Raw genomic sequence first — 72,089 nt, forward strand, 5'->3', positions numbered from 1 at the left:
TAACGACTCAAAACAAAAAGCAGGTGACTCAGTATGTGTTTTTTTAAATTTTTACTCAGTTTCAAATGTGTGGTCATACTTGTTGTATAACTGTTATTCACTGCTGCTTTTTGGATGAGCTCTCCATCAAAACTTTGTCATGTCGCCTATTATGCAGGCAGCAGCTGCAACCTTGACTTGATTCTGCCACAGTCACGATCCTCACAATAGAGCGAGTGAGAGAAAAATAATCTAGATCTTCTTTTTTTTTTTTACTGTTATCTCCCTGGCATAGAAGATAGAAATGAAATGAAATAGATCGAGTTTATATCTTTTTACTTCTTTGTACTTCCCTGTAAAAGGAAGTAAAAGGATACATGCATTACAAAAGAAATGTATAAATATGCAGCCATGAGGTACTGTAGAGATGATTCTCTCACTTCTGAGGAGAATGCAGTGTCAGGAGAAGCGAGAATTTAAAGACCCCCTCTGCTCAAAAATATGTTGGTTTTTTTCTTGTTCCTAGAGTGGGATGTTTGAGCTTCACTGTGCAGAATGACGTATGTGCAGAGTCTGACACTAGAAGGCTGTTTTCACATTCATCTGCTGAAGATGGAAAGTTTCTCTGCACTCATTGAAAATCCACTTTTAAGGCTTGGGTCTCCGAGCAGTATCTGTGACATCACAACTAGTTTTGAAGCCGAACCCAGTCCAGTATTCAATTTATACAAGTATGATGTAGAACCCTGAAGCCTCCAGTGCACATACACTGAAATGGAGACATCTTGTGTCCAGCAGTGAAGATGAAAGATGAAATATATTCATATATTTACAGATTCTGGAGTAACTTTTCCGCATTAAAATGTCTACAGATGTCTAGACCTGTTATATATTTTGTTGAATTGTATACTTACATTATCCCAAATGTTTCCAACAATGTTCAAACCCAGAGAAATCTGTAATTTTAATTAAGGTAACAGTCCATTTCATTTGGTCTGTCAGGCGTCACATCCCTTTGTACATGCGTCAGTGTTGTGGTTGTCCGCCAGAAGGTCATAAATTGAGTTTTTATCTGGTTTTATCTTTTTAGATCTTGGTTGTTTTTAAGTATATCTTTTGACTGGATGAAAGATTTTAGTCATCAGACCTGGATCTTAAGTTATTAGAAAAACAAGCTGAGCCAACATAAGGGGCAACTGGCCTTGCAGCCACTCCAGATGTCCTCTGTCGGCCAAACAGTGAGGTCTCTCCAATCTGCATACAAATAACACGACGTTACACTTTCAAATTGTGTGCCGTGCACACGCCAAAGTCCAATTTTGTGTGCATGTGATACGCCAGTCCTTCCCAAGGAAGTGACGTAATACATAATGTGACATTCTTTGATTTTATAAGGTGATTTTTTTGGTTTATTAGGAGGTGGCGGGTTGGGTGGGTGGCAGCAGGAGAGCACTGATGGAGAACACCAACTGGACGTCCTTGACATCACGTCAAGCATTTTAACTGTATATTTTTACCGTCATGCTGGGTGTTTAAGCTGGAGATTTTTAGCATCACGTTGGAGCATTTTTACTGCATTTTACAGCTTTAACCCAAACCATGATATTTCCCTAACCCTAACCAAGTGGTTTTTGTGCCTAAACCTAATCAACTGTGTTAAATGACACACGAAAAGGTTAAAAATGTGGCATTAAATTGGTGTATCACCTGCACACAATTTGAAAGTGAGACCAGGTTCCAGGTTGGATTTTTAACATGAAACTGCTTTTTACCGGTTTTAATCACCAGGTCCGTTTGTTTTGGAGAGAAGGAGACCTCTGCGGATAATTTGGCTCCTGGTAAAAACCTCCTGAACGATGAACACTGAAGGAATCATAACTGGGAGAAGCTGACTGCAATGACAGCAATCTATGATCCCACGCTACTTCACTATGACATCAAACTATGTGTTTTGTTATGGTTGTGATTGAGAGACCCCTAACGGCAGAAAATGACATACTTTATATATACAGTGTATATATCATTATTAGACACAAATTATTGTTCCAAGCAGAGTATTTTTGTATGTCTTAATATGTGTCTGAAAGGGATCTTTCATTTTTATGATTACAATGCCTTTCAACATTTTTAAATGGCATACATTTTCATTTGCAAAAGGAAAAAAGTGAAATATGAGTAGAAATTGGTGCAGTCTTTCGCTTTCAACCCATTTCTCCTCATCAGTGGTGATGGGTTAAAAGATTTTTCTGTGCGCATGTGATTATTGGTTAATTAATGTTTGGTGAGAGCCACATCATCATAGCTGATGCTTAAGCATGAGAGACACAGAGGGAGTTTTGACTTTAAAATGTTGGCTTTGGGCTGATTATGCTCATGACTCTCTAACCTTAAACTGGATTTTTGCATTAGGTATGAGTGTTGAATAGGTTATGTTCCATGGTTCAGTTGATCTATCAGGAGTAAAAGTAATTTCATTTTTGGGTTAACAGAGCTTGGGGATACTATGTGGACCACACAAGAACTCTGAATTGTCAATATGGACTGCTTTTTCTAACATGATTTACAAATAACAAAATGAAGTTAAAAATGGCAGCCTACACACCAAAATAATGCCAATAACTGACAGTAGAAAGTCAGGTTTCGTGTTTATTTCCATGATTCTGATCCAGCTGATGTTCTCATCTTAAGTCCATATTTCTCTATATCCATATTCTCTATGTGAGAGCTGATGTAGCTCAGGGGGCCTGATATATCAGTTGGTTCAGAAGCAGGTTTGGCAACAAAGAGGTTTTGAGGTTCTAATTCTGTCTAGAACTCTGAATATATCAACTGTTTCTTGTCCAAATGAAGAAACAACAAACGTTTATGTCCTTGTGCAACTTGGAAGGCAGCATTTTAACTGATGGACTCCAGATTAGCTCAACAATGATTATGTACATCTATGTATGCAACTAAATCAAAAAGTAAATCATTTATTGGTGACAAAACTGCATTTATTTGTTGTTTTGTTGTATTCCCCCTTTTAAATAAATTGTTTAGGTTAGGATGTCAAGTTAACTTGAGTGTTGGCTCAAGCGATTCCCAACGGCGACCTCTGACAAAAACTTTAAATGACGCTTTGGTGATAGAGAGGATCTTTTCCCTCATGTTCTGTCTTCATTCCTCTATGGGTAAATGTCTGCTCCTTTCCTCCTGTTGTGATTCTTTCCAGCACTTCCTCTTTCCCACACTGTCAGAATCCCTTAATTAACAATCCAACGTCACCATATCTAATCAGTGATCTTTCTACCTGCTTTCCTCGAGCCAATCATTCCCTAGATGCTGTCTTTTCAGACCTACTATAACACAATCCAATTCCTTCCCATCACCAGCGTTCCCTCATTGATATCCAGGGAGACTCGTCTGAAGGTTTCCATCAACAACCTGCTGGCTCCACTTCACTACCACCAGCATCTAAACTCTTGGGTGGGAACCTGCCCTGCCTTCATATGAGCCTACGCTTAATGAAGACGCTTCACATTGATGGAGTCTGATCCCCAAAAATAATCTTTCTCTGTTGCTAACCTTAGTAAATATTTTTATGCACTACCAATTGATCTATACTTTTGAATGGCGCCAAAGTGCTGACAAAAAGTTCAAAGTTCAAAGAAACATGAGTTCTTTTTTATACATCTTATCCTTTATACATCCTATTCTATTGCGGTCTGTACTTAGGTTGTTTATACTATCATTTAACTAACAACAAATAAAATGATCTCTTCATCTCCCCTGTAACATCTTCTAGTTAAGTCAAAGTATGAAAGGTTTTCTTGATTTGTTCATGACTGTTGTCTCAGCTGTCCTTGAAGACAAACCAAACACACCTCCTCCACAGACAAAGGAGGCCTATTCAGCAGCCAGCAGCAGTGTAGACTCCTTCAGTCAGCCTTGAAGAGGGAAAGAATCACCAGAGCACAATATAAGTCTGCTCATTGTCAATCCAGTCACCTCCAACCAGGCTGACTCACACTGCCTGTCCGTCTGTTCTCCGTGCACAGGGTGGAAGTGTGTGTGTGTGTGTGTTAGATAATCACTGCTTGTCTGTCATGGTCTTTGGATGCATTCCCACCTCCAGTTGGTTTTTATTAATTGTTGTAGCATAAAAGGTAACTTTGTGTATTTGATTTGAGAATATTCAATGCAAATGTAAACTTCCATCATTTCGTTTCATAATGATCTTCTGCAGAGCTTATAAAGTAAGGTGAGGTAAGGTAGAGCATAAGGTATATTTCAGCTCTGGAGGGTAGCACCGCTGCTGCAAAATTATGAGCACTGCTGCTAAAATTTCAGACAATCATTAATGTCAATGAGCTACTAATGATTTTCTCTGACACACCCTACGTTATTGTGGATTTTTTAGTCATCCTCACTCTCTTCGTTCTTCAAAAGACATCTACGTGTTTTTGCAAGAGTAGCGTTGCTCCATTAAGGAATAAGGCAGTACATGTGTGTAAATGTGTGTGTGTAGTTGCACAAGCGTAAAGGGCGAGCGGTAGAAACATGACGTGAACGTGAGCGGAGCAGAGGAAAAGTTTAGCAGTAAGTTGTCAATCTGGCAGTAAATGTACAGTACAGACCGTGTGTCAGTTAATAAATGCTGCAGCTCCTCAAGAAAATACTCATCTATCGAAAGGGGTTAGCCCCGAAGTTAGCAACAACGCGTTAGCTCAACTTGACCAGGCTCACTTAAGGTGGACTGACTTTTAAGGTGGACCAGCAATTCTCATTTTAGTGTCAATCTCAGCCACTCTTTAACAGAGAACGGAGAAGTGTGTGGCTGATGAGTCTTTGATCTCATTCAGCACTTCCACCCCCTCCAGAATGATTCCAACATCATCGGGGTCATCCCTGGGCTCTGCACCTTTGTGTCGAATGACAATGACTCTAAAGACTGTCTTTCACACGGCCGTTCAACTGCTTTCGTCATCACTCTGTGACAAAACAACAAGGGCAATGATTTTTCAGTGATGTGCATTACATCCCATTTTACAGCACGTCATTTTTACAGTATTACTCTAAAACAGCTATCACCAACTTAATTCACATAATCAAAACAAATTTTGACCAGCTGATATCAATTTCACTGAGCCATGGTGCACTTACAAATACAAACAAACAAACAAACAAACAAAAACAAATACGATGGTAAACAAAACTCACTTTGGCTATTTTGATGTCACGTACACGTTTGATATAGCAGTTCAGTCCATTCAAGACATGCAAATGCATAATATAGTACTTGTATTTATCTATATGTTAGTTTCCTGCATACACATGCCATTGTTTGTCAAAGTGCCAACAAAGGCTGCTGTTGCAGGCCTTCAGTAAATCCAAATCAGTTTGAGTTACTTCTCAGAGTCTGCCATTATATCTTTTATATGGCAAAAACAGAGCAATCTGTAAGTAGCCTATTCATTGTATACTATATATTCAAATAAAAGTAAAAAATGGGATGTTCCTTCACACATTCATTCACTTACCTCAAGCATGGAAGAGAGCCAAACACTTTTACAGTCACAAATTACTGTGATAAATTGAGGGAGTTCAGCCAATTAATGTCCATGAAGGTTAAGTTGGCAAGTAATCACTTACAGACCTGCAAACTGTCAAGTAGTGAAAACGGTGACAAGAAATGAAAGTAAAATCAGGTAAGGAGGTCAGGGGCATTCTCCCCCAGAAGAAGATTTTAGTGATTTTAATATGCAAATTAAGCCTTTTTTTGGAGCTTTTTGAGATTAGAATACAACAAGAAAACAACATCATGTGTTGATAAATGAGAAAGTTTTATTGCATTTTGATTCTTTTAATCACAATATCTAACCAAGATGGGCCTCAGGATAAGCCGGTGGACAAACACACACCAACACACACACACACACACACACACATGCACACACACTCAGTGACATTTCATACCTTTTCCAGAAATCTACTAGGGCCACTAGATTGCTGATCCAGAATCTGTTGTTAATTATTTCTAGTGATATGATTAAATAAATAATCAATATGGAAATAATTTATTTATGTTTACATTCAGTTTGTTTGATTATTAGTGTGATTAGCTGCTTTGCGCAAGGCAGAAAATTTTTAAATTGCACAGATATATACAGTTAATTAAAGTGAAACTACATATTTACCTGTGTCTAAAGTGCCAACGGGCTGGTAAACGCCACTAAATAGTCAGCGCCATCAAGTGGGATGAGCTAAATTAGCCGCCAGCTAGTGTTAATACTACTTCAAAGTAAATGAACACATACTCTAAAATGGTGGACAGATATACAATTTGCAATTTGCAGTGATGAAGATGTACAGAAACAATGTGCCCGTCAAAACCTGCTCATACTTTTTTCCCTAGCAGCACAACTGTGTTTTTAAACGGCGGCTAACAGCTGCTTGTACAGTGAAGTAAACACAAACGTGCATGCTCACTTCGTCTTGTAAAATACACCAAACAACGCACACATAATTCCACTGATAACCCCACTTAACAGCATTTCACCCTTTTTAGAGTAAAATCCCTGTACTGGAGGATTGATAGCTCAAACTGTAACTGTAGCTGGTTGGGAGTAGGTGACCACTGTGGTGCATCGGCAAGAATGCAGGGATGCTGGGATGATCTCTTCAATAGCTTTATTAATAAGAACAGGTGGATATGTACGTGTGGTTCTACAAAACAGTGCTGACAGGAATCATTAATCAGTGCTAATGCTAATACATCCTAACAGCACACCTCATAACTCTAAAGGTAAACTGCTGATTAGCAAGTCACTAGTATTACAAGGCCACATACACTTTAGCATGAGACCACTGCCATCATAAGGCACTTCAATAATAATCATGACATCACTGTGAATCCTAACATGCACAGCTTTACAGCCAGAGTATGAATATGAGAATATTTGGGCATTTACATTTCCACCAAAGCAGTACCAGCCACTGATTACAATTACTATAGCAAGTGTTAGCATGTGGCTGGCGGACTTTATGCTAATACCTTTGATCTGAACTGAACATATTTACACCATTAAAATAAACTCAAGGCACAGAGAGACACATTACACAACTCTACTTATATGTTTCTGAAAACACACGTGTGGATGGCAATTATTGCATTGCTAGTAACAAGGGCACTGATTGGCCGATCCCTGCCATCCACCAACCACAAGGGAGCTGATTGGCTGATCCTACTACCCAACTGAGTGACTAAACTACTATAATACACAAATGAACAAGTCCTTCATCAGAATCCCAATGATTATGATATTCCTCCCAGCGAGTTCTCCCCTGTTGTCATTAAAACATCCGGTAAAGAACAGGTAATTAGCCATGCACACGGTGACGGTCGGCTTCTTAAGTTTGATTAAAGATAAGTCTAAACAACAAACCTGTAAAATGACTCTTTTCACTATCAGAATTTGATCCATTTGGTCAGATTACATTTCAAAAGCCTAGAAGAGCCACATGATTGAATTGTCTTGTCTTAGCTGGAGGGCTAAACTGCAAGTTAGCTGTCTCAGCCTGAGGAAGTCTCTAGTGAGCACACTCCATGGATGCATGGGGCCCATATACAACATGCTCATTAGAGCACACTCTATGCTTCCTTCTCATTTCTTACAATTTCTGTTAAATTAAGTTTAATTTAGTTTTACCAATTATTTTGGAAGGTTTATGTTTTGTTGCCTTGAGTATGTTTTCATCTCAGTCTAACCTAATTACTACAGATTTGTCTCAGTTCTGTTTTGTTGGTGTTTGTTTGTGCCTCCCAGGTAATGCTGCCTCACTATGAGGGAAGGACAGTTTCTGGCCAAATTGGTTTCAGGTATTCACTGCAGAAGTAGGTTACCAAGTTTGACTGTTTGTTTGGGGAGTTGCCAGTTTTGTGAGAAATTGCACATGAACACAACTTTTTTCCTGCAGTATCTAATGTTATTTATAGCAGTACACCTTCTTTTATTAAGTGCTGAAGCTGAGTCTTACTGCACTGACATGAGCGGGGCCTGGTGTAAGTTGCCCCATGAAGTCTGTGAACCAAACTACTGGAAGGGTTTATCTGTTGCCCTGCTGCTTGTTTTTTCTAGTGAACAAATAAAAATTTCTCTGCTGCACAGATGCACAAGCTTCATCACGATTCAGAGGCTGCATCAGCCGAAGTCTGCATTTGAAGACTGAATACATTGTTACAGTCAACAGGGTCAGTTCCGGTTAAAAAGCTCATCAAAACGTAGCCCTCGTTTGCTCGGGAAAACAAGTCTCTTAGAAATTCTGTGGATATAATGTAAATTTATTTTCCCAAGAATGTTGTGGTGGGAAACTGTTTAGGCAACAAAAGCTCTTTGGTTGATGTTAGGGAAAGATTGGGGTTCTGGTTAAAATTTGAAACAGTAAACACGTTGCGTCTTGTGCTTTAAGTCACTGCAGACTAATAAACCAAGGGACTGATCTTCCCCTAACCTTTACTAAGTGTTGTGAGTGTCTAAATATAACCATAAAAAATGTTTTATTATGCTTTAGTTGCCATGAGCGGATACTGTTTTGCAAGAGTGGATATTGTAAAACAACAGATTAAATATGTTATTCTGACAAAACAGTGTTGGACTCAAGGCTTGAACAATTCTTTCCAAGCAAAACAATGTAGGCATCCTTTTTTCATTTTGTCATATTGCAATATGTAAAAAATTGGTAATACTATAAGTTTGTTTTAAAGTAAAAGTAGCAGATAAGATTACAAACTGCAATGTATCAATTCTGTAACTTATTTTCAGTAAGTCAAGCAGATGAATTCCTCTATTATCAGATCTAGCTGAGTCAGGACTTTAACAAGAGATAAATGTTTACTCTGTGAATGAGTGTACTCTGACTGTGATTGGTCTAGCCATGTCTGTACTTGCTCCTCTGTGGGGAAGAAATCTGGCTTTGTGTGATGAATGACTGAGAGCAGAAACTGTCTGTCTCCACACATCATTAATAAAGTGGCCTTAATTGCATGTGAACGTCCTTAGAGTAAAAATATATTTGTGTGTCTTATTTAAAAGACAAATTACTGAATCTGTCACCAGTAATCTCACTGAGCAGGGAGAAGTGTGATGCTGAACTCTATTTCTAGACTTATGATGATAAACAGTCGGGGCATGTCAGGGTAAGTGTATGTTGAATTCCTTGCTTTGTGAGGACCAATTTTAGTTTTTGATTTTGTGGTGGGAGGGAGTACAAGTTTTAGAATTTGAAAAGTGGAAAGTGACAACATACTTTGAAAGTGACATTTTTAAGGACATTTGTGCGACAGGAAGGCATTTTTGTAAAATAACAACCTTTCATGTCTGATCTTCACTTCAAAGGGATGTTTTGAGGGTTTAAGGATTTGGCTGGAGATTTTCTATATTTTTCTTATTGTCAACAAACCCCATGTACAGAGCCAAACCAACAAAGAATGAATCCTACTTATAAGTATTGTGTGTGTATCCAAAGCCTGATATATCTTATTCCTCTGTGCTGTAGAGCTCCACTGTTGTCCAAAAACTATTAAAAACACATCAGTGAGCCACAGCGCTGCACTGGGTTACATGTTCCTTCATCATGAAGTGTTTGGGCACGTTAGTTTAGAAATGGTTCTTAAGACTAACAACAGTGTTCACAATTTCAGTTTCTGTTGAGTAGTTCTGTGGAAGGCAAGAAAGAATTTTTGATAAACAAGCTCTTTTTTGATGCTTTTTTATGCACCCTGGCACTTTATTTACATTCAAAGTACATATCTTAATCATTGAAAAATTTAAACATGTACCTCTTAAACTGTAGTTTACTTTACAGACTCATTATGAATTGTGATGTCAAAAATATTACTAGTTGTTCGTAATTAGTATTAGTATGAAATAGAAGCAGAATATTTCATAACTGCTATAAATAAACATTTATTGGCACGCTACAGTCTCTCTCATCTGCTGTTGTCAAATGACATCACTGCCAAGTGATTGAGCCTATCGTGACCCACGATTCTTCTCAACCACGTGTGCAACCGGTGCAGAGCACTGAACAATCTTTCGCACCTGCAACTGCTAACAGGAATTGTTAGTACTACTTGAAAGACTGAGCTCAGGCTTGGGAACATGTCAGGGTCAAGGAGCTTGTATACATTTCCCATGTCCGAAATGGCAGCTTCTTTTCATCTTCTGGTCAGGAACTGTTTAGCAACCTCAATCTTGTAATGTTTAGCAATAAGCTGGAGAGAGTCTTCACTTAGGAAGTCATCTGCTGCTGGATGGCAAGCTTTGATGCTTTCATCAGCTCCGTACCCACACCACAAAATCTCCTACTGAGCTCACTTATCATCCTGTCAAAACATGGGTAGCAGATGTTGCACCTTAGCTCATTTCCAGTACTCACATGAGCCCTTGTGCCCGAGGAGGACTCCACCACATAGTCCTCCAGTCCCTTCTGCTTGCACCTTTGAACAGTCGGGGTCTCTGACAGATTGTTGGCCTCAGAAATCACTTTTGCCTCCTTGGAGATGTTCTCTGCTGTTTCATCATTCCACATTGATTTCAGTGTTTCAAGGACAGCATCTTTGTTGAGGGTTGCTTGTGCCAAGTCCACATCCTTCCTCTGAAGGTACTTATGGAGCCCCTCTGTAGTTGACAGCATACGCCTGAACATCACAAGCATGTAAACAGTGGGCAATCTGAAGAGTTTTGACTGCAGCTCAACTACTATAGATGTTGCAATGTCCTCCAGGCACCTTAAGACTGCTGTTAGATTTACAATCACAACATTCACAGAACACAGCCGGCATGCCCATTGAGTTTTATACAGCTGAACAAGTTCACTCTCCACTAGTCCAGGACTTTCTGCATGTTAGTGAAGGTCTGAAAACACTGAAGAAACAATACACACTCTCCAATGTTTCAAAGAGATCAGTGGTTTCCAGCACAGCCCTGCAAGTGTGGCAGAGCACCAAATTCAGCTCATGTGCATAGCAGTGCACATACACTGCTTTGGGATGTTTCCCATGGAAACGAGCCTGAACTCCTCTGACTGGACCACTCATAACTGATGCTCCGTTAGAGGCTTGAGCCACACATCGAAGATCATTCGGTCCATTGGATTGTAGCACATGTTCAGTCGCATCTGTGATTGATTGCACATCACAATCCTTGATGTTGCAAAGTTCAAGGAACACTCTTTGACTGTTCTGTCAGGTCCAACATAGAGCACACAAACTGCAAGCTGCTCAACATGGCCATCCCTTGCCTCGTCAGCCATCACTGCATACATTTTTGATTCTTTCATCTCTTTAATAATGCTGGCAGTAACTTCACATACGCAAAACTCAATCATTTCATTCTGTGAAGAAGGAGGGAGATATGTAGAATGAGAGGGAGCTTTGTACTGTTGGAGAAATGGGTCAAATTCCTCTAGGAGTTTCATCATTTCTATAAAGTTCCCTAATTGTCACTTGACTGTTTCAACATGGCCATAGAAAGCAATGCCTTAGTTAGTGTTAGTGACAGCCATAATACGACATAGGTATTCTCGCCTCTCAGTAATCTAACCAGCATTTGCCTCATTTGTTTTCTCAATTACATTTCCTCGTATCAAACTGGCTCTGTAACTCTTCCAAGTGAGCAAGCTTTGTGTCCCGTACATGTCTCATGCTCTCTGAAGCTGTCCAAAGCTCGTTTCCACTTTGAAAATCCTACTGTGCTAATAATAGCATTGTTTACCCAAGAGACTTGCTTCCCAAAGAGCCTGCACGAGAAGCAGAGCGCAGCATTTTGGCTAACAGAGTAAGGGAGAACAGGGTCGGTAGTCAGATTTTTTACTTTCATTTGAGTCCCTCAAAAACTGAATTCTTAATAGATTTCCTTTCAATGTGTAATGACATTGACTCCATTTCTACTGTATCAGGTAGGAATGGAGTGACCTCTCTCTCCTTAAGCTTATTCTGTTCACTGTCAAATACGTCATGTGTACTTGTTACAACCATCCCTGTTGCCATTATGTTATTTTAATGGAGAAAAATGAAAAATGGAGGCAATCTTAAAAATTTCATTGAAATGCAAAAACCTAACACATCTCCTGCATTGAGAGAACATGAACAGGAAAAATCATTCCTATAAGTGCGTTTTTTATCCTTGTATAACAATACAAAGACCTATAATACTCAACTCATCCTTATGTCAGTCACTGTCACATTCAGAGGCACAGTCTTGACAGATATACACTGGCAGTCCAGGTGTGCAGTCCTTGCTTGCACAGGATGCACTGCAGCCATGTCTCCTTGGGGCAGCTGTTTGAGAAGAGCTCTACACACACCAAGCAAAAACATTCATCTTCATCTGAGGATGACTCTATCTCCTGTCTCGTCCTTTTCTTGGTTATCTGTGTTGATTCCTTAGATTTTTTATTTTCAGCTTGAGAGAACAGGGATTTTTTTCATCCTCTGCTTAGACGCTGCCTTTTCTTTTTGAATCCTCTCCTTCTCTGGGGTGTCGATGAGGCTGGAACTCGTCAGTGTTTTTCTTTTTTGGGTCTTCTTCCTGAGTCCAGCCTTTGGGGATGGCCTCAGCTCCTCTGGAGTTGCTCCGTTGTGTCCAGAGCTAGTGGATGCTTCTGAAGGGAGAGGCACAGCAGTGTTGGCCTGTGATTGGGGTGTGTGAGGTGCCCTGTTCTGGGTGCCATTTAGCACCACTTCATCTGCAGGTGGCGGGGTATTCAGATCTGCAGCTGGGCTGGGGTCAGAATTTCAATGGTCAGTCATATAGGCAGGAGCAAATGCTGATTTTATTACCATTCGGAGCTACACTCAAAATGTTCGGCCCAGCGAAATGACCTAGCAATGCAGTCGCCACTGCGTATGTGCAGGAACACGGTTCTGTTTACAGAGCTTCGCTAGCTTGTTTACAGTTTACATATTGCAATTTCATTCAGCTGACACTTTTATCCAAAGCAACGTACATCTGAGAGTTGATACAACACAAGCAAGGATCTAGTCAGGAGATCAACGCCATAAATGCACAGAGGCGATGCATAGAGTCCACAGAATGCATAGAAGCAGATTGTTGTGCTTCATATCTCAACCTCTTGACTTTATACTAAAGTTATTTATGCAGTACAAAGTCAAGAGGTTGTTATATGTAGCACAACAAGCTAGCGAAGCTCTGTAAACATGCACATGAGATTTGTTGACAATAACAAAAGTATAGAAAATCACCAGCCATATCCTTTAAGGGTAGAATTATGTTAATGTTAAAGTTAGGGTATGGGTTGGGGATTAAATTTATCTCAAAACATCTAAGAAATGTATTATACCAGTGAGAGTCCTCAGAAGTACAGAAGTAAAACTCTGTGTGTAAGTGTGTGTGTGTGTCTGTATGTGTGCAGACATATTTCATGAGACCCACTGATCTTCTATATTAATGTGAAGCAGAGATCAGCAATTATTCAGCACCAAACCAGAAGGAAACCAATGAAGAGAGAGTCATGCAAATGAGCAGGTCCTTTCCTCACATACATACACTTCACATATGATAGCACTCAAGAGCTTACTGTAACTATTACTACCTCTACTGCCTCTGCTAATACTGTCACTAACACTACTACTGCAACTAATCCTACTGTAGCAGTACTGTTACTGGTAGTACTACTGTCAAGTGTAGATTTACTGTAAGTGCTCCAACTGCTTTTCCCTTTTTCCCCTTTTCCCAATTGCTATTACTGTTATAAAATGTATGTCTTCTACTACTGTTACAACTATGTCTATTTAATGAGTGATCTTCTAAATTACATACGTTCTCAAATGTAAGATTATTGATTACACTTTTTAAAATTTAATTTCCAGAATTAAACATTGTCTTGTATTTCCACAGCAAACCAGCTTCTTCATCAACCCTTTTCTACAGCCCGATAATCACACTGAACTGTCATCTTTTTTTCAGCCTCACATTTTGTTCATGTTAGCCAATTTGTTTTTGTTTTGCCCGAAGCAAATAGTATGGAATGGTCTATCTCTTCCACCTACACTATTTTCATGCTGTGCAGTTGCAGGTGCAGCTAATCTTTTTATTTGTAACGATTTCAAGAATACTGTGAAAAAACATCAACAGAGTATGGAACTGAGTGGAGCATACATTTCTTGGTCTACTGTCTTTTCGAGAAATTCATAAAAATATGCTAATTTAAGAGTTGTTATTTCTTTGATTTACAGCAACCTGTAAAGCTGTGTCCATCTGCTCCATGCTTTCATTCCAAATCTTAATCTCACCTAAAAACCTCTGATTGGTAAGTTGTTTTTCTAACCAGGGGAAGAAGTCATCGCTTGGCAGAATCATGGGCACAAACTAGACCTAACAATCAAGGTTGAGGGTGGTGAATCATAAATCTGGAGCCAGACTACTGATTCTATGCAAAAATGTGAGTGGAAACACCAGAAAAAAAAAGCTAAATTATGCACACAAAAAAAGTTTACACTTTGCTAAGGTTGGAAACTTTGCATATCGAAAAAAAAAAGAAGATTCAAAACAGGCTGATGAAAACGAGTTTTAAAAGCATATTGATGTTGCAGTGTCTGCTTCTGCTTCCCCTACATGAAAAATAAAGAGTTTTTTTTTAACTGCAACATAGTTTGATTACTAAGAAAAATGACAAATGTCATCTTGGAAGGAAAGCAACAATGATGACAGTGGCACACACTTAATTGTACACACAATACAGTGCTACTGTTTGCTGTCAGTCTCTCCTCACCCTCAACCAATGTTTTTGTTTGCTCTCTCCCACTCACTTCACACACACACACAGACCTCCCTGAATCTCTCTCCTTTGCCCTTTTTATTCCTTCCTAATCTTCTTGTTTTTATACGTGGGTTTGAAGTGAGTGAGAAAGAAACACTTTAAACACAGAAAAACACCCAAAAGTAAAAGCACTTTCTTTTATTTACTCAATTTTTGGAAGAGGTCATCAACGTTTTGGCACCCTCCAAGGCCTTTATCAAGAGGGTGTACTCACTCAGAAGACACTCTCACTCTGATTCATGCTGTCACTTGCAAACACACACACAAACCGCAATACAAACTGCACTGGAATCAATAAATCGATGTGCAGTACTACAGTTGCACATTAGCGATCAAGAGAAAAAGACAAGACAGAGAAAGAACCTTGAAATTAAATATCTTATGTTTTCAGATTATTATATTAATAGCTTTGTTGTTGGATGCCAATATAATCAAATCTGAATAAAATCTCATCTTTCAATCTTAATTTCTTTGGTAAAAAAAGATCCAAATGTCAAAATGTTTGACTGTAATTGTACAAGTTTTTGGTGACCAAATTTTAAACATCTCCATAAACATAAATCCAACATAGAAAGAGACATCACCTGTCTTAGACTGCCTATGTCTGCTAAAATTACCTGACAGTATTATACAACTAATTTGTAACAGAAAATGTGCCTTTTAAGAAATGTATCTGCAAAACATTGACTCACAACAAATATTTAATTAATTTAATAGTTAGGCAACTAAGGCATGATTAACATTTTCATGCTTAAAGGGGACATCATATGCTTTTTGTGGTTTACTGTTATTTATATACTACTATAATGTCTGATATCTATGTTAAACATGGTCAAAGTTCCAAAACTTGAGGTTAACATAAGTAGAAATGCTCCCTGCAAGTCAAAAACCCAGGTTTCAACCTGTTCTGAATACTTGGTTGTTCAATGTTTTTTTTCTAACTCGCTGACAAACTCCCACCGGCTTGTCATGCATGCCCGTATCATGCCAAAGTGTGTAATACACACACCAGTCCACCAGGTAAGTGTCATGTTTTGCCTCACCTAGACTAGAAAGGCAATAGGTGACAGGATGCAGGATTGGCTGGAGTGCAAAGGTAAAATTGACAATGAGGCAAACTACTGATGATGATGGAATAACCTGGTAGGTAAATATACATGAATCCAAATGTCCACATTTCACCACACTTGCAGACTTGTAGACTGTGCGGATGCCAGTACAGTTGTGTTGTGAATGAAACTGCAACATTGCAGGGACTAACACGTAAAGGTTACGTCCATTTAACGAAAGACGCTTTCACATGGAGCGAGCGAACAAATCATAAGACGTGACATGTGGGTGACGTACTGCGAGTTGGGCAGTGCTTTGTTTTGGCTCGTCTGTTTTCAACGCAGGCCGCGTCACAAACTTTCTCATATTACAGCTAAACAGTACACTAAAATATGTTTCTGGAAACATTTGAGGTGAGAAATAGGCACTGCAATAACAATTTTGAGTCATATTTGATCAGGACTGCTTAGTTTGAAAATTTGATCTGAGTTTTGTGAGTTTCCTCTTCTTCTTCTGTTGAGTTTTATGGCAGTTGGCATCCATAAGTGTTGCAAGTGCATTACTGCCATCTGCTGGACTGTCCCTTGCCCTATCTATTCCAGAATTGTCATGGCATATGTGAAAATCACTAGCGGTGCCTGAAAGGTTATTCCAGTAATTTACTGGGAAGTATGTGTGAAAGAGGCCATAGACTTCCATTGCAACCCAGTATAACAGCAGTCCATGTCATGTGACTGTAAAGTTTATTTTGGCGAAAACAAGACAAAAACAAAAAAAGGCTGCCATTCCCCTTATTCTCAGTGGAAAATGCAATATTTTAAGTTAGTTTTGCCATTAAAATGTGTTTTGATAACATTTCTAGCGAGAAGTTTGCATATTTTTTCATAATCTTAGTATGATGGGCGAATAGCAAAACCTCCTATCTGAAAAATGCACTTTTTTGAGAAAACTAAAAAAAAAACTTGTTTACTTGCAGAATGCTATTTGTTAAGGATACCCAATACATAATTCACTGTTTTTAGACTATATTACTATATTATGTCTTAACAGTACCGACTAGGTATTAGTGCCCCGCAAAGTGCAGATAGGAGGTTTTTCCCCACTTTTCCTGGATCATTTTGCAGATACGAGCTTTTGCACTTGGTGCAAGTTGGAAGAGGTTCTACAAAATGATGCTCTAAATTAAGTTTATTTTCAGGTAAAAAGATGGGCTAGTTCCTTAAGTGGGAAATTCCTTAAATTCATTGTATTTGCTTCCTTGTCCACTGGAAATGAATGTGGCCGAGTTTCCCCATAATGTTCAGTGATTGTGTAACCCACTCGTGCTGTAGCCTCTCTACACACCCAGGGACTCTGCATTGTATTTTTGTTTTGTTCTGTGCTGGGATGTTGTGCAGAGAGAAGGAAAGCATCGGACACAGGAGCTCAGGATTGTGGTTGAGACGTGGTGGCATTAATTGGCTCACACTGGCAGCTTCTGTCTCTGGTACTGCTGGCTCGACTTTACAAGGTAAGACAGTAAACATTGTGCTTTTAGAAAATATAACAAAAATAAATAAACATTTGTTTCCAAAAAATATATTTGGTACAAAATAAATGCAAAAATAATGATCTACCACTGTAAATAATACTTCCTGTATGTTTAAATTAAGATTGTGTAATTGTGACAGGGTGGCTTAGCTCTGTAATACAATGCACTGGCCTTGAGTACTGGAGCCAACAGTACTGATTCAAGATCCACTGTTAATACCACAGTCGATTCGTCTTCTGCATACCTTTCCTTGTCCAGTGTCTTTTGCCTACGTGCCATATCCTTCAGTTTGATATGCCTCTCATATGCTTGCTTGTCCTTATTGCTCTCCTCATATTGAACACACACGTTGCACTGGTCTTTCTTTGGCTTAAATAAGCTCAGGTTCATTTGTTTGAAGACCGATCTGAGGGTGCAATCACTGGCTGCTTCATGATCATGTTCTCTACAGTATGTCTGGTATTCTCTGTACAGTGAGGGAAATGTATTGAACACTGGCTCCAGATACATTTTTTTAGAGTCCCTCCGACAGTAGTGACTTTCAGCCTTTGGCAGGCTGTTAAGAAATTCTCATGCAGAACCATCCTACTGACTGCGGCTCCTTGATGGCATTTGCTGTTGTGCCTGGTGCATTCCCATGTCCGATTTGGCCCATTCATGGACAGTCAATGCTCCTATGTTGAGTGTAGACAGAAACATTGTCTGGCAAACTGGTACCTGCTTGTTATCGACCTGCAGTCTGTACAGTCTGTATGTTCGGTTCTTCCAAGATTGACCACCTGTTGTTTGTCGTTTTGTAGGGCATGCTTCAACCTGTGATGACATATAAACCTTCCTTTACTCCCAGGTCATTTTCAAGAAATCTGCGCAGATCTGCTGACTTTGCTCTTCAGAAATATTCTCACATTGCTGTCCTCCCTTGTTTCTGATTTGACCCTCGTTGCAGCCATGATGACATCTGTCTCCTATGGAGCGTGGATTTCGAGTAACCTCAATGGTTTTTCTCACCACTTTCTTTTTCCCTTTGTACTCTTTTCCCAGGCGTCTGTTTTCCACATTTTGTTTTCTGTAGTTGACACCTTTCTTCTTCTTAGATCTATTGTGTGCTTCTTCCTCCACCATATCTTCAGGTACTTGATCCTCTGCCAGTTCTTCCTCTTGCTCCACTGTTACTAGAGCTTGCAGTCTCCTCCTGCTTGTCTTTTGTAGGGTTGTAAGTTTCATCAACGTCGGGGTCATCTATAAGGGACACGGCATCAGATACTAACTCAGACTCAGCGATGGATGTGAATGTCACAAGTTCCTCACAACAAAGTTTCTCTGTGATTACTGGCTGGTCTGTAGTTCCGGCTGTCTTGAGCAATGTTCGGGGTGTTGCAATCACCAAATCCTTAACATAGGGTCCTGCCTTCAAGGTAGTTGTAGGCCTACCATAGTCCCCCACAGTCAATGGGCAGCTGGCTGAATTGGTGGCTGTAACAGGGTCCCCCACAGTCACTGGGCGGCTGACTGAAGTGGTGGCTATACCAGGTTTAGAGCGGTTCCACCAGGCTCCATCAGGCTGCACACTGATTCTCAGGGGATCACATTTTTTTCCTATAAATGAAATGCAATATTATCAGTATCATGATGTGTTAAATCATCTTTAAAACTGTGTTATTATCTCTGATGTGCCCATCATGACACAGAATTCTGATTATGCTGTAATAATTCATTTTACTATTACTAGTGATGGTATGGGGCTGGAAGCATTACTCTCATGGGGAGCCAGCACAGTTTTTCATCTTTTATTCTCTAAATAATGTCCTTGCATATAACATCAGTGTCAAACCTTGTATTTACAACCTTTAGGCTATTCTCAGCTGTTTCAAATATCCCCATTTACTCCCATTATAATGTTATAACACTGGAACTGGTCCCAACAATGCATCAATACCACTACTTGCCTTTCTTGAGAGCCAGCTCCATAATGATCATTCCCCTGGACAGAGGCCTCTTTTTGCCTGACCTGTTGTCAGGGTTGTTGCCTGCCATGGTGTTGACATGTGTGGTGTTGACCTGCAATTAATAAGAGATCACGATAATGACGTTCACATCAAAGCAGCAATGACAACCTCTAACCACAATGTTCAACGCCAAAACCTCCTGTCTACATACATGCAGATGGGAGATTTTTACCTAGAAATAGTTAGGCTAACAGACACGATTTTTATTAAATAACGCTCATTTACAGCGCTCAATCACACTCATTTTGAGATCAAGACATTCTACAGTGGTGTTTTTAGTATTATCCCTAACATTATCGATCAACTCACCCTCCTTGTGTGATAAAAGTTTCACCACTGGGCGCTAATACGGTACCCTGCGCGATTCAGATTATTCTTATCATTAACTTGACAGAGATACTACCATATACTTCACTAGTAATGGTGGAAGACGTGTTTTATTTTGAAAACAATTGATTACCACAATCTGAGAGACATTTAGACGGGTCTACATACCACGGAAGTCCCAAGTTTCAGCTAGGTCTGGTGCTGATGCAGATAGTAGGTGCCTCAACATGTTCCCAGCAAACCCAATTGGAGGTTTTTGTCAGGTGACTTTTCTGTCACAACGAAGGGCCGGATTATCTTGCAGACAGATCGAATATGAGCAGCCTTCCTTGTTCTCATCATCCAAAGTGAAATCTGCCAATCAGAAAATTCTGCAGATAGGAGGTTTTGCACCATCTTAGTTTGTCAGTTATTATGAAGATTCATTCAGGCTTTATAGCGTTGCTATGGTGGTTGCTATGGATGCTGCTATCTCTGAAACCACGTAGTTGCATGTTGTTTGAATCATTGTCTTTGCGTTGTGTAGTTATCTGAGCTGTTATTTTATGTAACTGTTTGATTATGTTCTTTCAATACAAACAGGGATGAATGACCAGAGGACCCACCTGGAAGTATTTTCCTCACTGTCACCATGCTAAGGTTTTCTTTTAATGATATCTTTAATATTTCACTTTAACAAGTGTCCTTGATAACTCAACAACATGATAAGTTAATGTTAAGGCCGTCAGTTTTAATTATTTCTCCTTTGATTCTGAGAAATGATGTTAATGTAGAACTAGTCGGGCAAAGGTTGGGTTTTGTCCATCAAAAATGTGATGGTCCTCAGTTGAAGATTTAATGTGAATACGATATTATCAATGTTTGTAGTTCATCTAACGGAAAAATGTGTTTTCAGGTATTTATCATCAGATATTTATGTCTATTTATATTTGTGGTGAATGAAACTCACAAGACTAAGTTTCAGCCATCTGAGGCTCATTAAGAGCTATTTGCATTGGTTTATGAATGAGGCCAGACTGAATGAGGACAACCTCACCTTGCTGTGTGTTGAGCAGGACATAAACATTGACAAAGACAAAGTGGTTGGCAGGTTTGCCACCATGAAGGAGAGGAGGATGAAGTTTTAAAAAGGGACCATGATATGTATAAAGTTTGTTAACCTGTTTGGATTATTTTGTTCTAGGGAGGCTGGTGGAAAACACAAATACACTAAACTACAGCAGGCTGAGCACATCCATAGTTAGTCTTTATTAAATTAAATTTTGGTTATGAAGAAATGAGACAGAATGTTAGATAAATATCTTAATGTTGTTTAATTCCATGTTTACCGCATCTCGGCACCTGTCTGTATCACTGCCTGTGGTGTTGTAGACTGTCTATTTTATGTTTGAATAGGCCTTGTAGTGTTGTAGATCACTGTGTATTTTTTGTGTTATTTCCATGTAAGAAAGACATGGCACTGAGACACTGCACCTGATCTGTCGCTGTCTATTGGCAACGGTGCTGAACTGTTAATCAGTTGATGCATGTAGAGCACTGTGTGCTGTCCTCAGTGCTGAAACATTTGAACACAAGCGGCAACCAGTTTTCTTTTTTTTTTGCTCTTCAGATCAAGCTTGTTGGACGAAATGGCTTCACTGTATGTTTACTTAAACATAGGCTTGCTTGGCTCAATGAGTGATAATTTGTGTTTATGGATGGGATATGATATATCAGCTATTTTACAGTTGTGAATTTTAAAATGCCCCCTCTGTGCTAAGAGTCTAGCTCCACCCCCGAATGATCGTGTCTCACAGCATATTTTATCCCCTCGCAGACTTCACATGATGACGGGCTCAGTCCGCAAGTCCGGAGGAAGGACATCGATTCAGCCACACTGTGGGCTGGTGGAGTAATGAGGAGCAGGTGTGCAGGTAGGTGGAAACGGGGGGGAAGAAAGTTCCAAATCAAGGGGAAGAGGGACAGACCGAGACAGATGGCAGGAACAGAAAGTCATAATGTGTCCTCATGACATTACGGGCTTTGGGAAGAAAGTCAAGTCAAAGCAGATTGTTTTGTTTAGCGGAAGTCGTGCACAGTGGCCATTCAAAGTGGTTCACAGACTCAATAAACAAAGAGTGAAACAAGATACACAAGTGTGTTCAAACTTCTGACTGGTCCTGTATATTCAAAATATCGCTTCTTTCATAAAAGGTTGGAGGAAATAAAAGTTCAAGGGAGACTATTCATTAAAGAGATTTAATGTTTAATTTAATTCAAGGTTACATTATTTCTCCCTTTCTTTATTTCTTCATTTCTTTCTTTCTTCCCTGTCTCTCTCTCTGTTTGTAGACTGACACACACATGCAACAGATATACCTGCCCACACACACACATACACAGTTCTCAGAGGCTCCATTACAGCAGTACAAGAACCATCTGTTGGTCGGAATTGAATCCTGCGCAATTAGCATCTGATTTGCATATGATTAACATGTCATTAATGGAACATTATGCAGAGTAATATGATTGCTAAACGAGTTTCGCTTCCCCCGCTGAGTAAAAACCTCTGTTCTGCTAATCGCTGCAGACTCACCCTTCCTCCTGTCGAGAGGAAGTGTGTGTGTGTGTGTGCGTGTGTGTGTGAAAAATAGATGAATGTGGGTGTGAACGTCTGGTGATACATGCACATCTCTTGGCTAAATTGTGTGGGTGTGTTTACCTGCATGTGTGTCAGACTTAACTTTTGTGCAGCATGTTTATGTGCATCCATGAGGCTATTGTTACCATATCAACAGCCAATACTGAGCTGTGGGTGTCTCTTGACGTGTCATGTTGACAGCGGTGAGCTGAACAGACATTTTTCCTCCATCAAACATGTGAAAATATCCATTCGGCCCAAAACTTATTTTTATAGAAATTGCATTTAAAAAGAGGAGGTCGTATTCTATCCGAGGAAGACACATTTACATATTCCCAACAGATGTTCTCATTGAATGTGTTACAATAAGACAGTGTTGCATTATGGGTTTTTCATACCTTTGATGTTGCTAGCCTTGTGAGTTTCTTCAAGTGTGTATAAAGTGTGTCTTTTAGTCACACAGCCCTAAAATTGTTAAGTTAGACCAGTTAAACCTTAGAGAGATAAATAGCTACAGAGGAAATAAATTCCTGACATGGGGAAATAAGTTGAAACTGTCCCCCAACACCTGTACTGCAGAAACTGACCAGAAACTGATTGATCTCTCAGGCAGCCAAGCATTACCGGTGTCACAGCAAAAAAAAGACTATGAGTATGATAAAATATATGAATGCTAACTGCCTTAGAAAATAATTTCCAGTGCTTCCAAGGGCCAGGTAGGAGAGTGTGTGAGTGCATCATGTGACTGATTAACAGGATGAAGAATTAGCTGCACTTAAAACATGTTATGCTTTAATGGAACTATTGTGGTAATGTTTAACGCCCCCCTATTAAGCACTTATAAGCAATATACAAGCATTTAATAAATGGAACAGATCTAAAGGATGCCGACCATCATTCATTGACCATCAACACCCTAACTGTAACCCATCCTTGGACTAGCAGCATCTCGGAGAAACCTTCCCTAACAAGGCTAGTATGATTAACTGTTTATCTTGAAAAAGTCATGGTGGTGATCATTGTATAATCAAGGATGTATTTTATTCAATTAGGCCAGTACATAATTAAACGTATTTCATTCAGGTGTTCCAGGCTCACTGACAAGACTAAAGGTACGGTCACACCAACACCAATCTCTTCAAATATTTACTCCTCTTTTCATCCTCTTCAGTTGAAGCCCATATGACAGACAAATTCAAGGATGCATTTCCTATTTTGATGTGATATCCTGAGCGGCTCTGGTGGACTCGCAAGTCAGAGTTTGTCTTTGTTCAAGGTTGTTGTTTTGTACGCTCACTGCCTGTTGTCCTCATTAAGATTTTAGTCTATTTCTAATGTGTTTACATCTGTAAATATCATGCAGCAGAATAAAATAAATGTCTGTAAACTGCTCTCTCTCAGTACAGAGACTCAGCCAAAGTGTGTCATTTTATATCTGTAGTGTTTCTTGTTTATTATGCAAGTGTGAGTATAATCCATATGTGACACTGTGTGTGTTTGTGTGTGTTGGACTGAATTTTTTGGCTCCAGATTCTGAACTATTTTTTTTCCATTCAGCTCATTAGAGCCGCAGACTCACAGTTGACTCAGTGTATTTACAGTTTGGCAGTTTGCCCTACATAAATTTTATACTTTATTTACATGTTTCTACATTAATTAAAACTTCCATATTGATTCTCTCTGACTTTAGTCCAGTTTGGAAATGTATGTACTTTAAAAAACATTTAATTATCTGGGAAACCTCAACCGCTTAGAATTTATCAACACACGTTGGCAGCAGACCAGTAAAACCGAAGACTTTCAGTTTCACTGTCAGCCACAGCTCCACTGGGTCAGCTGGGTCACCCATCTGGCTCTTAATTAGTCATCACGGAGGTAATTTATGAGGGGAAGCAGATTGTTTCTCTACTCCTTTGCTGGTTTACAAAAGATACGTCTCATTTTCCTGATTTCATGTCTCTTCACTCAGTTGGCACAGAAATATTGAGGTGTCTCTGTTTGCAGAATATTTTTTTGTATGTTAATTTCTGATAGTCAAACAGAGGACGGAGTCTTGTGAGTTGAACAGACTGAACTTAAGTAGCACTGAGGCACAGCTCTCATCTTGTTTTGGATGTGGATTACAACTTAGAGTATTTCTAGAATATTTCTGGCAGCAGGATGGTGTTTGTGGGACTGACTCAAAGTAAACTACATTGGTCATTCCCAGTATGTCACCTGGTTTGGCTTATTGATGTATTTTTAATCATTTTCGGACAATAATGGAATAGAGGAATAAGATATATCAGGCTTTGGATTCACAGTAAATTCACAGGTGATTTTAATATGAAATATAAAATCCTCTTGAAGAATATTTTTGCATCCATGGCAGATGTGTACGTTGCATTCATAGAATATATTTTTGATGAAATCTACTTTAACAGTGCTTAGATCATATGAGTGTTGATGAAAGCGCAGGTAAATAATTCAGGAGACCACACCATAATAGCATTCATATGTTTTATGGATGACATGTCCCTGTACCACTAAAAGTGATTTTAGTATGGAGTGCACTATGGTAAAACACTACAGAGTGACAGAAATGCTGCCATGCTGTAATTAAAGGTCACATTTAATTCCATATTCTGATGTAAAACATTTGAAAAGACCTGGAAGGACCTTTTATTTCACCACTTGTCTGATACTGATACAATCTGACAGGTGGTTGTATCAAGGTAATGTTTATTTGTCAAGATGAAACTTAAATAAAATAAATATTTGGTATGATTTTTCTGCTGAATTCTGGCTCTTCGTCATGAAGCTAAAAGCAAAAGGATCAGTGCCTGAGTTTGGCAGTGATATATGGAAAGTGTCCTGCATCTCCACTACGACTGACACCCTGCAGTCAATGTCACCTTCTTCAGCTGTTCACTGCCTCAGTTTGGAAAGTGAATCCCTTCAAAAAGAGCTTCCTAAAAATGACAAAATTAACTCTGGATTGTAGCCGTAACCACGGTGACCTCAGTGTAGATGTATGAGGTGAAATTTCCTCAGAATAAGCTACAGAAGTAAAAAAACATTAAAAAAAAAAAAACATCCTGACCCCTAATTTTCTTCTGAGTGAGGTTTACACTTTCTCTTTCTTATTATTCCCTTTCTGCTCTTGTTTGTGTGTCAGGGTCAAAAATGGCAGCTTGAAGATTTACTTTGGCCAAACGGAGTCTAAACCAGGTTCTTTCCTCCTTTTTTTTCTTTTTTTCATACATTTATTGCAATTAATTCATGATTCAGTACAGCCACAAAATGTCCAGTATATTTTCATGTTCTTGCAATTATTTTTTTTGGATTTTTTAGAACCAGTGATATAAATGTGAGAAAAAGAAAATAACAGCAATAACAATAATCATTTCATCTATATATACATACACACATATATTTTTATGTATTTGTATATGTGCATACATACATTTTATACATGCATACAGTGTGTGTGTGTATATATGTACCTACTCCTTCTCTAATATGTGCACACTGAGTATGTCTATATGTTTATTTGTTTTCCCAAGATCTGCCTCTGTCCTTTTGTAAATTCTTTTGTTAGACTGAGTTTAAGTCATTTCATAATTTCATAAATTAATTGGTGGCTTCATATCTCATCCACATCTTTTATACTCCATCTTTATTTCTAACTCTGTATGTTATTCTCTCCATTTCTGAGATTTCCTGTTTTATTACTTTTCCATCTTTGAACTGATGGACTTGATGGTTTCAGCCAGTTCCTGGATATTTGCTTCATGGCTGTGATTCTGAGTATTATATATTGGTATTAGTCTATTTCCTGCATCAGCTCTGGTGGTGATTTTCCAAGAAATATATATATCGGAGTTTGTTTGTTTTTTCTTCATATTGAGAATACCCATGATACCCACTATGACTGAATGCCAAATGAATTTAAAATGGGACAGAAAAAGAAAATGTACGAGTGGTTTGCCCATTTCTCACCACATTTTCTCCAGTAGTCTGATTTCATTGATGTGTTAATTTTAGAGTAATAAAAAATCTTGTATATAATTTCCACACAAATTCCCTCCAATATTTAGAATTTGCTGTTTTATGAATTTCTCTGCACACTTGCTTCCATTCTTCTTCATTCAGTTAACCTCCTGTTTCAGAAATCCGTTTTTGTTGACTGAAATGAGTTAACGGTATTTGTCAGCATTTGTGAATGTTTTTAATACTTTTTAATGCCCATACTCGCGGTATCTTATCTCTTCTGTTTGGTTTGAACTGGGGATCCCGTGCCATTTCTTGGAAGTAAACAAAGTCGTTGTTTATTCTGTGGATTTTACAGGTATTTTTCCAGCTTCCTCCTGTCTTGATTTTCCTGATCTGCGATTTACAGGGTTAAAAGCTTCCTTCGTTATGTGTCTCTCCTCTTTTAATGGTCACTTGTGGGATGAAAAGCTACTGTACCTCCCCCTCTTTTCAGAATTAAATTTTTATCATTTATGGGGTAAAAGCTTGAGCCCTCATTCACTCCATCTCTCTCTTCGTTCTCCTTCCGCTCTCTCGCTATTTCTGTCCTTGACTATGTTTACATGCACACTAATATTCCACTATTATCCCGAATTTGACAGGGGCCATGTAAACAGCATATTCCGAATTACGCCTTATTCTGAATGTAGCATTTTCCGATTTAGACATGTGGGAGATGCTGGTATTATTCAGGTTTTAGTAGCATTCTTTGGACATGTATACAGGACATTCAGAATATGCGACTCTATTGGAGATTTTACCGCAGTTTGGGACACACAGCCTCTTGCCTGTTTACAGTCAGCTCTGTGTGTTGTAAACAAACCAACTAGCCAACAGTTTGCAAGGCTGGGATAGAGAAGCACGACGGGCTGGTTGTGTAACGCACACCTGCGCAGGCAAAATGACATATGCTGGAGCAGGAAGGCAGACAGAGGAGAGGAATGAGAGGAGAGTTGGAGAGCTGTTCAGGGCGGGATAGAAAAACAGAGCGCGCCTTCTCCACAACGGGGACAGAGGGGAACGGTTATTATCCGGATATGCAGCCGTGAACTGACGGTGACGACTCAGTGTGATGCACCAAAAACACTCAGCAGTGTAGTAAACATCATGGGACAACTTCGGTACTGGATGTGCCTGTAACCATAAATTTGTTATATCAGTCATATCAATATCACTTATAAATATCAGGCAGCAGCTCACTAATGTTTTTCATCTCGCTGGTTTACTTAACTGCCTGTGGAGATCTTGTGATTCCTGTTCCCACTGGAGCAGTGGGAAACTCTGAAAAGCCTCTGCATGTAGATGGGAATATTAGTGTAATATTCATTTTCACTGGCAATGTAAAAAGCTTATTATGAATACTGTCTTTTTTGGAATAAGAGCAATATTTGTGCATGTAAACGTTGTCACATGCCAATATTTTGAACATCAACTCAGTTCAACCTTCTCTCTTGTTCGTTCCTTCAGTCATTCATGAGGTTAAAAGCAATCTTTCTTCTGGCCTCCTCCTCCTCCTCCTCTCAGCCACTTAGTCAGTTAAAAGCCTCGTCTTCGTTTCTAATTTTCATCATCATCTTCGTCATCTATCATCAGCATTTGTCAGAGTCTGCTTTGCCTTATTTTGACAAAGTATTCATACGGACAAGGATTCGTGTCAGATTAACTCAAGGACAGTTATTTTACACCTGCTCAGCATGGTTGTTAATACTAAGTAATTATCTGCCACATGTCTTTTGATGAATTCTGTGAAACTGATGTAACACTGTTTCTGTTTCATATTTTTTCTGTCTCTTCTCCTTCTTTTTCTGTCCCATACCTGATGCAAATTTTTGAAAAAGTTTCTTCTCTCTGGAAACTTTTTTTAAAAATCATTTTTATATAAATTGCTAATAAGAATGTAATATTTTTATATTAAGTCTGGGTTGTAATCCAATAAGGCGATAATCACCCTTTTTTTTTGGTCTTATTTGCCATTTTTAGAGCAAAGACATCATATTATTTTACAATGTAAACAAAAACATTGTAAAATGAAGTGTCTACTGAGAGGCAGGATGACGTACTGTAACATCCCAAGAAAACCACACACACCCTCACTTGACTACTGCATTAACTGCTGTCCATCATCTTTCATTTCTTCTTTTATTCTGTTTGCTTTCTGTCCATCTCGCAGTCCATTTATATCAGTTTGATTTATCAGTATATTGCTTTTACATCAGCTGACCTTTTTTTTTTTTTTAGTTTCAGCAGTCTGCACTTTGTCCACCTGTCGTCCATCTGTGGCTTTTATTCTATTATCTGTTCTTTTATTCCATGTCCATCATCCATCTGCCGTCTCGCTCCCTCGGTTTTAATCATCCATTCTGTTCTCCCTGTTTATCAGTCCATCTTACATGTCACTCTGTCATTCCTGTCTTTATAAAGCCTCCTGTCTTTTATCCTTCCCATTATGGTTGATCCCTTCACTGACTTCATTGGGATTTTGGTCATGCTAGCAGCATGGCTCTATGGATGACAGTCTGACGGTCAGTTGATCGGTCGGCCACTTTGGTCAACACACATTGATATTTTCAGGATGAATATTGGTAATCTTCTGACTTTTCATCTGGCACCATCATGTGGTCAAATTCTTATATTCCAATATCTTGGTTTATGACCAAGACCTGCGAAAACTAAGACTGTGACCATGGTAAACATTAAAGGGGCTGGTATACTTCTTCAGACGTTCCTGTCGGACATTCGAATAGCTTCGGGATCCCCCGACACCTTTCCGATTGTGGACTAAGGGGTGCTGCCGTTTCTGTAACTTTCTGACAAGGACAAGTTGATAATCGCTACTTCACGCAGTGACTGCCCAGCTGCGTGGAGGTGAGAAAGCAGTCAGAGTTTAAACTTCTCTCTCTTAAATGGGAACAAATATAAACACATTTGATTTCCGACATGGTTGGACAACACATAAGATCATAAGATCCACCATAAATTGAGCTTAGGGCACCAGTATACTACATCAGAATTACTTGTCAGATGGCCGAACAGCTTTGGAAACCCTCTCCTCCCACACCTCTCCAGCTCATCATTTAACAGTTTAGTAGTAAAATTGACCTTCTTCCAGCTGGCAGACAAAGATAATATTCCCCCAAACCTCATAATCCCCCAAACACACTGTGCTAAAAACATAATTTATGCAATTTAAGATACCACTTTTTTTCATCAAGCTTGGTATCTCAGCCTGGAAACAAACTCTTCACCTCTGCTTCATCTTCCCCCTGGAGTCCATGTCACCTCTCTTCTCGCCTTGCTCTCTATCAACTGTTCCTGCAGGTTCAGTCAGTCCATTTCCACTCTCCCTGGAGCAGATGTCTCATTCATTAAAACACCTCCTCTCTCCGGACTCACTCTCACATCCATCGGTCCCTGTGCTGGGCTGATGGAGAAAGACGGAGAGAAGGAGGGAGGGAGGTAAAAGTAGAGGAAGAAAGATTACCCTCTATCCTCCTCTCCCCAGACTCTCCATTCATCCTGATGTAATGCAGTTACAGTATGAGGTTGGGTGGTTTTGACGTTTACAATGAATTATCAATGGATTGGCTGTGTGCTATGCTATAAGTGTCATGTACTCATAGGAGGCCGACTTAGCTGTCGGATATAATATTTTGTAAAAAGACTAGAAAAATGTTTGACCTGTAATGGAGTTGGTGGTTGGTTTGGTGATGCAGTGTGACATTGCTTTACACAGATGTGTGTATGGAGATGTGTGTGTTTTTGTTTTGTGTTTCCAGACAAGAGATATTGTACATTATTATCATTTTGTAGGAGTCGTCAATATTTTTATGATGAATCCTGCTGACTTTTCTGATCCTCTGACTTTTACTCTAGTGCTATCAGCAGGTCAAAGTTTTCACTTATCCTGTGAAATATCTCAACATCTACTGGATGGTTTGGCACAAAATTTGGTACAGACATTCTTGGTTCCTAGAGGATGTATCCTAATAGCTTAAATGATCCCATGAATGTTCACATTTTTTTGGATTACCATGATATTTAGTACGTTTGGACGTTCATGTTCCCCTGAATGATTATCACTTTGGTGAACCTTTCATCTACATCAGCGATACAGTGAAGCTGTCATGGGCTTCCACACTGCCACTCACAACCAGTTGCATACAGTAAAGTATTGTTACTGTGTACACCAAGAGCAAAGCCTCTGTGAACCACAAGAGAGCTCAGGAGCCCAGGAGAAGTTTTTCCTTGGAGTCTTGGAGACAACGATAAAAAGCTACATATGGGTCAAATTGTCTCCTTGGAACCAGGCGACCAGTATAATAATGATCATGTCATTATAAACTAAATCACATGCACATCTGGACACAATCTGTTAGCTTTAGTGAAAGTTCTTGATGACCTACTCGACACCTTTACATCCACAGTTCACACAGCAGTTAGCAAACACGCTGCTTCACATACTCTGGAGACTTGCAGAAAAATTGTAAACTCCATCACGCTCCACAAATAAACTCAGTGAATACAAACAGTGTATAGGAAGAACAGTTTGTTTTGTTTCTCAATTCCACTGGACAAAACCCTTTCTTTAATTACTGGTCCCGGTGAACTGGTCCTCTCATCTCTCACAGTCTCACAGTGGGGGTGACAGGGTGACACTGGTGCTCTCAAACTCCTGAGACAGATGGTCTGACAAGATAAAGAATTAACAACAGGATGCCAAGACACTAAAATGACTTCATGGGTTATTTTAACTGGAGAATACGTCAAGAGACTGAATACACACACCCCTCTTCTCTTCCTCCCCCTCTCTCTCTCTCTCTCTGTCTTGTACACACATAAATGCAGCACACAGCTGGACCCCTGCCATTTTCACTCAAATCAAAGAGGACAAGAACTGTAAAACGCACGGACCCTAAGATGTACGACTGAGGACAAGTAATATCGCATGTTGGTATGTGTGTATATCATGTGTGTAAGACTGCATTTTTAATTTTCTTGTGTAATCGACTCAGTGTTGTCTAACTCTGTGCATCAGCAGTATTGGACAACAGTTGATTAGTCATGAATTTATGCTGTAATTAGAGCTACTGTTAAACCACGTGTTTTCTGAATATTTTATACAACGGTTACACAGACTTTTATCACAGTTGATTTGACCACAGTGAAGCATTAAAGTATGTGTGTTTCTGCAGGTAAAGATCAATAGAGTAAGTCCCTAGAGTCGGAGAGCATGAGCCGCCATTTTAGTCCCAAACTTTTCCCTAAGAAACAAAAGGATTAATTTGCATTAGAGTTTCTGGTACAAAACGTTTTCTTCACGCCCAAAACGCCACCTGTTTTATGAACTGATAAAAGAGCCAGACCGACTTTTTCTGTCAGGCTGGCCCTCAACTCCGCTCACCAAGGAGCATTGCCTCAGTTTATCATCTAAGTTTGTCTTTTTCTCAGACGTCTTCTCTATTCTTCTTTTGTTTCTTCGCGTAAAATATGTGCGCATTTGAACCTTTTTCTAAAACAAGCCTCAGTGCACCTCAGTATCAAACTGTTTCTTTTTGTCTTTTTATGATTTTTGTACCATCATACGTCTCGCGTTTTTGGTGTTTTTGAAGTTTTGTCATCTGGCCAATGGAATTAGTTCAGAAAGTTAGTGTAGCAGAAAGATCTATTTGACTTCAGCCACGAATCACCAGAAATCACAGACCGTACTGCCGGCCCACATCCCACTGCCTCGTGAGAACCAGGACAGCGACGCATTGGCCTGGGATGAAACTGCCAGACTGGCTGTCAGGCCCCTGTTGCTTGGCGACTAACTGCATCTGCAGAGTCACCTGGGAGTGTAGCCGGCCCCGGAGGGTTTGTGGCAGAGCCCTGCAGGCAGACAGGCCTGCAGACACAGACTCATCCCTACATGACGCTTCAACAAGTAGACAAAGTCCACAGCTTTTCTGTGATAAGAGTTGATGTGGAATAGAAGTTAATTCCCTCAGAGAAGTTGATTATTTTCCAAGCGTCTCACCGTCCTTTGATGATTCTAACTTAAGTCACCTCCTTCAGTCACTATCGCCAACTCAGTGATCAGTTTATTTGGGCTTTTTTGCAGGTCATTCTCCTCTGCTCTCTTTATAATTTCATTATGACTTGACATAGTTGTCAGATGACACACTCCAACAAATGCTGTTGCCTAGCAACTTAGTACGTTTAAACATAAATTGCGCCGAAATTAATGCATTTCATATACAGGTAAATTTTGGTGGCAGTTATAGGTATAAATGTCCATGTTTATAATCTATATTTTTAACAATAGGGGGGTTATACAACATTATTTTAGGAAAAGTCAAAGAGTAGAGAACATGAATATTTTATTAAAACATTGTAACATATAATTGAAAAACTGCCACAGGTAAATTTTAGCCCGTGGTGGCTCTAGTGTTAAACATCTTTTATTCATTTGTTTGATTACGTTCTTTATTATGAATCCTTGTTAACACCTCACTTGTTCAGTTATTGACAGACATTTAGCTATAAATAAATGTCCTCATTTATCAGCAAGAAGTTGTCTGTGTGTGGTCTGCTGAGCAGACAGACGTCCCTGTATCACACAGAATCACAATTTCTGGTTATGAGACTGATTAATTTAATTACATTTATTCTACTCCTAATGGAGGTGGTGCCCCTATTATAACCAGTACAAAACTTAAATCCTGAAGGTAGTTATATCCGTACAAGTATGCATGCTGTAGTATAAGTGCTGCCTTGCCTGGTTCGATGCATATAAAGTAAGCTTAGGGCAGAGACACAAGAATCAAGATGAAACAGAAAGTTGGAGCGACTGATTGGTTAAATTTATTTGCAAGTCCACATGATGAAATAGAGAGAAAAATAAAAATAAATGTAAACTCAAAGGGGAAAAAAAATCCTGATGGGCAAAAACATCTTGCCACAAAAGAGAATGAGGGAAAATAAATAAAGACAAAAGAGAATTAAGAAAAAGAACCCAAATGACATTAAAACCCACCACAAATTGAGACTGGTATACAAATAAATAATGAACAGGGTGTCAGGAAATAAAGAAGCCTTGATGCAGATGGTGAAAACCAGAGAGAGATGATGGATATCAGCAGAGGAAAACTAACCAGCTCCATCTTGATCACATGAAGTTTATCACACAGTTTTTACCCAAAATCTATAGTTTGATCATGATCCGCTTGTCCATGTGTTGATGATTTATACATATATTGGTGACAAATGGTTTACAGAGACAGTATCAGTCGTGTATCAAGCCAGGAGAGGTTTAAGAAGTTTCTGTTGACGTTTTGATAATTTTTTTAAAAACTTTTTGAAAAAACTGACACCTGTGTAGCTTCTCAGTACTTTATACCCTGTATAAATGAAGCAGCTGCTGCTGAGTTTTACAGACAGTGTCAGAGTCAGGCGATCGCACTGATTGCAATTTATGAGCACGTCAGTTTGATACTCAAAAGAGTTCTGTTGGACCAGGGCTCAAGGTGCAAACTGCAAAGTCTCTGGTTCGATTCTGGCCAGGGACTGTCACAGGTTCACCATCTTAGTGACTATTTTTCATATTGTTCACCTGCCTGATCTCTAACTCTCCTGTCATTGCAGATCCTGCCACACCCATCTGCCCTGCAATCACCTCATTCCCCTCACCTGAGTTTCCCCACCCATCTCCTCACCTGGACCCATCAGTCACTCCTTATATATACTGGTCCACATTCACATGCTCCTTGCCAGATTGTCTAGTGTGTTTGCCTAGCTTTCCAGCATTTCTATATCTACCTGTTTGCTCGCCTGTTACCTGAGATCCTGCCTGTTTCCTGGTCTTGAGATTTGCCTAGTCCCTCGGAGTTGTCTGCCCGGTTTGTGACCCCTGCTTTTGGACTGATTAAAGAATATTGGACTCTTCTCCTGTTTCTGAGGTTGTGCTTTTGGGTTCTGAGGTTCTGAGTCATTACAGGGACCTTTATTGAAAGTCATACTCCTCGTGTCCTGTCTGTCTTCACTGTGTAACTACTGTATCTAAAAAAGGCAATAAAAAAACCCCCAATGAAACAGGATAGATTTTAGGTAGTGTACCAAAATTCACATGTTCCTAGTTAATTCCCATCTCCTCTCCGTTTTGACTGAAGCAACAGAGGAAACCTGCAGCAGTACACCACCCACCAACATAGCCCCTTGACTTGTTTTAACACAGGAAAAAAAGTGCCAGAGCTTTGGCCAAAAGCATTTTTTCAGCATTTTGGAAACTGTGTGAGTGACCCAAAAACTTATGTATTCTCTGCCCCATGTATTTACATCATAGCTCTACAATTCACCATCATCACACAATATAACATGCTTCAAACTTTGACGTTGAACATCCTGAGACAGTTTGTAAGCATGCTTTTATCAGACCCATCTCTCACAGTGTTCATGTTCATGTTCTGCATACATTTATTCAGATTCTTCCTTTAATTTGTCACCCGTCTGCAAGTTTCCATGTAAACTTGCGGTTCTTTCCAGGACAGCAACTATCTAGGACTGACTGTGAGTTTAATATGAGTGAAAGTTGTAAGTGTGAATGACAGTAGTGATGTTCAGTGCATCGAGCTTTTACCAATTGCAATTATTACATTTATTTACACCTTAACATTTTAAAAACACAAAGAAATCTCTACAATTGAATTTTCATAATTGTAAGGAATTAAAATACACAGTTTTTCATCGTGTAATGTTGCCTTATCACTTTATTTTATTTGCAGACATCATTTTGCAGAGCCTGAAAGTAGATGTCTCGTACCAAAACGTAAGGGGTGGGAATCCTGTTAGCGTGTGTCTAACAGGTAAATCCTGTTTCCCATATTCTTACTGTCTGTCATACTGCACTTTCTAAAGGTGGAAGATCATAAACATCATATTCTACAAGTATTCCACAGTTTTTTTCTGTTGACATGTTCTCGCTCTCTGGAGGATTTTGTTGAAGGACCCTCAGAGGATCCACTCGTAACCTGAAGGAGCTCGCATCAAAAAGAAAAACTGACTGGCAACATGCAGCTTTGATCACATGGTTCCTGCTCTCCCCGAAGACGCCAGCTGCTACCTGCATGTGTATGCTTTGCGTTTCATGTGTGTATTAACATGCATGATGTTGGTATAAAGTGAGTGTGTGTCTTTAGCCACACACACACACACACTGCTTGGGGGGGGGGACACTATCTGTTGCTGCCCGCAGAGTTTAATTGAAAACAGATCCAATTTTATAGTGATTTTAAGACATTAATTCACATTTAAACCCATCAATGTTTGCATGAAATGGGTTCCAAAACTAAAATATCAGCATTCAAGCTGCAGAGAGGACTGGAAACTTTAAAACATTTAACACAGTGGCTCTTCTTCCTCACAGCGATCACGCTGACACAGAGAGAATACTGAGTAAAGGTGGACAGACCAAATGCCTTGAAAGGACGTAAACCTTAGCTGAACCACGGTGAGCTCGACCAGCTTTCCCCATGTCGCTCCGTTTGTCGCTGCAGCCTCGCTCCCGCAGGGCTGCTGCGGTGCTGTCCTCGGGTTGCCAATCGTGCACCGAGTTTCAATTAATTTAGCTTCACATTCGTCCTTGAGTATTCATTGTCCATCATGTTCTCAACAAAAAATCGCTCTTTGCATTCATCTGTAGTACACCGCTCTCATACCTCCTGCCAGAAAAAAAAGGTAAATGACCATGACAGTAGAAACATTCTTTATTTTGTTATAGACCTGTTTCGTTATTTGTTAAATGTCATTTATTGAGCTTGGGGAAAATAGATTAAAAAAAACTAATCCATTGAGGATGGGCTCCTATGGTATGTGCATCAAAGTCCTTGTTTTACTTCTCTGGCTGACTCTTTAACTCCCAACACAAACAAACCACACCGAAATAATTGACTGACGTAGTACAGACAGCAATTTCAGGGTGTTTATGACGCTCAGAAAATGTTATTAATTGTTTTATGGGAAGAGGAAAAACCCTTTTTGTCAGCCATTGGGCATCTCATGATTTGTAATTCTGACAGTGATCACAACACCAAAATCACCTCACAGCCCAGTATTGATGTTGGGGGTTTGACATATCCAGCCACAGAGGAACATCTGAAAACACCACTCAGGGCTGAACACTAGACACTATCTATGATTAAGTACTTGCTCATCAGTGAAACTAAATATTGTGTTAGTGCATAAATTATACAGCAATTTACATTTACATTGCACAGTATTTCTAATGTATTTTGTAAATCTGGGCAGACGCTGCAGATTCATTTAACTCGTATGTTGCATAAATTAAGCAAAATCAGATATGGAATCAATCTGGCTTAATGCATAGAGCGTCTGTCCAGTTTTCAGACTACCATAGTATAAAAGGCATGATCAACACTTTTATCATTATGTGTTATTTGCAAGGTTAAAATTAATGTGTAGAAAAGTAGGACAGGATATAAGATTTGCATAGTTTCAGGGTGTTTTTTTTTTGATTGAAGAATTCATAACTTCAGTCCCACTTCTGAAACTAAGCACACGCCCTTGTGTGGAAAGAAGCGAAGCGGTGGAAGACAGAGAATGTGACACAGAGTGAGTTAAAGTGCAGAGCAGCAGAAGTGAAAATGGCTCAGAATGAATAAATGTTGAAGTTCAGCCCTGTCCCTGAGCAAGGCACTGACAGGTTACACTTTATCATGCCCTGCGGTGTGTATGTGTGTGTGTGTCCCTAACACTGGTGTCCCTAACACTTGGGTAAGTGTGTACTTTGATCTTCGCATGTGTGTGTACTTTCATGTCCCTGTGTGTCCTTGTATTTGTGTGTGTGTGTGTGTGTGTGTGTGTGCGCCCCTGGGCTTTAATAAGTCTCTGTGTGATAAGTGCAGCTCTCCGCAACCCGGAGGAACAGGTTCCACTGTTGAACTCTCAGTCCAACAACCTTTTGGTGTCTGACTGAAATGAAATGCCAGATGCAGCCCGACACTCCGCTCAGACCTCCAGCCTACAGATACAGCCCTGTAACCGCCTCACCGGGCTACACCGCAGCTCTTTAATCTCTTAAGATTGTCAAATGTCAGATCAGACGATTGCCTCCTAATGCATTTGTGTGACCAGAGACACAACATGGTCGGCCCTGAGGACTGCAGAGAAGGGGAGGAAGGACAGGACAGGACAGGACAGGACAGGAGGGAGCTGTGTGGTGTTTTTCACAATCTGGGTGTTATTTGATGAGCTATTTGATTATTTAAATAGCTACAAATGTTACATACGTCATTTATAAATTGCATCTTTTTTGTTTTGGCTGTTGGTTATAAAATTTTACTCACAAAGTTAAATACTAACTTAAATCTGGAGACAGAACCAGATCTATGCACACACACTCTAGACACATGCCCAGGGTCAACTGCCTTAAATAAGGTTTATATATAAAATATTTAAAAAATATAGAAATCCGATCCCAAACTTCTTTCAGTGTTTATACATGTATTCACTCAGTTCAGTGGTGGTCATGCTCGTATGTTAGTAGCAGGCTAGCAGCTTTTTGGTATCTGTATGCTTTCGGGTGCAGAAAGAAAGAAAACAACACGCAGGGCTTTACATAAGTTTGTCTCGGACAAGTCCCTCCACATCCGAAGACTCGGCAGCACAGGCAGGTGATTTTAGCCCCAATGTTACATTAGCGAGAAGCAGCAGGTCACAACAGATACTGACGATGATTCCTCTACGACGACACAAAACACCACCGCGAGCAACGAGGACGGACAACTTCAGCATCAACATCACAGGACAAGACTATGGAAGACGGTAAAACTTTACTGCATGCGTCCATTTGTGAAGACGACTCATAAATAACAGTTTGTGTTACATCAAGTTTGCAGATAACCAAGTCAGTGACGGAGACTGTTCCATATGAGAATATGAAAAGGTCTGACAGTGGAGAAGAAGTGGATTATTCTGCAGAAGATTCTATGAATGTATTGATAGGTTTTGTCTTTTGCCGTGAAACCAGATGAAAATCCATTTGAGATGCTGTGAATTATTTTTACATTACAAGAATTTTCACCCCAAGTTTCAAGCGACAGAGATAGATTTTCAGTTGCATATGCCTGTAAGCAGGAATTATAATTTACATGTTGAATTGTTGTTATGTTTAGGGGTCAGCTGGATGCTTGGATAAACCTTTTTCTTTGGGTATATTAGGCAAATGTACATCTCCTCTCTCTTCACGACTTACACTTTAATTCCCCTTTTGCCCGATTCCTCCTTTTCTCTTTCCTTTATGACTTTTTTTAACAAGCAGCAGTCTCCCTCTCTTTGTCTTTCTGCTCTCTCTGATAAGCGCTCGCGTCTGTCTCACTTTCTCTCTCTGCTCTTTTATTAGCAGCAGTGTCTTTGATCTGAGTGAAGGGGGCTTTAACTCTACTGTCTCATGAATCGCTTTGAGCCTCTGACCACACAGACACAAAGAACATAACTCCCATCGCACAGCTCTTACCGTGTTCGTTGTGTGTAAACAGCGGTGAGGGATTTGTTCAGGGGAGGGACGGTGCAGCTTTAATGCTGCTTTAAGTTGTAAACATGAGCGTGAACTGACCGTCGGTCCGGTTCAAAACATTATCAGTGTGGCTTGTAAGTAAGTGAACTACAGGGTCATTTGCAAGCGGCAACCACGGCTCGAGTCTGAAGCCAATGTGGAAATATCTTAAAGTACAATTCCACCGCCGGCCACTAAATGCTCCAACGACTCCCATTCAAAAAGCATCAACTTCTCTGGTCATTTAGGAAGTTATTGCTCCGTTAACAAGAATGGATGACTTATAGTAGCTGTGATGTCTGTCGTGTGGGTGTTGATTGACAACTGTGGTTGACAGTCCGCTCACCCACTACTCTCCCTTGATCTGGGACTCACACTGAGTCAGACTATTGTTATAATATTTTGGTAATTTTAATGTTACTTGATTATGACACATGTCCTGTTAGCACAGTTAGCGTTGTTGGGCTAACAACATTAGCCTAAGTGTGGACCGCTCAGTGCCTCCAGTAAGCTAGCATGCACTTTGGTCCGAGGTAGCGACGCGTTCCCAGAGCGTGAAAGGCAACAAACTGCACTCCTTATCTGGAAGGTTCTGGCACCAAATGGAAAAAATGGCGCCGACCATAAGCAGCAACTCTGGGCTTTGAACTGACTCCAATACAAAACAATGAGTTACATCACACCTCGCTACATCCATCTTTATATATTAAGTAGAAAAAAACAAACAAAAAAACCAACATAAAAGGACTAAAGCAAAAACTTCCCTGAATGAACTGCATCAACTTGTGTGAAAAAAATACATTTATTACAAAAAACAGGCTTAAGATTCAACATTTTTTGCCTTTGTCCAAAGAAATGTCAAAAACACTGTTCTATTCATCAGTGATTGGCTGATTAGCAGCAGGTGTGGAGCACCACTTATCATATGCAAAAAACCCTGACCCACATGATTGCAATTCTCACTTCACATGAACTGTATTTCAAAGATTTACAACATTATGTAAAAGAATTCTATCCCATAGTTTTAGTCACGACATATACTGTGTTCTCAGTGTTATAGGTAATCTACAGTTTTATTTGTCCACCTATGCAAACTATGGATTGTGGTTTGGGTTTCTTTGTGTGTAGTTTAGGTATGGTTGCATTTGCTCATCAATTCAAAAAAGACAGATTCTTTTCACGGCAGACATTTGACTTGTTAAAGCAGGAAAAACACAGGTGGAGCCAAAGTTCAGGAACTTATTATGCTTGCTAGTAGCTTGTTATCCCTCTGTCTTGCTTTTAGCTTAGCAAGGAGGGTCACTAGTTGGAAGTTATCTTTTTGAAGGAAGTGATTACTACAAACTCAAATACTGAACTTCTTCTCAAACTCAACTCATTGCTGAGGTTACAAACAATAATTTGGAAAAAAACAACTGTGAAGATTGTTATTGAAACAGTGAGATAAATACCACAGAGATAAATAGATAAGTTTAATGCAGGACTATTCAGAGACAGCTTCCACTCTGTACAGTAATATTGTATGATAGATTCATTAAGAGCAACCTACAGGGCTAACACTCTATAAACATGACAAACCAGGTCTCTCTTTGAAGAAGTTACCCTCCTTTTTTCAGTTATCAGAGAGTTGGTAAAGGGTCTGAGTCCTGGAGGAGACGATGGATCTTCAGGGCAGCGAGAGTGGAGGTTGATCGGTGCTGCAGAGGTGCGCACGCTGAGATGTGAAAAAAAAAAAAATCAGGAGTTACAGAGAAGTATGACTTCAAGGGAGGAGGTCAAATGAGTTAAAGGAGCGAGCAGCTTTTTCGAGCCTCAGATGAAGAGAATGCTGAAAATCTACGTTTCACGCTTTGTACTCGACAGTAGGGCTCGACTCATGGGAGTAATTAGCACTGCAGCTTTCCTTTTGAAGTGAGCTCGAAGAAACAGCAGAGGAGAGAGCCGCCGCTGCTTGTGAGGGCTGCACGGTGATGGAGATATGAGGAGTGGGAAAAAAAAAGTGAAGTGCCGGAGGTGAGGGCTAGTTTCACGCAAGTAATTTGCCACAAACTAATGCATTAAAAAAAAAGAAATTATATAGATTTTACGCAGCAGGAGGTTTTCACAAAACAGATAAGTTACATCATGAAAGAAAAAAGATCATAAGATATCAGGAGGTAATTAGGATTGCTCATTGTGGAAGGGGTGATGTCTTCTAGGGGTCTTGGTTTGATCCATACTCTGGAGCCCAAAGATACTCCGAAGTCTGACAGTTTGTAAATGACTTGGATGATTAACTGACTGTCACCATAGTTACAGATTGGTTCTCTCTCTTACCGACCAGTCAACTTATTGTTTTCCTTTTAATTCTATAGACATCATAACTGGCTCATGCTGTAATACTGTGCTACCGTTAACTTCATGAATTTGTGTTTGTTTTTTAGTTTTGTCCACATACAACAATCCTAAGAAGAAGAAGAAGAAGGACAAAGATGGCGTCCTGTAATATCTTCATTAAAAGGAAAACTTAATCTTTAAGAGATGTATTTAGAGATGTACCTGGAGCTCACCCGCCCAATCAGCTCTGAGTAAAATTCCTTCCTCTCCTTTGCCAAATTTAATTTTTTGGGTTCCAACAGCTGCCAAGATACCAGCGAGCAGAAAACAGAACTCCAGCCTTCACAGCGTCCCTTTGGAAACCTGCAAGTGATGTCACAGATGCCACTTCCATTTTTTTTTTCTACAATCCATGGACACAACTTATTATTTTGGAATGAATTTCACGTTATCTGTTAGCTGAAAGCCTGCCCATTTCTATGTTCTGTGTCCCCAGGATACCTTCCCACACAAATAGTCACTCTGGCGAAGTGAAAGCCAATATCCTGGGCTAAATTGGACAGAGACTGGGGCAACGTCCAGGTCTGGAGGTGGTATCTGGTGAGGGAATAGAGGGGGGGGGTATGAGGCTAATTTGCATGTTATGTTCCCAAATACAATTTTGTTGGTCTCATCTGCTCATGTTTGTGGAAATAACGGGCAAAACAGATGACAATGGTGACTGGAATATGCCAGCTATATCTGGACCTGGAGTTTTTCTGTCCTCTCTAAAAAAGCAGTAACCAAAACCCCAAAAACCACTCTGGCTAAAATATATGTTTCCTCTTATCAACAAATCCCATGAAAAGACCAAAACAAACAATGAATAGAAGTACGTATCCAAAGCCTGATGTATCTTATTTCTCTGTGCCATGGAGCTCCGTTGTAAAATGATTAAAAACACATCTTTGAGCCGCACAGCTGCACTGGGTGATATGTTCCTTCATTACCAGAAATACACACACTGTAGTTTATTTTAACTCAATCCCACATATGTTACGGTACCAGAACATTCCCTAGTGTTTCCCCTTCCCAGTGTTCCCAGTGCTCCGCTGTCTGTCTCTCACTGTGTTTGTGTTTGTGTTCTGTTCGTGTGTGTGTGTTAGCGTGGGCGTGGTTCCCCTTCCTCGTTCTCCTGGCTCTCGGCTCCGCTCATCCTGCGCACCTGTCTGCAATCAGCTCATCACTTCTACCAGTCTGCCTCTCATCAGTTCACCAGCTTGCAGTATATCTACTCCGGCTCTTCAGCGGCTCTTTGCCAGATTGTTGTTTCAACCACAGTGGTAGCTGCAATTCAAGGCCAACTTATTTTATATTCCTAGTGATTCTCGCATGCTAACTTGTTTGTCTTGTGTCCCAGGATCATTACTCACCTGCCTGTCAACAACTTCCAAGATATCCTTGCCTGTAATGCTGCCCCTCATTCCTTCCTGCTCACTCCAGCCACACTCCTCCGTTTCCTTCATTCAACCCTGCTGTTGCCAGATCCTCCGTTCCCTGCCATCAGCCTCATATCCAGATCCCCCACCCCCACCCCCACCCCCACCCCCACAACAGCCCTCTCCGTGTCCTGTGTTCATAACAACATGTACTGTCCTGCTGCCAGAAATATTCACTAGATCACCATATGTGTATTAATCTGCTGCTGAAAATAGTCCCTACAAATGCAATACTTACTTGCTAGAAACTACAGTGTGAAGCTGTTTTAGAAATTACTGAGCCTTTTTAGAAAGTGAAACTTTATATTTATGATCCATTTCTAAAGGTTTACATCCTCAGTAGGAACCAGTGTGCTTGGGGCTGAGTGCTACAGACAGCTTAGGGAATTCAGAAACAATAAAGAGACAGATTAATGCATGTTGGTCCTATAAATTAAGATTGTAATACCAACTGGAACACAGCAAAGTTCACATTTAAATTTGATTTTATCAGTTGAATAAAAGTAGATTTAGCTTAACTAGTCCTTTTATGTAATTTGTCGTTGGTGTTATTTTGATCTTGTTTTGTGTAAACTGATATCAGGATGTTTCTTCGATCAGCTGCTTGTTGCTTCTCAGCGTGCAGACCAGATTTCCTTCGAGGGTTTGATCAGGTCACATTCAGACTCCAAATGCAAGCAAATGGAAATAAATTATAGCGACACTTTGAGGCTAATCATGGCCAAACTGATCCCCAGGCTGTGGATATGGCAGCGAGAGTGAGTGTATGTGTGTGTGTGTGTGTGTGTCCTTCTGGCATTTGTCAGGAGTCTAGTTGGCACGACCGGCACCCGACTAGCGACAGGTGTGTCTGTTTAGTGCTTACACACACACACACACACTAATTAAAACCCTGGCTCAATGTCTACTTGGTTTAATCTGCTCCCTGGAAGGTTGCCGTGGCAGCCAGAGGCTTCCAAAGTTGTTTGTGTGTGTGTGTGTGTGTGTAGTGATCACTGATGCATGCCGGTGTATATATACATATATGTGTGTTTCTGCTGTCCTCAGGATAACTTTTGTCACCAGTTCTGACAATGTTTACAATAACAAGGTTCATCGTTTTTCATTTTTATGACAGATTTGACAGATAAAACAGAAAGAAAATGATCACTTCACATCACTGATTTTCATCTGAATGTTTATTATTTATATCAATTAATAATTATGACATTAAAGACTGAACTGCCAGAGGAAAGCTGAGAGAGAAAACAAAAAGCCTGTTGATGATGCTGCAGATCAACCAGAGTTCCTCTAAGTCTTTACAAAACAAACACATAAAAGTTGAATTATTATAATCCAATTTTCTCCATAATTATTTTTTTTTAAAATGCAAACTAATAAATTCCCAATAAGTTCTGAAAAATAAAAGGGCCCCAAATATGTCACTATCAATTTCATTTCACTCAGGCAAATTATATGAACATTTGTCAATTTAACCACTGTTGAAGTAATAAGTATTAATAAAAAACTGACATGTTGATCCTTAATGAGAGAAAAGAGGAGATGGGGATGGGGTGGGGGGAGAGGAAAATGAAGGAAGAGGAAGAAGATTCAAGGATAGGGGTTGAAATGGAACAAAGGGGAGGAAGAAAAGATTGGAGAAACAGGAAAGAAAAGAGGATGAGGAAGAAATAAAAAGGAAGAGGAGATCAAAAGAGACAAGACGAGAGGAGAGAAACAGATGAGTCGAGCAGGAGGAAGGAGAAGAGAAGTTTTCAATTTTCCTCAGATGATAGTCTTCCCTGGAAAATTCTTAAGAGAGAGAGCGAAAGAGTAAGATTTATGAGTGAGAGGGGAGCTCCTGATAACACAAACACATAAGCCAATTTGCCACACTGATAGTAGAGAGGGAATTCAACAAAAGCCCCCCCTCCCACTTAAATTTGAAGGACGGAGACGTAAGGGAAGAAGATGAAACGAAGGAGGGGAGAAGAAATGAAAAGGTTTAAGAGGGGAGATGATGAAGAGGAGAGGAATCGCGGAGGACGGACTGTAGTACAAGCGACCGACTAAAGCAAATATTGAATCGCTGTGTGTGCTCTGAATCAACTTGACAACAGCCCCATATGTCAGGAAACGGGACGAATCCATTGCTTTGACTCTTTCAACATATCATGAACTTCTCCCACCTTTTAATCCGTTTTTATTGGCTAAAGTCAACACGCTGAGTTAGTCCAACATTACCTGTCACTTCAATCTACTCTAAACTATGTTGGGAGACACTGAAGGCTGCAAAAAACATCTTTATAGGAGCTGTCAGACACTGTGAAGTTAAACATTAAAATTTGAACATACATCATCATCACCTTTTAACCTTTTAACATCCACCCTTTTTTATAGAATTTTCTCCTATTTGACATACCCAGATAGAAAAGCTTCTAACAGAAGAATTGTAAGGCCATGATACATTTATCAGGCTTCATCTGACAAGTGACATCGTCTAGTTCCTGGAAATGTGTTTGTTTAGCATGTGGCTAAAACACAAACAAAACTACATCAGTTCAAATAAGGCTCAAAAAAGTGTTTTTGATCCTCGTCTATAATGAATCATATATGAATAACAATAATAAGGATATGCTTTATGCCAGAACTTAACCTGATGGGAGGTCGGGAGTTTGTAGTTTGTGGTGTCACTGGTGTCCCTGAACCTCTCCAGTTATCTCCAGTTGGCCAGATTGTGCTGAATGCTTTGATTCGTTACTGCGTGATGCTGCCGCCGGCGGCCCAGTGGATGTTAAAGGGTTAAGTTGATATGTTGAACCTGTTACCAAACAGTTGCTTATATTCCACATCCAGCAGTTATGGAGCAACATTATCATTCATTTGTCTGTTTCTGTCCACCTGGTGAATGTTTTTGGTTTTCTACCAACTCCTGAGGGAAATATCTGGCTCTTTAGCCGCTAAATGCTCCACGATGTTCACTAGCTAGTCACTAACTGTGTCTGTTTGCTGTTTTGGTGCTGAGCAGGTAGTGTACAGTGGGTTTTTAGAGCTTTTCCTCTGAAAACAGCTGCCTGCCGTGGCAGAAAACGACACTATGAGAGTGCTGAGAGTGAATCAAAACAGTAAAGTTGCAGCCAGACAGCTGAACAATGAGCTGAAACTCACTATAAAGCTCCATAAAGCTGAAGGGAGCTGCAAAGTCGCTGATAATTCCCTGTAAATTCATCACTATGAGCAGCGCCTCTCACATTGACTACTGTCATTTGATACATTGCTTTCATAAAAATATAGATCAGTTTTCTTTACACCGACTAACACAAAAGACATTACAAACTAAAGTCACCGCTCAACTCAAACAGAAGGGAGAGAAAGAGAGGAAGAGCAGGAGCCAAGGGATTAAGACTTAAACAATATTTAAGTTGTTAAAGTTTGCGGTTCAGTTAATATGGCAGTAACTGATTAATCATCCCCCCATCTCAGAACAATTACATTCAACATCTATACTTCACTGAGCGAGAAGCGTATCTCCCCCTGAGGACAGCCTGATGTTGGTATTCAGTGCGCCAAGAGAAAATCCTTAATTATATCCCAATGTCCATCATCAGTCCAGTCTTTAAGAGGTCCAGCTACCTGCTCCATACTAAACAGGTCTATATGTTGTTCTAACCATGACTCTCTTGAAAAACAGGCTGACTTTCATTCTTTCCAATCTAGATAAATGATAAACAGCCCAGTATCGCCCTCTATGTGAAGACCAAGCAAGCACATTATGGGGCACTTAGGATCTGTGACATCATGGATATTGCTTTTAGACCAACATGTCTTAACACACTCCAACAGATGATGAAATGATGTTCCTCTATGACAGCAGTTAAACCAACCTGAATCTTGATAGTTATTGTCCATTTTAGATCGTATAAATAACAATCCTGCTGTATAATTCTGTATCTAACACATTTAGATGAGCTGGTAGCTGATTTCCAGATTGCTGTCCACTGGGATGCAGATAAAGATGCACTAATGTTGCGTTCCCATGCAAGCTGTACAGAATAGTATTGATTAGGACCGGTCACTGCAGCTCTCTTGAAAGTGTAGTCTCATCCAGCACAAGATAGGAGCAGCACAATCATTTGTTTTGCACGAATTTGAGTGCTTGAGAGACAATCAGACTTTGAACCACAACCCAGATTAGTTTTTTTTTTTTACTGAATTTCTTGTTCTTATCCACAATGTCTAAGTTTTTATTTTGTGTCTTGGTCCACCCACTCTGAGGCTTGAAGGAACATTGCTGATTTATCTACAAGGACCTTTTTTTCTTTCCAATTACATACATAATCAACAATTGGTGCCGGTGAGAAAAGTAAAACAATCAAACAAAAGCAAATCCAGATGTTATGGAAGAAATATAACACATGAAAACAAACAAAAACACCTTAAGGGCACAAAAATAATTGTTTAATTGTGAGAAACACTGGAACATGTCTGGTTTGCAACAATAAATCATTGTGTGACCAAAGTCTGACTGAGCTGTTATCATTACAAACATCGGACATACAATAGTCAAGGTGCTGCTGAGTTTCAGGTTAATCCAGGTTGTGTGGTCTTCTTTATTTGTTTTCCATGAGGACGAGTAAGAAACCTGAATTTGTCAGCAGAATCTTCAGCCTGAAGAGACCATGTGGGTCAAAAAGAGAGTTAATGAAGGAAAGCAGAGGAGGAGGAGAGAAGCTGGGGTGTTACACCGAGTCAGGAGAGGAGGACGAGGGATGTTCTGCAGGAGGAAGACGAGGAGGAAAGCAGCAGGATGGATTAAGGAGAGGATTTGGTGTGTGTGTGTGTGTGTGTGCAACCAAGAGAGAAAAAGAGAAGCTGTTTTCCGTTGAGGTAAGGGTTCATGCCACAGTTGATGAGCATGCTGCATTTCCAGGATCCCCGTGCTCTTATTTTGTCGAGCTGAGCAGTTGTCACTGAAAACACCTGTCAATCAAACGGTAGCTTCACTGTCAGGAGCACCAAACTGGAGCATCACTCCTATGCGTTTTTTTTTAGTTTGTCATCGCTCTGAACAACATTTCTTTATTACCCGCATCACAAATGTGACATCATATCTTTTTTCAGAGCCGAGCGCAGAGAACTTTCGCAGACCAGAAACATCATGTGACAACACCTTACCTCCCTGTCTCCCTCCACCAGCCAATCACGTTCGGTTACCTGGCTGGGTTTAGTAGCTCCGCCCGCCCCTTTTCTCACAACCCAGCTGACCAGTGAACTGTTACTGACTTGCTTTACGTGAATGGCAAAGCTAAGAAAAACTTTATGTAAAAGAGGGATGAAAAGCTCATACAAAAGATGTCAAAATCTTGAACAGAGGAGTCCGAACTCTTCATAGTTCTGCAGTCAGAAAGAAGAGCTAGAGCAGCAAATCTTTGTTTGAAGTGAGAAGTTTGATAGCCTGTAGTCACCTGACTGCTGGTGAAGAAAAATCTAAAACAGTGAGAGTACGCCTGAAAGATAGAACTTTTGCAAAACTTCATATCTGAACCTTTATTAAAGAAAAAAAACAACTCAGCTCTTCTGTGGTCCTACATCCCCACATTTTCCTCCAGCTTGATGTTCTGAACTGTGTTGCGTTGGACTCTGTACGAGAAGTCATGGAGTACATCTTCTTCAATGGATGAATAAAAATTAACCACCATATAAAGTTTTTACAGATTGTTTCAGTTGCAGTCAAAGAGGAATCTTTCACATCAAGATAGATAACATGACTGACCAGTTTCCAGTACTTACATCATCAGCCCAGTCTCTTATCAGACTAATACTCCACTGGAACTATATGCACTGTTCAATTTAATGAGGTTGTAGCAGCTTTGTCCCATATCTGTCACTGTCGCAACTGTCGAGGGTTGCAATGTGTGTGTGAATGTATGTTGTTGTTTGTGCTTGTGTGAAGACTTTGACCTGATTATGCACTTCATGGGGGGGCCATGCAGATGTGCTTCTTATAAGTAAATTATAAAGAATTCAGATGCAGTGTTTCTTCAAAATTCCCCACATTTCACATCATTTTGTCATGTGGTTTGTCAGTCTGTGTTTCTGCTGGGAGAATACACATTAGCTAAAATGATACTAAAAAACATCCTATTAGAAATTCATGTACTGAGTTACACTTAAAGTTAACCAGTCAAACACTTGAATGGAATAAAGCCATCATATATTATTAGTTACACCTGTGCTTTTACTGCTACGACGAGTGAAAATGTCCACCATGAGGAAGTTAGCTGGTCTGGTCTCATAAACAGCTACAGTGAGATGTTTCCTGTCAAGACACTTTGGTTTTCTTCGCTCTTCTGCAGTCTTCAATAACTTTTACTAAACATCAATCGTTTTAAGTCACACTTGAAAAATTGTGCACCTGTCCTTTAACCCTTGTAACCTTCTCCCACACTATGCTCCTCCTAGAGGGATGGGATATTATCGATTGGTCAATATCTATTCGAAGGGTTATCTGATTGGTCACAGCTAGTGCGTCATTATAGTCGTTGCTAGGGAAGTACCTGACTGTTACTCCTTCGTACCTTGGAAGCCCCCTTTCTGCATTTCCATACAATGGTCTACCTATTGCTACTTTCTCTGCCCATCTCCAAAGGATAACAGTTTGCATTGAACATGCTTTCAGGAATCTGAAGGTTTAGATCTATTTTCTACCACTATGTGCACAATATGATTAAATGTACAATTTACTATCTGATTATAAGTAATATGTTTCATTAAGTCCGTATCAGGTTATGTGTTGATTACATGAATAACATAGTTTCCTTCGACACACTCTACTCTTGACGTTACTGCTTGTCATTCACAAGTCACTGATGTCCTGTGAAAACCATGTATCTCCAAAATGCCAACTTTTCATGATGGAAGAAAAGCAGCACAACACATTTTTCAGATAATCCAATCAGTTTTTAAATGCTTTTTTTAGTTCAGGAAATAGGAGTACTTTATTTTCCAGTTTATCTTAAAAAATCTAAATGACCCAAATTTGGAGATACATGCTTTTCACTGGACAGCCACTAAACGCTTCCAATAGTAAGTAATGCATTTCAAAAATGGACAAATTGACTGACCAGTATGACACTGATACATCAGACTGATGAACTGCTTGAACTCCCAACTGTTTGCATTGTGTGATTTTTTTATACTGCTGCGGTGGCCTTGTCCCATATCTGTCACTTCCCAGTTATGTTCTGCAGTCTGTGAGTCTAAGTGTGCGTTGGCTGGCCCTATTGTAGCATACTCTACAGGGACCTTGGATGAAAAGTGTGTGTGTGTGTACGTGCGAGGGTGTAAACAGACGTCTATATTAGCAGCTGACTGTGTAACTCAAAAAGGCTTCATTCTACTCTCTATGGAGTTTCTACTGTTTGTTTGTTTTGTTCCTGTATTTCTATGACAGAGGAACTGAAGTGTTTAGGTTTAAGATTAGAGTTAGGAACCTCATGTTGCTGAAGGGGTGAACATTGGATTTTTGTAACATGAACACTAGTAAAGTAATCGATAGTCTTTATAATTACAGAATCTGTCACTATCCTTATTAGCCGAGGCCTTAAAAGTTGACATATGAGGGTAAAAGGAGCACACACAAGTCAGTTTATTAGTCATGGTTGGTGCTACTCTGCTTATGAAGACAGGCAACCATGAATATCTTCTGCAGCTTTAGCTTTGTCATGTCTGAGGAAAATAACTCTGATGATGCTACTGGAGACGACACATTTTTAACTGGAAGCCTGCATCACAAACTGGGTGCAGGCAAGGAGGGGATACTGAAATTACGAGCCATGGGAAAATTGAGATCCAGTGTTTTTGGAGTTTGATCAATACTAAGTACTAAAAGTCTGGATAATAAAAAAGTCACTGGAGTATTTTTAAGGTCCCCTCTTTTTTGGGTCACTGTGTAAATTCCTTCTTCGCCCTTCAAATCATCGCGTTCTCCTCTGGGAGGTGGGTGTCATATTTCTTCCTTAAATTCTGTATCACAATCCATCATGTAGTTTTTAAAGGTCAACACACACCAGCAGAGTATGATGTGTGTCAAAACACCTGCACCTCATTACACCACAATATTTCTCAGCATTGATCCCGGTCAAATCGTCAGAAAAGCGGTATCACATTCTGGACTACTGCACTTTGATGGCTTGACTACTCCTGTCTGTTTGACACATCAGGTGTGTGCTATTTGCATCACATGACATGACAATCCACAACATTAATGGTTGTCTAAGGTGAAGACTTTGCCCTTGGTGCCTTTGGCTATGACTGTAGATGTTGAGATTTTCACAACCTTTACAAAAACTTAAAAAACTAAATAAATTATATTGATGGACATGATTTATGTGAACAGACAGACTCTTTAAAGTATCAATAACCTGCATTTAAAAAAATAACCTCTGGCTTTGATAACATGAACTGAATGGACCACAACAAGCTGTGTCAGCTAGCTCTTTGTTTCCTGCCTGGCTGTTGTCCAGAGGACCCCCATGATAACACAAGCTGTGATTGCTGAGAGATTTATGATACAGCTACAAAAGCCTCTAGAGGCTGCTGTCATCTTGTTATGTGCATCCAGTTTCTTTGTTGATCCAGTCCAGTGTGTCATGAAACCAATGTATTTTACATGAGCGTGAAAATGGGCCGAGGCAAAGAGACCGTTTAGTCTCCGGCCTCGGGGGAAATTCTGAAACGCTGCCCCGCTCTACATTTATATTCTACTCTGGAAGTCCAGAGGGCGATGAGACTGGACGCAAGCTGCTTACACACACACAAACAAACAAACACACACACACACACACACACACACACACACACACACACACACACACACACAGCACTGTTTAGTGCTCCTCCATTGCTTATCATTATTCTTATGCTTCTCCTTTATTACAAAAATTAAATTGGGCTGGCACCGACATATCTAGAATTGAGGCGTTTTATTCTTAATTGAAACATGATTGTTTATAGGAATTTAAATGTGTTTTTTGGCTGAAATTTTGTTCAAAAAATAAAAACCACAAATTATTAGTCTTACACTAAATTATCTTTCTTTTGAAGGGTTGCCTCTTTGCCAACTTCTCCTTTGAGAAGTTGGCAAATAAAAATAAAAATTGCACCTATTCTGGATTTCTTAAAGGTCTGTATCCTTATGCTGGGTTCTGACTATATGATATCATGCCAACAATGACACGACCCAAAAGACGTGGGGTATCAGGAATGAAAATAAGACAGTTGTTAGTTTTATCCTGTGAAGTGTGTCATAGTGGGAGACAGCTGACACCAGTTTGACAGCTAGAACTGGGTGGAACAAGCTTCTTTGGGCTGCAGGTCGGCAAACATGCATAGGATGTGTAATGTACATTTTATTCCTCATCGTTTTGAGCCAACTTCCCAACGGGAGCTGGATCAACCAATCACTTTACTTGACATGCAGGTTCCTAAGACGCTTTGTTGAGATTTGGAAGATGTGTGCTTCAGCTCCTCTGTGAGCCTCTGTGACCTGCGGTCACCTACAACAACCATCTCTGTGCAGATATGTATATCTTCATTGAAGCATAGTTCCAGGCACTGGCAACATACTTTGTGATGTTGACTCATAAGACTATGGAGCATTCTTCCACATACAACTGTAAACATGGTGACATGAAAGATTTATTAATAACTAATTAATGAATTAATCTTAATAAATTAAGACTAATTGACAAATGAGGACTAGTTGGTGCTGTATTTTTAGATCTGCGTAAAGCATTTGACACAGTCAATCATGATATTTTAATATCAAAACTCTCTAAATTTAACTTCTCATCTAGACCACTGGCATGGATGTCTTCATATTTATCTAATAGGAGACAATGTGTTAAAGTTGGTGACATACTGTCCAGTAACATGAAGTGCACAATGGGTGTTCCACAAGGGTCAGTGTTAGGTCCCCTATTATTTAGCCTATGTATTAATGATCTCCCTCAACAGTGTCATGATGTAGAACTACAAATGTATGCAGATGACACCGTTGTGTACACACATGCAAAAACAGCTGAGTTAGCTGCTGCTAAGCTAACAATGGCATTGGAAAGGATCACACATTGGCTCGATCAATCATGTCTGAGTCTAAATGTAAACAAGACAAAAGGTATGTTTTTCTCTAAAACTATGGTACAACTTCCTATCGCTGATATTTTCATCAAAGGTGAAAAAACTGACATAGTTACTGATGTCAGTAAGATAAATATCTTGGTGTGACACTGGATCCAAATTTGAACTTTAAGAAAGTTGTTTTAAAAATGGTTAAAACATTAGTTACAATTTAGCAAATTTTATACACATTAGAAGCTGTCTCTCTTTGGACGCAGCCAAGATATTTATGCATGCTATGATTCTTTCCCATATGTCTTATTGCATCACATGTTGGGGGCAGGCTGGAGAAACAGCCATAAAAACTCTTGAGTCCTTATACAAACAAACTGAACAAAAAGCCAATGCATTTCCTTCACTGTAGGGTACTGGAGAAATACAATTTACTGAGCTTTGAGAATTTTAGATTATTGTCGAATTTGTGCCTAGTTTATACAATTTTAAATGGTTTGGTCCCTCCTCCACTATGTGACTTTCTGTACACTCGCTCAGTAAGTTCTATTAGATCCTCCAGAATATCCTCTATACATGATTGTACCATACCATTTCTTTGCACTGCATTTGGGCAGTCAGCTTTCTCTGTGAAAGCCACAACTCAGTGGAATGCCCCACATGATGATATGAAGAACTGTAGTTCAATCAATACATTCAAGGCCAAATTAAAAAATCTACTAAAGACCAATCAGCTGTGTGACCACTGAGCCTAAACTCCATCTATGGTCTTCTCATTAGCACAGGTAGTCTTGCTTTTAATTTGACAAGTTTACATTATTAATATCTAATTGACATTGTGGGTGTATATGATGTGTTTGTTGTGTGTACAGCTTTGTATTTTGTATTTTGTATGGTGTGTTCTGTGTGTTTTTTTGCTTTGTACTGTTTGTTGTTGTGCTGTTGTATGTTTTGATTGTGGGGGACTGCGGATGCAAATTAGCTTTGAGCTAACTCCAGTGCAGTGCATCTTTAATGTTTAAAAACTTCACACTGTCCAAATCAATCACTTATGTTGTTAATGCTGTCAGATAGAACACATGAAAGACACCAAGTTATAATTGGCTGGGCTACAACATGTCCCTCGACCAAGTCATGATCACCTAATTACAGTGACCATCTCAAAATACATATACTGTATGTCTGGTCGCCTGAGACCAGAGTAGTTATCAATAGATTTGTCTCAGTATTTGTAAAGGTGTTTAGGACAAACAACAAACACAAATCAACATCCACTCAGTGTCTTGAAGCTTTCCTCACTGGTGACTGAAAGTTACATCCTGATTAAAAGCTTAATGAAAGGCCTCAAAATCAATCAAAATGGACATAGTTTGGTTCTGAACTGAACAACTGTCCTTTGAGATCTGGCATTTAAGTGCAAGAACTTCACATTTTCACTTTTACAATGTACACATTTATTGTTTGGCCTCACATACAGATTCTCCAGCAACATGCAGCCTCAGGAATGTGATGCTTTTCAGCTGTAAATGTTAACACATATTCATTATACACCTTCAACTTACATGGCATTCCAGCAGAACTGTTGGCTGGCAAATCAAGAATAAAGTTACAGCAAGTTTTGTACACGGCTGCTTCGGCGCATTGTGTTCCTGTGTTAGTGTGTGACTGATAGGGCCATTAGTGAAAGGCAGAGAGCTTAAAGTTGTGTCATTTGTTTATTTATATGCCTGATTCTTTTATACAGCTGTTATCTGTGTATCTTTAAGACTAGACTGTGTGTGTGTGTGTGTGTGTGTGTGTGTATGAATCTTGTTTTTTGTTTGTCCATGTGCGATAATGGAGGTTTTCTTGCAGAACTCTTGCTTGTGATCATTACAGCAATGTGACTGCTGTAGGATTTGTATAACAGCTCTGCTCCCAGTTTTGCAGATTTGTTGTGTCTGACGGTTGTAAAACACGGTCACATTCATACAATTTAAAAATAACAAAACAACAAAAACAATAATAATTTAGCCACTCATTAGTATTGCATTTAGAAAATATCATTAGAAAGAAAAAACACACTTGAGTCATGTTAAATAAATTATAAAGCTGATTCCTATTAAAAGCAAAAAAAAACAATTCCACAGACCGTCATTTACTGACTTCTCTACCCTCTCAGTGGCACTCAAGCCCATTGTTTCAGTTGTAAATCTTTCAAAATGACACAGATATGTAGTTTCATTTCTCAAAAGGCCCAGTTATTGTCTGAAACAACTGGACACTGTGGTTTTTAGCAAATGTTACTCAAACAGGAGGAAATAGTACATTTGTTGGGGACTATTTTCAGCCGTGGATTATGTGGGAACATAAAATACAGGTGCCGATAATAAAGGCACATGTCACCCTGTGCAACCATGTGGATCACTAATGCACAGAGGAATAAGATATATCAGGCTTTGGATATACAGACAACAACATGTTAGTTGGATCAATTCCTTGTTGGTTTTGGTCTTTTCATGGGATTGGTTGACAGTATCGATATATATAACATCAAAAGACCCATCCTTTAAATCAACCTGCATATTAGAATTCTGTCTGCTGAATTCATTACAGTTTGAGCCTGCTGAAAAATCTCCTGGATTTTCTTGAGTCTCCTGGCGAATTGCAGGATGGCAGCTGTAGCATTAACTGACACCCTGCAGCCCGCTTGTACTATCATGTCTATACTCTGCTGTTCCATGAGGTAGAAAGCATTTACAACAATGGGTGAAACAGTGCTGCATTATCTCAAAATATCTGATAATATTCACTGATGATAAAACAACTTCCAACTCTTATGAGTGTTGTGTGAGTGTTCGTTTTGAACCCTTTAAAGAAAAATTTCTGTGTGAAGATTGTGTCAAAAGGAAGTTTTTATTTGCTCTTTATCTTTTGTTAACACAGATACAACTACCATGGCTTGAGGCTGAGGCCAATGCCGTACTTTTAAAGTTATAATCTCTATAAATTTTATTTTAAATATATGTTTGTTGAGTCACTATCTATTGCTGAATGAGGTAACACAAGGTTGATTGAGTCTATGGCCCACTGATGAAAGCTCTTGCATTTACAGTATTATAATTATTATGAACAGAGTGTTGGTGGCGACATTCTCACCATGCATTCAAGTCACAAGCGGCGCAGTTAGTGATGCGTTTTCCATTATCCAGTGGTGGATCTACCATGGAGGGTTGGTGGATCTAACGCAACAGACTCTCTCCTCTGCCCCACTCTGTCTATCTCTGTGTCATGGATGTATAAATAGCTGCAGGTCTGTGTGTCTGGTCGAGCTGAGTCTTGGCTGAGTGGTCAGCGTAGTCGTCCGTGTTCCGAGACACGGTGTGAGAACCCTAACCAGATAGCAAAATTGCTGTGGCCCAGATGTGGCCCACACCCGGCACTTTCATCCAGCCCACATACTGCATGAAATGATGGCACTTGAGCGGTCTGCTCCCAATTCCCAGATCTGGGCCACAATCAAGCCGTATGTCAACCAAGAACAAACCAGATAAACCAGAACTGGCCCACATCCAGAATACACATACCTGAGAGCACTGCATCTTTATGAAAAAAAAGCCCACATTTGATTTGAGATATTTGGGCTATATTTGCTATTTTACATGTGGGCCATTTCAGGCTCACATCCATTTTGTCTGGGCCAGAAGAATGCCAGCAGTGCTGCATCACTGCCTGAAGTGGCCCACTTTTGTATACTATCTTGGGTACTTTTCAAAATAGTTTATTGAAGAATGCTTACTTTAACACTTTAGTGCATATTTCCACTTTTATTCGACTACAGATACAAATACAAACACTGGGCTCTCTGCACATCCTTAACAGCTGCTAGCATTAGCTTCGGTCTGAGGTAGCAGGGCGTGTTTCCAGATCGTGAAAGGAAACACCCCGTACTCCTCATTTGGAAGCTCTTGGCTCCAAACAGAAAAGATGGCACCAACAAAAAGCTGCAACTCCAGGCTTCAAACCTGCTCCAATGCAAAACAATGGGTGATCTTGCTACGTCCATCTTTATAAACAGTCTATGATTACATTGCACTGGACTATATCACTCCCTGCAAACTGAGCAGTCAAGAATGATGCTCTGTAGTGAAAACACGGACAACAATGAGATCAGCATGACAGCAGAAGACAAAGGAAATAACATTGAGACTTAATTGAGACACCCAGCACCGCTTCAATGATGCACCACATAATCATCAGACAGTGACATGTACAATCATTAAATTCTAGAGTAAAGTGTTCCCAGAGCACCAAGTCACAATATTCTTAATTAACCTTTAGATCGGGGAGGTTGTGTTCAACAAGTAACAGGGACAAATTAAATGAACAAGGTAATTAAATTTAATTACATCCTTGGTGCAGCGCTGTCACTGTTCAACATCTTATTTTGGCTCCTCCATCTTCTCATTTTTTTCTCCTGATCCAAATGATTTCTACGTTGAGTCTATCCTGCCACAAATTTTAATTATATTTACACTTTTTGTAATTCTTTGTGCAACTTTCTCTGCTTGTTTTTCAGATCCTGTTCTTTATTTCTTTCTTACTTTGTGTTCTCAATCCTGGATCACCTTACAAGATGGGATTTTTTGGCATGTGTGAGTTTTGCTCTGTGAGATGTCAGAGAGTTGGAAACTTTGTTTTTGCTTAAAACACCTCCGGATCTAAACTGACTTTTAACCTCTCAAACAGGGAAAACGTCTATCTGACACTTGCCAGATGAAACCCCGGAGGCCTCCACCTCTAAAAGGACCCATGCTGTGTCAGGAAAAGGGATTTATGACAATAACATTTCACATTTTTTCCCTTTGGACTCACTTGAGCTCCAAGACCTCAGAAACACAGAGACAAAGGATAAAAATATAACTTTCCTTGGGAAAGACTTTAGGTAGGAGATGTGATTACACATCTCATCCATTGGTGATGAGATTAAATGTTCTCTCTCCTGCTCTTCCTCTCTCTCTCTCTCTGTTAACAAACACACAAATCACACTTACCCTCTCTGTCTTTATCTCTGTCTCTCGAGGGTAGCTCTGATGAGATAGTAGAGATCACTTCACTCGCTTTCTTGCAGAATAGTCTAGCTCTGAAGTCTGTGCGACATCAAATGACAGAGTTATCATTTACAGATTAAATGCATTAAAATATGGTGTGACCGTACTGCCATCTGGTGGTCACATCATAGTACACTAAAGAGTATGTTTTGTTTCACGCAAGCGCACTTATTTCTGTTACATACTGTGTTATTCGCTAATTCATGTTAGAGAAAAAGTGAAACGTACAAAGGTGTTACAGCTTAGGTTGGTGTTAACACTACAAACAAATCAAAAATATATAAGCACACAAGAAGTATAAATAAATAAAAGCACAAAGCTACCTTTTAAATGTTAGCACCACCTCTGTATGAATCAGCTAGTTAAAAAAAAAAAAACAATAAGTTACACCAAGTAAACTTCACAACCCAACACAAAATGTAAAACAAATTAGGAATATACTAAAAAAAAAATAAAACATTAATACACTAAGATCACTGAATAAAACCTAGCACTTAAAACTCAATAAAAGAAATTAAAAATCAAGTGAGTTTCAGGTATAACAAAGCAGCAATGGCAGTCACAGCTTGGTTGTATAACTCCGATCAATACCATCAGGCCGTGGGGGACACAAAGTGTGAGAGTATGGCACCAAACAGAGCAGCAGCAGCAAGAGGAAGACAATGGATAACAGTGCTACTCCCTGGGTACGTCTCAAGTCTCTTAATTAATGTCTCCTCGCTCCTCGCCTGGACCAGAAGTTGTTCCTGATGCGCCATTTTGACAGGCGTCCCAAGTCTCTTATTCTGCTCCGAGGAGCGAGGAGCGAAGAGGGATCTCTGAGGAGCGAGGAAACACGAGAGCGGCCTTCACGGAACTCTTTTACTGGCCGACACGCCCCCTTTTTGGATATCAGTTATTGATTGGACGCTGCAGCTGATCTGACTGATCTGATACATCACTGCAGTTTCATACCGAAGTGGAGACAGATTACAGATTAAATTTAAGTGAATCACTCCCAAGTTTCATCATATAGTTAAAAATCTGTTAATTGTCGGTCTGATCAACAAAAGAACCATATACAACTTTCTTCATTTATTAGAAAGATTTTTTTTCATGATGTTATTTCCTCCATTAAACGGTTTCTTGCTGACAGACAGACTCTTCCTGACTTTAACTTTATCCATAATAACAGTTAAACACATTTATATTTTACATCATTTATCGTCATTTCCATTCAGTCACATGTGAGGCAGAAAATTCCTGAGTGTCGGGTTTGATATAAGTTTCATCATTTCTATCTGTTACCACATGTCTCTTAAGCTTAAAATTAACTAGTGTGTTGGGTTTTTTTGCCCAGTTGTGCGCAGGATTTTAACAAGGGATATCAGTTTTGGTTAATTTTGCTTTTGACAGACCAAAACCCATTAACCGGTAAATAACCGGTTAATTTTTAAGAAAAGTTGTGATGTAGGTTTCATTTGTGCCCCCATTAACAAGTGCAAGAATTTAATACAAACAGGCATCTGGTCTATTTTCTACAGGTATATATTTTAGATCTGCAGTAGATGATTGTTTAAAGTCTCAATCTACTCAAATGTTTTTTTGCTTATTGTTGCTTCATTTGGACGTTTGAGCTTCGAGGTGCAGAATGTGAAAGACTGTTTTTGCATCCATCTGTTGAAGGAGGAAAGTTTCTCTGTGCTCACCAATAAAAACAAACAAACAAAAAAACAGTTTGAGGCATGCACTTATGAGCATGATCTATGACATAACAACTACTTTGGAGCCAATTGTTGGCCAGTATTCAACTTGCACAACTGTGATGTGAAAACTTGAAGCCTCCAGTGCACAGAAGTTTAGTTAAGTTAGAAGTTTTTAAAATTATGTTTGTTTGTGTTTGACTCCTCTTGGTTGTTGTTTGCATGAAACCAGACAGAATTAGTAACTTTCCTGTTTTTATAAGTCACTACACTATATACTACATTTTCATTTGATCGTATTTCTATACCACATTTCCAACTCCACTTGGAGTGCCGTGTTTATCCGATGTTTCCACATCCATGTGTGACTCCAGAGGCCGTGAACTTCACTTGAATGTCTTCTGTGCTGAAGAATGCACACTACTAGAGAGAAAAAGAAGAGCAGATTCGAGAAGAAATCTGCATAATGTTGACTTTATGCAGCACTTGGCAGCCGTGTGCCTTGTGCTGAGTGAGAAATTGACCTGTACTTATGTTTGTAATTTGTATTTCATTTTTATTTAGTTTAAATTATAAGATGTAGAGAACAGCAGCCTGTTGCACCAGCTGTGTGTAAATTCAAACTTGGCCTAGTTATGATGTAAATTATTACTAAGTTGGGATTTATGCATTACTAAAATAAAAGCAGTTGCACCATGGAGATACATATATATTATATACATTTATATTATATGTTTTATTGTTATTATAATTTTGTCTACTAATTATTTGATCATTGTGAATAATTCCTTACTCTTAGAACGACTGATACTGATAATCACTGTGTCTAATGCAGGAGCTAAATACACAACCACCCACACACACACACACACACACACACACACCTCCACAGTCTTTCATAAACATACACACAGAGCAAGTGTTAATTGTTTTCTGCTATTTTCTTGATTGTATCTTTATCTTTTTAATCTCATTATTACTTGATGCTTTGGCAATATTGTCTTTGGTACATTCATGCCAATAAAGTATATTAAAATTGAATTGAAATTGAAAAGTTACAACATAACTCTAAGTAACAATTAAATAGTTACACATGCCTCTGAGGTAGGTGTAAATCATAAAATGTCACAAAAAGCCATTTTTCTGCCACACAGCATAATTTTTCATTAATTGCATGTGATTTTGTAACAGTAATCCAGTAGAGACCTAATTTATTGACATGCTATTTCACTATCTATCTAGCTTACTGCGATGTGCTACGATACCAAGTGGCTCATCCCAGCCAGGAAGCTCATGTGCACCATAACCATGACGATGGAACTTTGGTCATTGATTGGCCACTTGCCTTAGTTATGACTTTACATCCAAAGTAGTTAGATTATGCCCCAAGTAATCATGGTGCAACCAATTTTAGTAGCTGATTTAGTTACAAATGAACCAGTAGCCGAGTTACTAAGACTCTAGTGTTGACTTTACATCCACCCAGTGTCTTAAAACAGTCACAGCCACCTGTTGAAGACAGTCCAATAACCTGAAGCTTGTTTCCATTAAACCTGAGGTGTCTGGCCTCCATCGCTATGGATCAACATCAGCATGTCATTATGGACAGCAAGACAGCTGACTGACATGTAGTCGTCTCTAGAGGCTCACTTAGCTTATTGGTGTGCTTTTCTTGTACATATATGATTTAATTGGTTGTCTCTTCTCATTTTCTCTCAACCTTGCTCGCTCACTCTATCAATTCTTTTTATTCCCCGTCTGGCATAATTTATTTTTGTCCATAAATCAATTGCTCCAAAAGGACTAATAGAGTTGAATGGAATTGCAAAGGTAATTATAGAGTCATGGAAAAGGTGCACATTTAATGTCTTATATATATTGTGGAAACTGTCTGCTTTACTTTATGGTGATATGTATTAATTTGTGCAGTCACTCAGAGAATGGGCATTCAGAGCAGGGGCCGCTGGTAGATGAGTTTGTCAAATGGTGTGATGAGGCCTTTCTCCAATTAAATGCCACAAAGGCCAAGGATATGGTCATTGATTTTAGAGAGAAATCACTCCACCCACCATCTCAGACCTTCAACAAAGGAACTGGCATTGAGTTTATAAAACATTATAAATATCTTGGAACAGTCACTGATAAAACTTCTGTTGCGGTCTGTAAGAAGGGACAGCAACATTTGTACTTCCTCAGGAAGTTAAATGCTTTTAATGTAGATAGGAAAATAATGTATTTGTTTTACAAGTCATTTATTGAATCTGTTCTTACTTTTTCTATGATTGCTTGGTATGGTAACCTGAACCTCAAGGACAAAAATCACCTGAGCTATATTGTGAAGGTTGCTGGTAAGGTGATAGGTGTCCCACAGACCCTGTGGCTGACGGCTATCTTTGACCAGCAGGTTCTCCGCAAGGCCAGGTCTATAGTAGACTGCACAAACCAACCCCTTTCACTTTGAGTTTGAAACTCTTCCCTCTTCCCCATGGCGCATGCATAAATGCATACATGAATGTGTTTCCCCTAGGTTGACTGCTGGCAGCGGGGGGAAGAACATTTCTCCGTTCTCTGTTTAGTGTTTGCAGGTTAGGCTAACCTATTGTTACTAACTTTGAAGCTAACCCCTCTTCATTTTCCAGCAGTTGGGGAAACAACAGACGTGACTTTTCATGGTCTTGACAAGCTGCAGCATTTATAAAGTGACACTCTGTAGCCTGTACTGTACATTTACTGCCAGATTGACAACTTACTGTTAACCTTTTTCTCTCACAGAGAAAGAGCGTTAAGACAGCTGAGGAAGACCACCTGTGACAGGCCACAGTACTGTAGCTCCTCCGCTGCCGCTCACCTCTGCAGTGATGTTAGCAGCCAGCAGCCTGACAACGAACTCCGGTGCTCAGCCTTGATAATATTCCCCCTAAAAACTCCACAGCTATCAAAGGAGCTTCATTCAGAGCTGGTAAGAGCAGAACTCCTGTCTGGAATATTCTGTCACTGAAGATGCACATTTTGGAGTCATTTTCTGCGCTCCCTGTGTGTTGGTTTTTTCCCCTCTAGATGTGAGCTCTTTGTTATTCGGGCTGTTTTCCACTCAGTTTTCCAAGGTTTAATACCGTATTTGGACGTCTACCTTCCTTCTATTTGCATGTGGCTCATATCTGTCATCAAAGTACTGAATATTATTATTAATTTTTACTTCAAAGAAAAAAACTGCAATCCTTATTGTTAGTGTGTTTAAGTAATCAGAAATACGTCTCAGTATGTCTCTCTGTCAAGTCTGAAGGATAAATACATACATGGCCATGTGGTCTTACAAACAAGAAGAAGTGTAGAGACTCGTGTTAGCACGGCATCACATAAAATCTTCATATGATTATGGTTAACATGACAGCACTTCGACAAAGGTGTCAGTCTGACAGGCCCTCTGGGGCTCCCAGCTCTTATCTTCAGCTTTCCAGCTGTCAGATGAGACCTGATGGGCCTCTGGGGAGCAGTGACGCTGTAAACCAGCCATAGCTTGTTAGAACAAAGTTCAGAAGCCTCACACAGTCTGTAACAGGCTGTGATTCATACTCAGTAGTGTAAAGCAGCTTACGGACTGAATAGTGATCATGGTCATTGCTCTAAATATTCATGATCATCTTTGTTGTATTATTGGAAAGTGTCTCCCTCAATTTCCTGGTTCATTACCTTTGTTTACCGAGTTAATGTCTTGTTATCGACTCTTCTAAATAAGTGGTTTGGAGGCGTGGCTTCCTGAACTTGTTAGACAACAGATGTACCCTGATGACCGTTCAAACAGCTCCTGCATCCTCATAAGTCCTCATGCACCTTTGTTGCATTTTCGCCAAAGCCCTTGTTGCTGTTGTAATGCTGTGCGTCTGAATTTTTTTGCCCCTGCTGTAATCTGTTTCTCTAGTTTACACTTAGCAGCAGCTTCCTCCTCTAACGTTTATCACTGTCTTGAGATCAGTAGTAGCCCTTTACTGCTCAGAATCCAATCTGGACTTTTTGGAGTCCTATAATATCCTTGATGGAAACAGATATAATAATAATCCAAACTTTCCTGTTGAAAAAGTTTTTTTACTGCATCAAACTCAATATTTTTCAGTCATTTTTATAAGTTTATAAGGTTATCTCTACCTAAATGATACCATTCTATCTAATATCTCTTTGTAGTCCATGCATCCATCTATCCTCTCCTTCATCAACTGTCCACTCATTCATTAATCTCTCTATCTATCTATCACTCTCTCTTCTTTTTTGTTATGTTTTTTTTTTAATCTAGGCTCTTCTAAACCTTCCATCTGCCTTCTACCCATTCATCCATCACACCGACAGTCCCTGGAGTGCCAGTGTATTTATCCCCACCTTTCTAACTCTAATTATCCACACAGTCCAGGCCCAAAGCACCAGAGCTGTTTGTTAGCAAGACAGACACAGAATTAGACCGAATGAAATGAAAGACTCCCTGGTACACCAGGATCTGTTACGGTCTCTGTAAATAAAGAGATGTACAGTTCTGTTCATGATAATTTAATTCAGTGCAGTTCAAATCAATTAATACCTTAATGTCCTATATAGGAAATTGGTTTGCAGAGTATTTATAGTACAAACATGGGTAGAAACACAATAAAATATTAATTAATGAGCCATGCAAGCAGCTCTGTGTGGCTGTACTTACAGGCAAAGCAGTGCTCTGACCTAAATGCTAACATCAGCATGCTAACATGGTCATAATTATAATTCTAGCATGTTGATATTTACCATGCTCACCATCTAAGTACCAATTATCACTTAACACAAAGTACAACTGAAGCTAATGGGAGTGTCATTAGTGCAAGTCATAAAAACTGTTTTTTAAATATTTTTTTTATTCTCTTTTTGTTTCTATCTTGACAATTTTGTTTTTGTTTTGATTGTAAGTTTGTATTGTCCGCTTTTTCAGTTATTTCCCTCATTTTCTGATCTTTATATTTGGATTGTTTTGTTTTTTCTTGGTATAATCAATGTCATTTTAAAGTTTTGTTGTTGTATAGACCCCGGGAAGACTTGCTTCACAATATTCAACTAAACAACAAAAATGCATGTTCAGCCAGGGAGAATGGGCCCAAGGTGAGCCCCTTTGTAGGTGGAGAGAACCGTGGGCCCAGGGCAGCCGCCCCCTCCGCCCTCCCGCTTTGCTCCACTACAGGTGGAAGCTAATGGGGATCCAAATAAAGAACGATGGTGCTGGATGAAACGTTACAGAATCAAAATTATTACAGTTCATCTTCAAGCACAATGAAAGTGTGAACCAAATGTCATGGCAATCCAAACAGTAGCTGAGATATTTCAATAGAAAAGAAAAAAGTTAACTTCATTGTGGCACTGGAGGGGATCACCAGAGTCAATAGTATTCATCCCAGGGTCCAGAAACATCAATATTCAATAATTGTTGAGATATGTCAGTCTGGACCAAAGTGGTGGAGCCATTGCCATCCCTTGTACCAAGCCACTGACATGACTAAAACACTTATTAAAGGATAATTCCAGACTATGAAGCTGATTGTAAAGTGAAAAAGTTGGTTAACCTTCCCTGTCTGACAGATATCATAATCTTTGGTACTTATTTATCTACAAAACCATCAGTGGGAAATTGACATCTTATGTCTCCTTCCTGCTGTTTGGCACTGGTCCATATTTCCATATCTCCATTGACTGGTTGATGCTTCAGAAACCCCGAACCAGAACTGATCTAGGAAAGACTGTCTTTGGTGTTAGTGCAGCAATCTCATGGAATAATCTGCAATGTCACCTGAGAATCAAAACATGTATACCTCCCTGTGACTTCAAGAACATTCTCAATATTCTCTGCCTACTTGTGACTGCTTTCACTGAGCCTGCACATTGTGAACTGTCTAATTTGTGTTTTATTAATGTGTTTGTCCATCCTTACAATGACAAACAATGAAAATAAAACTCAAGTTATGATAAACTGGAAATACCCATGAACACAAGACTATGTCCAAAGCCCTGCCAGTAGCACCTAAAGTCTGTAATGTTGTTGCTGGAGAAAAGGTCATTTGATCACTGGATCAATAAGGTTCATTCTTGTGGGAACACAAATGTCAAATTCAAATGTACCGCCATTGTAGCCATTAAATGGGGGAAACATGTTCTGCACACTGTGTCGATAGCTCACAATAAATCTCACTGAGATGTTCACCAGGCTTCATCAGGCAAACAGTAAATAACCCTAAAATTGGAAAGCTATACACACACACACAAAATATCACACAGGTGATTTAAATCTGCACAATAGAATAACCTTGTATCCATACTGAACCAATCAGGATGAGAATGAGGAACAGTCTGATTCACTGCAGATTGTCAGTTTGTCATGCAGTTGCGACAATTGTTCATTTATGTGATGCACCTTTTACTTATTTAGATTGTCTTAACTTTGCTTTGTAGCTTGTGTTTGCAAATCACTCAATAAATCAGTCAAACACGTGTACAAGAATGAGATTAAAGCAACATCATTATAAGAAATTGCTCAGTAAATTTCATGACAATTTGTACATTATATTTTGACACAATACATGAGCCAAAAGTATGTGGATATCTGATGATTATACCCATACACGATGGATGAACATCTCATTTCAAACTAATGGACATTAATCCACTGCTCTAACAGCCTCCACTCTTCTGGGAACACTTCCCACCAGATTTTGGAACCTGGTTGCAAAGTTTTACTCCCACTGAGCCACAACAGCATTAGTAAGGCTTGGCTCACAGTCGGCATTCCAGTTCATCCCTAAAGTGTTGGAACGGGTTGAGGTCAGGGCTCCTTGCAGGTTAGTCAAGTTTTACCCTTGTACTTTGAGCACTTTGTGTGAAATAGGAGAGAGCTTTCACCAAACTGTTGCCACACAGTTGGAAACACACTATTGTCTAAAATATCATTGTATACTGTAGCATAAAGATTTGCCTTTATGGAACCCAGGCTGTAAAAAAAACAACCCAAAAAAACATCATTCTCAGTACCACACATATGCATAAAGAGAAGCGAAATGTTCCTCATAGAACATGGAACAAACAAGAATGTGTGCAAAGACATTGAAGACATTACATCCCAGACCAAAAGTGCAGAAAAGTAGGGTTGTCCACATACATTTTGCCCCCTAGTGTATCTTGCTCTGGACAAAAGTGTTGGAAGGATGGACAAACTAACAGCCTGGCCACTGACATCATCATCCAAAAAAAGTTCTTAGCTCATCATTAACTACAAATTCCTATGCAGACACAGTAATTCATCATCGCTTGTCCAAATTCAAGGTGCTCTTTGAGGCATTTCAAAATCCATAGTGGAAGGAGTAATTGTTGATTTCCCTTCTTCATGGAGGAAGGATGGAAAGGAGGGAAAGACAGTTTGGAAAAACAGGAGTTATCAACACTTAGAGCCAACCAATCATCTCCGCTATTATCCTATTTGCTGAACTTAATTACACCTGTACCAAGTGCTAATGAGACAATTATGTACTTGTGCTTAACAATGATCCACACAGCACCTTTAAAGGATTTTAAATTATTTCATTTATCTTCAGTGACACCGAGTCCTCTCTGTGCTTATCTTCACATTTCCACCTGAAGTCATTTGGTGAAAGATGAAATTACTTGTTTGACATGAACTTTTTTTTTTTAATGCAGAACTTGACATCCTGAATAGCTTGCTGCTCTGTTCTCTCCTGGAGGATTAGCTCTGCCGCTGGGACCGCACGGCTAATTTGACAAGTAGAAAGGTGGAGATGTTAACATGCAACTGGAACACATTGACAGTCCCACCACTCCACACTACCACAGGTTTGACACAGAACTAGTGTGTGAGTGACAGGCAGTCATGGTGCACCTGAACTGATCTCTGTATGGCCTTGCTTGTTAGCGCAGAGTTTAACCAAATAAATCTCCATTCTAACATGCTGCGGATGATTAAACCATCATCAATCATGCTTTAATCTTTAAAAACTACCTGAGTAATATTTCCCACTCTGCTGTTCTGTGCAATAAAGCAATCTAGCAAATTTCTCTCCAAATCCATCATAGTGGAAAATACAGAGCTTCTCAATGACTGTCCAATCTGTTTATAAAAGGTATAATAATGTGTTAAAATGTTCCATTTTAGTATTTTTGAAATGTACAACAAGCTGTTATCTGCTACTCTGAAACAGATTCGCACATTCCTGTCTGACACACTTGTCCAGCCCAAGAGGCACACAGCTTGAGGTTGAAGCCAATGCAGAGGTATCTTAAAGTGCAACGCCACAACGGCTGGCTCCATCAGTGCCACCAATTTGGCGACTTTTTCTCAAGCAAGTTTTTGGACGGACCTTAACTCCTCTCCTTGAAGGGAGTTGCCAGTATTTCTCAGTGAATGAGCACTGATGTGGCTCTCTGGATAGGACCAATCATCAGCCAGACATAGACGTGAATGAGCTGTAAAGGTGTGTACCTACCCTCATTGATCCTCATTGTTTTCTAAATCATTCTAAATGATTCAACTTTACTATCTAGGTTTGATTTTTGTTTTGTCAAAATAGACAGAGTAAACAATAGCAAATTTATTCCAGTGCATGATCATCTCTCTATTCATGATACTTAAGCCTGCATAAAACAGTTATTTATTATTAGAGGTAGATTTAGATTCACATTGAGTAACTGTTTGAAGAAATAGCTAATGATATAGCTAGTCAGTCTAGTTTAATTTAACTTAATTTCTTCAGATTTTTTAAAATCTTGTATGTATGTAATTATGCCATGATGTCATAAATATGCAAATAAGCACATGACATCATCTAGTGACATCTAGCAACTTTTCCGTCAGGCTTTAGCTACTTTCCACTGAAAATAGTTGGCAACACTGACTTCCCAGTAAGCTATCATCAGCTTTGCTTCAAGGTAGCAGGGCGTGTTTCCAGACTGTGAAAGGCAACACCCCACGATCCTTATTTGGAAGGTCCTGGCTCCAAACGGAAAAGATGGCGCAAACCATGAGCAGCAACTCTGGGTTTCAAACCGGCTTCAGTGCAAACCAATGGGAGACGTCACACCCCAACACCTCCATCTTTCTATAAAGTCTATGGTCCAGACCAACAGAGGGAAGGACTCCCAAACAAAAGAACATACAGCTGTGATCCTCATCACTGCTGGTGCATCCATATAGGTGAAGGCCACTGCCCAGGGCGACACTTTGGCAAGGGTGGTGAAATATGGGCCAAGCAGGTGCCCACTATTAAAAAAATCATGGAATAACCAATAGCAGTAATTGCAGGTTCGCTAGGTGGGTGAATTGCTGAGGAATGTAGCTACGGCTACGCCATCTTGGCAGTGCCTCACGCCACCTAACTTCTGGCTAATCCAAAATGGGCAAAGAGGTGGAGCTGAGGTAAGTTGAATGAAGCCTGGTTGCTGAAACAAGCCACGTAGCAGCTAGCAACCTGTCACTCAAAACGACCTTGTCCTCAATTTTGCATAACTTTACAGCTTTATAAAATTTAAACGGGTGAGTCATAAAAAAAATTCACCCCCTGTAGAGTCGTCATGAATGGATAATTTAGCTATAGAGACCAAAACCGTTTTTGGTACCAGGCTGTAAACATCTTTATTCCTGCTACAAAGTTGGGTATTTTAACATGGGAATCTATGGGGATTGACTTGCTTTTGGAGCCAGCCTTTAGTGGCCATTCGAGGAACTGCAGTTTTTGGCACTTCCACATTGGCTTAATTTTTCAGCATCAGAGGTTGGCGCTTGGGAGAAACAGAAGGTGCTAGCAGCACGATGACAGCAGCAGATGCTAACGTTAGCCTGCCTTCAAATCTACCATTAAGTCCTCAAGCAAGTCAGGAGATCGCTAACTCAGCTAATGACATCACTCCACAAAAAACAACAAATATTAGCAGGATCATTGGAGCGCAGACACCTGAATAAATAACTGTAATGTTACACAGTGAGGATATTTTAAATGGTCCCAACAGTAACCCAAGGACTTTGAGACATTTTGATGGAGAGAGGATCGTATCAAGTCAAATGAATTGATTTTCCCAGGGACAGTGCACACAGAAAATTTTCTGTCCCCTTATAGTCAGACGTTAACAAATGGAGAGAGACTGGAAAGGCCCTGGCTCATTTATTCAGTAAGACCTTTGTTGCGATGAAGGCCCGCTGTGTACACTTCTGAAAGGTAAGCTTTATTTTCTCTCTAGTTATTTAAGTTGCTGAATCTCCTGATATACACATTTCGTGTGTGTGTATATGTGTTTGACGCACATGAGAAAGTGTTACAGATTTGCACTGATATTATTTAGTTTGAGGAGCTGAAATTGGATTATTTGGAAAATAGCTATATGTGCTGTCATGACTCTGCTGTAAGGAATTACCAGGTTATTGGAGTTATAATGCAGACCTGTTTGGTGTGTTATTTGTATATGGATCAGTGAAATGCCCGCATATTGCATCATGCATATTAATATTGTTGACACTTTGAGCGCACTAGACTATTTGCGTTATGTGTCTGGTATATTGGCCTTTGTGTGTTGTTGCTGGTATGGTATGTTGCAAACAGAGGGGCAGCATGACTGTTTTTAGCCTAGAGCAGCAGAAGAGCATGCACCAGTCCTGATCCTCATGATATTACAGTCTGGTGTGACGTGTGAATTAGCATAACATGTCAACAGATCCATCAAAGGTTCAAACATACATTTTTCCTACATACATACAAGTATATTACACCACAAAAACATGTTAATACTATATGTGTGTGTATGTGTGCGTCTGTAGTATTAAATATTTAATATGTCCTCCAGGTCATGTTGCATCTGATGTTTCCCTTTGAAATCCCAGTTCATCAATGCAGACATAACATGCAGCATCTGGTCTTATTGTAAATGTTGTCATTATTCACATACACTCTCATTTTTAATATTCCTTCTAGTAAAACAGATTTTTTTTTTCTTTTTTTTTACAAAAAAACACTGTTTTGACTTCATTATTGTTCTCACACACAGATAACCGCAGGTTAGAAAAAGAGAAAATACTGAAAATACAGCATCTGTGTTGCTACTTTTCACCCACACACACACACCTACACACACATGCCCAGATTATTCCCCCACATGGTTAGTTAAAAGTTAAAACAAAAGACATAAGTGATCAGATATAAAACAATACCTCATGGCAACACCTTCGTTCCAATAATGATATAAATCTTGTATGGATGCTTAACAACAGAGATGTTTGTAGTCTAAAAAAGATTCATCGTTAATATTATTTCAGTATTGCCCACAGGTTTTACCAGCACTAACCACTTCATGCCTCCGCTTCGTATAAATCCCTCTGAGAGTTGTGACATAATGTGATAAAAAGTAAACTTGTTCTCAGTGGTCTTTTATTTCAATAAATCAAATATGTAGGTGTTTTTTTAAACTGAATTAATGAGACAAAGCCACTACAAACACGAGATATTTTGTCATACTGGTATTTGATTAAAATAGATCATTCACTGAGTTTTGATTATTCTGATTAAAATAATCAAGTGCAGGCCTTGATGTGACAGCTTCAACTGCCACAACTGGTTAATACACAAGTATTTAATGAGAATGTGTAATGCATCTTGAATAAAACAAATAAATGAATGTTTCTGTCATTCTCGAACCACAGAGCTGCTTCTCATTCAGCTATTAGAGGCTGAAGTAGTTTGTCTGATTAGTTGAGTGTTTACCAGTCGGGCCTGATTCCTGACAGAGCCACAGTATCCATCCACATATCCATTTTAATTAACACTTCATCATAATTAGCTTTGTGATCAGCACCACAGTGGGCTGGGGTGAACATTCAGACACACACACACATTCATGCACACACTCCTGTCAGTGACTGAAGAGCCTACAGAGGCAGTGTGTTAAAATATTTTCCATCGAGGTGCCCAGAGCAAAACATGAAAACATAATGGAGGTCAGCTGATCCCTCCACACTCTACAAAAACTGATGTGTAGCCTCTGCACTTTCACAGTGAAAAGAGTTATTTTGCACCCAGTTTGAATGTTTCTGTGCCTGCTGAGAAGCTTTAAGAAATGAAAGACAAGCAGGGGATAGAAGGGTTTAGGGTCCAACTGGACTCAAATTTGAGGACTGTGTCTCCCACATATAAACCACATGTCTGTATTCACTAAATGGTAAGAATGTGCAACAAACATCGGTAGAGAGATGTTTTTTTTTCTGGATATGACCAGTGTCCAAACACTGCTGAACAATAACTATAAAACATACAAATACAAACAGATTTAGCACAAGGTTCATTTTGCTTTGACAGTCCCTTCCTGGATTGATTTATTAAATTTATTTGAGTATTTAAAAGTGCACATGTGACTGATGCTTGCCTTTTTCACACATAATTACACAGACAATTTAAACAAACCATCAAGGACACAGATTTCCACTGTGATCCATTTGAGGGAGTGGATTAGGTGATTATATCATTA

At 39.5% G+C, this 72,089-nt stretch overlaps 3 long non-coding RNA genes across 5 annotated transcripts in view; 1 reads left to right on the forward strand and 2 right to left on the reverse strand.

Moving 5' to 3' along the window:
- The first annotated feature begins 17,113 nt into the window (after positions 1-17,113).
- LOC137182219 (uncharacterized) lies at positions 17,114-24,031 on the forward strand. Its single transcript, XR_010928284.1, has 3 exons — positions 17,114-17,359; positions 21,530-21,626; positions 23,505-24,031. It is a non-coding gene; the product is annotated as an uncharacterized lncRNA (long non-coding RNA).
- A 15,592-nt stretch (positions 24,032-39,623) lies between these two features.
- On the reverse strand, positions 39,624-42,203 carry LOC137182220 (uncharacterized). The gene is made up of 2 exons (XR_010928285.1): positions 41,433-42,203; positions 39,624-40,608 (listed from the first exon to the last, which is right to left on the reverse strand). It is a non-coding gene; the product is annotated as an uncharacterized lncRNA (long non-coding RNA).
- A 29,731-nt stretch (positions 42,204-71,934) lies between these two features.
- The window catches only part of LOC137182221 (uncharacterized), a 3,237-nt gene continuing 3,082 nt past the window's right edge, over positions 71,935-72,089 (reverse strand). For all 3 annotated transcript variants that reach the window (XR_010928287.1, XR_010928288.1, XR_010928286.1), the window contains one exon: positions 71,935-72,089. This exon is cut by the window's right edge and continues 1,305 nt beyond it. This is a non-coding gene — a long non-coding RNA (uncharacterized lncRNA).

The sequence above is a fragment of the Thunnus thynnus genome, chromosome 4 (assembly GCF_963924715.1).
Source record: "Thunnus thynnus chromosome 4, fThuThy2.1, whole genome shotgun sequence".
In the NCBI taxonomy this organism is placed as follows: domain Eukaryota; kingdom Metazoa; phylum Chordata; class Actinopteri; order Scombriformes; family Scombridae; genus Thunnus; species Thunnus thynnus.